The sequence below is a fragment of the Haliotis asinina genome, chromosome 2, assembly GCF_037392515.1.
Source record: "Haliotis asinina isolate JCU_RB_2024 chromosome 2, JCU_Hal_asi_v2, whole genome shotgun sequence".
In the NCBI taxonomy this organism is placed as follows: domain Eukaryota; kingdom Metazoa; phylum Mollusca; class Gastropoda; order Lepetellida; family Haliotidae; genus Haliotis; species Haliotis asinina.
Window position 1 is genome coordinate 5,527,424 of NC_090281.1, and position 71,467 is coordinate 5,598,890.

A 71,467-nucleotide genomic window follows, 5' to 3' on the forward strand; every position below is an offset into this window, starting at 1 on the left:
TGTAGGTACCATGGAGTCTCCCTATCACTATAAAAAGAAATAAGTTGGATCGTCCCAAAAGCAAAACCAGGACAGGTGTCGCAGGCGATAGCTGGGTTCGGGCAGGGGGATAGAGATATCAGCTAAATATGATAATAATTTAGGGGAATTAACCTAGTGAAATACACGGCGCATGTTATTAACAATTTACAAATAATATCCAGTTATGTCGATCTCCGTGTGGTCATGCCACCTATGTATTTTGAGACATTTATACGAAACAGACATAACGAAAACACACACGAAAAAGCACAAAATATCTTTGAGATGACCCCTTGTGCCAGTGGGCAGCGTCTGCCAAGCGAGTCGACATTCCGTCGTCAAACTTGGCTGAGCGACCTAACTGCCAGTTAAAGTCCAATCTCTTTTCAGCAGCTATTCGTAGTTTTACGAGCAAACAGTGCTTGTTTTGGATATCCCCTTACGCATCCCACTGAATGCCCAGTTTGGCCGAAGTGAGTTACTTCGACAAATCCTATTTGTAGTTAATTAAATTTGAGGTATACAGAGAACCAGCCGTAAAACAGATCTTTTTCTCTTTCCTACAGTATCTTAATCACTGGACCGCCATATAGCTGGGACGTATAAATGTAGCGTAAAATTAAACTAAACTAAACTTAGTACCTGAAAGTATTTTGCAATTTTCCAGAGCACAGAGTTCCTCCACTGGAAAGAAGCCATCCATATTTCAGGGACAAAGAGATCTTCAAGAGGTAAGTCAACTGTAGATAGATATACAGAGAACCTTTGGGATATGATTTGGCCTTCAGGAGTAATACCAAAGGTGATGAAAAATAAAAATAGTTCGCTTTAACTTTTTAACTTGATCTAGCTGAGTTCATTCAAACGATCTTGGATATTTGAATATAGTAAGTACGGTTTATAACTTCCTTAAGCAGAAATAAAATGTGACCTCTAATTGCATACACCCGTCGTTTCCATTTCACGAGCTGCACACAACTAGCAGCTACATTGTGATATGGTCTGTGTGTGAAATTGTCAGCTAACGCTTTGAACGTATTATCTAGATGATGTATATATTGCACTACTTACATGTTTGTTATGTTGCAATCAACGTGCGTAAACACACATATTCTGAACTTAAGATCCTGGTCAAAGAAGGTCCATTTTGTTTCGATTCCCAAATAGGCAGACTTTATTGACGTCTCAACACTTAGCAAAACTGAACATTTGACACTGACAATTCGTTTTCTGTTTGTGTTTCATCAAATATATTTAACGAAAGTATATTGAACAGTAATAAACAGTTTGAATGATTTAATTTTGTGAAATTGTAAATTCACGTGCACTTCTTGAATTTGTAGCCTATAAAGAAGTAAAACAATAAATGTACGCAAGTAAGGAAAATTCGTGATGTCATCGGTACATGCTTTCTTAAACTGACCACGTATGTTGAATGTGAAAACATGTGGAAAAACAAATCATTTTAATCCTTGCCTTTCAACTTAAGAACGTGGAGGTTTGATGCTGGTCAGTATAATTTGCAACGGACTTTATTTGCTCACGACAAACAATTTTTAGGAATTTCTATTGAATGATATACATTCGTTGCTAGTTAGATCTTTAACTTACGCATACCCAAACGGTGGACTATCGACCAGCCCCAAACAAGGTCTTATTTCTTATATGCCCCCAAAAGACTGGATACCGATATCGTTACTAAATGTGTCGTGTAAGTTCGGTTTGGCTACAGGAGCAAATAGAAATAAAACGTTATTGGCTTCCATTATTAACAAAGATCATAACTGATTCTTTGCTAACAGATATACTGGAAAGTGCACACGACCATACACAGAAAATGGAAATTCCGGGAGTATTACTACTGATCGATTTCGAAAAAAGCCTTTGACTTCAATGAAGAGGTTTTAGCTTTTTGGGGGAATCTATTAGAAGATGGATAAGGACATGATACTGAATTATATTAGTAAATGGCCTTGATTATGGTGTCTTTCATGTAGAGGCAGTAGACAAGGGAATCCCCTTTTGCCTTATATCTTCAGTATCTGCGATGATTCGAATCAGTCCAAAGGTAAAAGGTATAACAACTGGAAACATATATCTAGTCTCGCTGTTTGCAGATGATACATCCCTGGTCTTAAATGGTACTGAAACGTGTCAACAAAATGACTTACATATACTGGACGACTGTGTCTCCCTTTCCGGCTCGAGAGTGAATGTAAGCAAATCAAGAATAATTTGGAGAGGGTTTCTAAGAGATCAACCAACATTTAAATAACCAACATAAAAATAACTTCCACCCCTCGACAGAACTGAAATCCTGAAATTCTATTTTGCCAACAATACACCACATTTTCCCATCCTACCTTACCCACCAAGTAACATTATCAATGACCTGCACTAACTCTGCTTCTCCTCTGTTTGGCAAAACAAACCTGATATGATTAAACGTAATATCATAATACAAAATTATGATGACGGCGGTTAAAGAATGACAAACGTAAACCGAACTATCAATGCTAAAAAATATTCGTAGACTAAGAAGATATTTGTAAAGACTTATAATCAACTGCCGTATTTTTCTAGAACGTGTCACAAATCATACCAGATATCCTGCTACGGTGAAAGGGCGAGTTTAGTTTTACGCCGCAATACTCCAAATGTATGTAACCGAGTCTGCATCAGACAATCCAGTGATCAACATCATGAGCATCAATCTGCGCAATTTGGAATCGATGACATGTGTCAACCAAGTCCGCCTAGCGGACCATCTGATTCCGTTAATCGCCTCTTACGACGAGTCTAGTCGCATTTTGTGGGAGGCATGGGTTGGTGCAGACATATTCAACCTGGAACTTCACGTGTCTCCTTCTAAAGTGAGAAACATTTCATGTAACCACATGACGCTAAAATACGTATAACATTCGTAAATGACCTGATAGACGCTGATGAAGCAATGTATACAAATCACAAGTTTCATGCCTATACTAGAAACCACTTATGAACGACAGATTGGAATATGCAAGCTTAGTAAGAGCAGTGAAATTAGTTGCTTAATCTTAAAACACACTTATATCATTTGGAGAACAAAACTTTAACTGAATGATCTTCATTTCTTTTTTCACATTCTTTAAACATAAAGGTTATTACATCTTATCTTATTCCAGTTTTAGACTCCACTATGAATAGCTATAAAAGGAAATGGGAAACTGAATTTGTAACAGATTCAAGTGCAAAGAGTGAGTGAGTAACTTTAGTTTTACGCCGCACTCGGCAATATTCCAGCTACATGGCGGGTGGTTGTAAATAATAGAGTCTGGACCAGACAATCCAGTGATCAGCAACGTGAGCATCGATCTGCCCAGTTGGCAACCGATGACGTGTGTCAACTGTGACCACCCGACCCCGTTAGTCGCCTCTTACGACAAGCATAATCGCATTTTATGGCAAGCATGGGTTGCTGAAGGCCTATTCTACTCCGGGACCTTGACGGGTCCAACTCCAAAGCAAAATTAAAGAAATCCTATCGAAAGAGCTCATTTCGAGATCATTAATATTCAGACTCAAATTTTAACTAACTCACTCTGAGAGGATCTGGAAGATACGACAGGGTTTAGAGTTCACAGATGATACTGTTTCTTACACAGAATAAATTTACTTCATTCATGAAACTGGAACTGAGGAATCTAATCACTTTATTAAATCCATCTCGTTAGATCCGTCATTCACAGAATTAATATATTCAGGAAAACTAGCCAATAAACTAACACCGCTAACAAAACGAAGTTGAACACTCAAATAGATCACCTCAACTTTGAGCATAACAGATTCCATGACTAGTTATCGTTGCCTGACGCAGAACATTGCTACCACGAAAACGTGAACGTGGATATGTGTACAAACTAGAAAATCCACTCACACGAGCGCAGTCGTTAGCACAGGTCAATCTGAAACTGAATTTGTATTTATGAATTACGTCTTCTGTGTATAAGTGAAGAGTTTCAGAAGTAAACAAAAATGTTTTGGAACACGTATTAAAAGACCTTTCATTCTGTTTACAACAGGTTTCTTGACAATTGGCTTGCCAACTCTCAGACGACCAAACGCATCATACATCTTCGAAACACTGAAGTCTCTGGTAGGCCACTCTTCTGACGAGGACAAGAGGCATACGACAATAGTGATTTTCCTTTCCGATAGAAACGCCACATACGCAGAGGTATTTGCGCAAAATGTAATGACGTGGTTTCCCAAACAATTGGAAAACGGCTTCATCCATGTTATTCGTGCACCTGATACCTATTACCCATCATTAGAAAACCTGAAGAAGACCTTTGGAGATGGCAGTGATCGCGTCAAATGGCGATCCAAACAGAATCTTGACTATGCCTTCCTCATGCATTATTCACAGTCTCTTTCTGAATACTACCTACAGCTGGAGGATGACGTTATAGCAGTTCCTGACTATCTCGGCCAGATAAACTCCTACATACAACTGATGAACAGACAAGAGGCATGGACTATGCTCGAATTTTCTCGCCTCGGTTACATTGGTAAACTTTATCACAGTTGTGATATAGGAAAGCTTGCCTATCTCTTGAGGACTTTCTTCAACGAACAGCCATGTGACTATCTCCTGAGGCTTTTTCTGAAATTAATGTTGCAGAAATCAAACTTCGTTCATCCTAAAGAACTCTTTGTACACAGTGGGTATTGGTCATCGTTACCACACCAGACGAGACCACAGCTCGTTAAAAATCCCGAGGCCACGTTGTCCACGACAATGACCATTCACGAGCTTTTCACTTTGGATAACGTATACTCAGGTAAGGGGAACATGTGGGCAAAAGATGTCCACACTGGAGATACAGTGACGATAGCATTCGCCAAACCTCGAAAAGTGGTACAAATTACCATAGCTACTGGGTCCAAGAGCCAGAAGATGGATATAGCTGAAAGCGCCATCTTGGAATATAGCACTGACACAGTGTGCACATCGTACACATATCTATGTACGTTTGATGAAGCAGGTGAAGCAAACTATGCCAAGGAAGGCCTTGAAAATGTTCGCTGTCTGAGGGTGAGGATGACAAAATCTCAAAAATACTGGCTCATTATTAATGCCATACATATATTGTAGCGTCAAAGCAACGTATAAACTCTATTTATTCTGGTTCAAGCTCAAAGAGCTGCTACGTGACATTTAAAACTGAATGGAAACAGATATAACAACTGTGATTGTCTACGTGTGATTTCTTTCAACTGGACACTAGTGGTGTGTAAATATATATATGACTCTTTGTTGTTGCATATCAAGGGACCCGTCCAGATGTTATGTTTTGTCTGTACCCAATGTACCCACCAAAGTACATAGTATACCGAGTATTTACGATTGTGTTGGGACATGGAAGTGGCAAAGTACGAATACCTGCAAATATTTTGCATCACTAGGAAATGTACACAGCAAATAAAGTCGCTGTATTATACGTAGTCCAAAAAGCTGGCAGTTTTCCATTGCAATATAATCTCCTGAGCAAAATGAAAGTGAACACTTAATTTGGAATTTGTCCAAGTTAGTGAAATCATTTAATGATCGCCCACACACTTACTAATCATACACCAAAAACGCAGCATGTTGGCCGTTTACAAGCACGTGGGTTGCAAGAGATGACAACACGTGTATCTCGGAGATTTTGTAAAATGCTTGTCGAGAAATGGTAATGGAAACCGCTGCGAATATCATATCTCATATGACAGAAAATCACTGAAGTTATACGAGCATAGGTATGAGGCAGATGGGCGCCAACAACAGCCATATTGCCATTACCCTAATCTGTACGTGTGCGTGCATCATTTGGGTGTTCAAGCGTTACGGGTAGGCTGGCAGCACCCAAGACAGGCCACAATCAGGCAGACAGACCACGTGTGACGACCTCACAGGAAAACCGCCATCTGCCTACTCTTCATCTGCGCAACTAGTTCATCGCGACAACGGCTGTAGGACATGTCAACAATCGAAGTGAAGTGCTACGACCTCTACGTGCAGCAGGTATCAGAGCCCGTCGTCCCCAGCGTGGAATGGTATTGACTCAGGATCATCGTCGTAGGCTACGGTGATCAAGGTCGTTGTACGTATTGGTATTCATAGACAAAAGTCAATTCACCGTGTTCAGTAATGGCCGGGTGCCAGTATACCGTCACAGGGGGAGAAATACTACCGCCGAATCGCATACATGAAGCTAATTTTTTTCAAAAAAGGCGGTGTGATGGTGTGGAGAGAAATTTATTGGGAAGCAACGGACACAGCTGGTCGTAATGCGTTGAAACTTGATACAAAGATGACATTCTTCGATTCGTGGCAGTACCATTTCTTCGCCAGCAACGGCCCAACACAACTGATGGTAGTACGTCATGCTAGAGGCCCTACGGTACTTTGGCTGCCTGCATGGACCCTAGCTGGATGTACACCATCCCTTCAGCTGTTAGGAAGTTAGATCTATCAAACCATATATTTAAAAGACGTTTACGTTACTATGTTACGTTTGAAAAGAGTGGAAAGTTCCACATCCTCTCAGGAGTTCAATATTTTTACAGTACTTTAACACACAAACCCCCCCCCCCCCCCCCCCCGGATACAGCCACTAACAATGTTCTAATTTATCAATTTACATTAGTTAACAAATTTCATTCCTTCTAATAATGCAATGATTAAATGAGAACTGGTATTGTCAAAAAGATCCTTCATAGCTTGTGATTTAAATTGTTATCCTTTGTGATAGAAAATTCAACAGTCAAGCAGGACATTTGTGACCGTGATTCTTTCATCACAAACGATACAAAATGGAGGATCTTCACCTTTCAATTGGTATTCATGAGTATATCTATTATGGCCAATCCGACACCGTCGTATGGTGACCTCTTCAATTCTTGACTGACAACCCTAGTAGGTGCAACCGATATAGGGTTTTATTGCACGTAATTTAATGATACCTACTTGGGTGACCCACTCACTCTGCATCAGATCACGAATATAAGATCTAACGGTAGCTATGTACTCAGTAAAGGGGAATAAGAAGTGATGTCAGAGATTTATTGCGTGTTGCTAGCAGGATGGGCCATTGTGTACCCAGGTTTGCCAGCGTGGCTGGGTAACCAACAAAAGGTGATGTATTGGCCGGTAGCAAGATCATTTTACAATTCAATAATTTCTGTTACAAGTGGATGTTTACAAGGTAAGTTTTTAATAGCCTGAAGACATGCAAGAAAATCGGAAAAGATGATATATTGTTTATGTTTAGGATGTTTTTCAATTTATTTAAGAGCTGTTAGTAATGCTTCTGTTGTTAGTATTGCTTCTGTTAGTTTGCTTCTGCTGTAAAAATAGAGCTATTAACCGGTAATCGAGGAGATACTGTTCTGAATCCAACGACAGTAGCACAAGCTACTGCGCCACTATCCGTGGATCCATTTGCAATATTGTAATTCGTTAGTTTCTGAGTTTTTAAAGCCAAGGCAGAGAAGAAAGAATTCGGGAGGGAGCTATTTTGTTCACCAGTGCCGTCTGAAGCAATAAATGGCTTAATTCTGAGCTGAAGAGGTGGAACAACAAATGGCTTTTTTTGTTATATAAATCCCCATACGAGGATGAAGGACACAGTTTATTGCAGGATTAGACTTGTTAGAATATAGTAATGGTACGTAGTGTAAAGATGATTTTAATACGACGTTGGTTTAGAGATGGCTCATCAGCCACGACGTAAAGACTGTCAACGGGAGTTCTTAAAGACCCAAGGCAAAGTCTTAGGCCTTGATGGTGGACAGAATCAAGTAGTTTTAGGCTGCTTTGTCAAACTCCACCATATACGATGGAACCATAATCGCGTTTAGATCGCACCAGTGATCTGTGTAGGTGATGGAGGGTAGCTTGATTCCCTCCCCATTTTGAATTAGAAACAACTTTTAACAAATCGAGTGCCTTCAGGTATTTCACTTTAAGGGATTTAAAAAGGTCAAATGTGAATCGAAAATATGTCCCAAGAACTTAGCCTCATTGACAACTTGATAGGGATTCCACTTAGAAATAGTTCTAGGTCTTAATGAGGTTTATAATTACGGCAAAAGTGTGTACAATTGGATTTTGATTAAGAAAAAATAAAGCCGTTTTCAAGACACCACTTATCTATTTTGTTTAAACACAACTGTAGTTGCAGTTCAACAGTATGCATATTTTCCCCACGACAAGAAATATTTTAAAAAATCATCCTTTCTAGATATCATATGATTAAAATAACATTATTTAAATAAATAGTATCCGCTCAAAAATCTTCCAAATCGTACCACAAAAAATATTCACAACATACCCAAACAGGCCATACAAAGTTAAATTCCAAACAGACACACTGACACACTTCAATGAAACAGAAACGCTCGGGCAAACCCTACTACATTCCCTTTGTTCACTGAACACACAACTTGCATTACTGACTGTTGAATAGTCCATCACAAGGGATAACTATTTTATTTCACGAACTATGATGGGTCTTTAGAATAATGTTACTTCTCATTTATTTATTGCACTTTTAAAAGAATTAGATTTGCTGAATGAATTGTAAATTAGATGAATACTTCATTATTAAAAGTTTAAATTAGTTACTAAGATTGTTAGTGGCTGTACCCTCAAGGGTGATTGAAGTACTGTAAACTTATTGTTCTTCTGAAAGGGTAGAAAAGTCACTTTTCACGTTTTTGATCGTAGAATACATGTCTTTTTAATGTATGGCTAGATTTCCAAAATTGCTAACAGCTGAAGGGATGATGTAAATCCAGCTAGGGTCCATGCACAGGCTGCGAGCCGCGACTTACTCTACTACTCGTCCAAAGTGGTCGTGGATGCTGTGATCACTAAATGTCGAACAAACCGAAACCAAAACAAAGGGGAACGATTAAAAGCTGGAAAACTGAAATTTACGTCAAATGTTTTTGGACTTATGTACCCTCTCAGGAGGACAATTATTTTACGGTACTTCAACCCCCTTTGAGGGTACAGCCTCTAACGATTTGAGTTACTAATTTAATCTTCCAATTTTAAAATATTTATCTATTTACAGTTCGGTTAACAAATTTAATTCCCTTAAAAATGCAATAATTAAATGAGGACTAACACTGTTAAAAAGATCCTTCACAGTATGTGAATTAAAATACTGATCCCTTGTGATGGAATACTCAACACAGTCAAGCAAGATATGCTTGACTGTGATTCTTTCATCACAAGGGATGCAGAACGGAGGATCTTCACCTTTCAAAAGGTATTCATGTGTATATCTGGTGTGGCCAATACGACATCGCCGCATGATGACCTCTTCAAATCTGGCCTGACAACCCAAGTAGGTGTAACCAATATAAGGTTTTATTGCATGTAATTTATTTATGCCCACTTGGGTGTCCCACTTCTTCTGCATCAGATCACGGATGTAAGTTCTAATGCTGGCTTTATAATCTGAGTATGGAATAAGAAGTGGTGTCACAGATTTGTTGAGTGCTGCCTTGGCAGCAAGATCGGCCATTGCGTTACCGGAAATACCTACGTGGCTGGGTAACCAACATAAGACGATGTCGTATTGGCCAGTGGCAAGATTATTATACAATTCAATAATTTCTATTAAAAGTGGATGTTTACAAGATATATTTATAATAGCCTGAAGGCAAGAAAGAGAGTCGGAATAGATTATATATTGTTTACGTTTAGGGTGTCTTTGAATATATTTAAGAGCTGTTAGTATGGCGTTAGCTTCAGCTGTAAAAATAGAACTGTTATCTGGTAATCGAGAAGATATTGTTCTGGATCCAATGACAGTGGCACAAGCCACTGCGCCACCATCCTTGGACCCATCTGTAAATAAGGATTTATAATTGCTATATTTATGTTTCATTTGATTATATTCTTGTTTATACTGTAATTCATTCGTTTCTGATTTTTTAAAAGTCGTTAATGTTAAGTCAACTTGTGGCCTAACCAACTGCCAATGAGGAGAAGAAAGAAGACGAGAAGGAGCTATGTTTTCCAGCTCAATACTGGCAGCAGAAATAAGTGGTTTTATTCTTAAACCAAGAGGCGGAACAAGAGAAGATTTCTTTTTGTATAAATCCTCATACAGGGGATTGAAAACACAGTTATATGCAGGGTTAGACTCATTTGAATATAGTTTTGTTACATACTGTAAAGCTAATTTTATACGTCGCTGCTCAAGAGATGGTTCGTCAGCCTCGACATACAGGCTGTCAACAGGTGAAGTTCTAAAGGAGCCAAGACAAAGTCTTAGACCTTGATGATGGACTGAATCTAATAGTTTTAAGTTGCTTTTGCAGGCTCCACCATAAACAATGGAGCCATAATCGAGTTTCGAACGCACGAGAGATCGATATAGATGGAGAAGGGTAGTTTGATCCCCTCCCCATTTTGAATTTGAAACCACTTTCAACAAGTCAAGTGCTTTCAGGCATTTAGTTTTAAGTGATTTAATATGCGGTAAAAACGTTAAGTGTGAGTCAAAAATGAGACCCAAGAACTTAGCTTCCTTCACAACTTTAATTGGTGTGCCATCTAGAGATAGTTCAGGGTCTTTATGTGGTTTATATTTACGACAAAAATGTATACAATTAGTTTTGGATTTAGAAAATTTAAAGCCGTTTTCTAGACACCATTTATTAATCTTGTTTAAACACAACTGTAGTTGTCGTTCAATGGTATTCATATTTTTACCACGACAAGAAATATTAAAATCATCCACAAATAACGATCCATCAATTGAATCGTTTAAAACTTTTGATAAACTGTTTATCTTTATACTAAAAAGTGTGACTGACAAAATACTGCCCTGTGGAACTCCCTGATCCTGATTGTAATGATCAGACAGGGTAGAGCCCACACGGACCTGGAATTGTCTGTCATTTAAAAAGTTGGCAATAAATTCAGGCAAACGACCTCGCAACCCGAAGTCATGTAAATCTCGTAAAATGCCATATTTCCAAGTAGTGTCATATGCTTTTTCAAGATCAAAAAAGATAGACACAGCGTGTTGTTTGTTAATCAGTGCGTTTTTTACAAATGATTCTAAACGCACTAAGTGATCGACAGTACTTCTGTTTTTCCGGAAACCACATTGTATATTTGTGATAAGGTTATTAGTTTCCAAATACCAAACAAGTCGATTATTTATCATGCGTTCCATGGTCTTGCAAACACAGCTTGTTAATGAAATCGGACGATAATTGGACGGATCCGTATGATCACGTCCAGGTTTAGGTATTGGTACTACTATGGCGTCACGCCATGAAGGAGGAAAGTTACCCGATGTCCAAATATCATCAAAAATATTTAGGAGAGTTTCTAGGCAGGATTCTGGTAAGTGCTTCAGGAGTTGATAATGAATGTTATCAGCTCCTGTAGCAGTGTCATGAGCTTGATCAAGAGCAGTATGGAGTTCATGAATAGAAAACGTTTCATTATAATCTTCCCCATTATCAGAATTGAAATTAATAGTTTTCTTTTCTTGTTGTTTTTGATATTGCTGAAATTTAGGTAGATAATTAGAAGAGGAAGAATGTTTAGCGAGAGTTTCACCCAGTTTATTTGCGATATCTTTTTTATCAGTAAGTAACTGATCTCCATGTTTAAGATGATGGACAGTAGATTTAGTACCTTTACCTTTAATTTTCTGGATCATGTTCCATACCTTGGACATAGGTGTCCGAGAATTTATTTTAGATACATGATTTTGCCAAGATTGGCGTTTGTTCTGTTTAAAAGTACGCCGTGCTTTAGCATTTAAAATCTTAAATTTATTTAAATTATGCACCATAGGATGGCGACGGAAATAATGTTCTGCTTTTTTCCTTGCCTTCCTAGCTTGTTTGCATTCATCGCTGAACCATGGTTTTCGAATATGTGGAACTGCAGAGGACTTTGGTATACATTCATCAGCTATAGATTTCAGTTCATCAGAAAAGCATTTGATAGCGTCAGGAACAGTAATAAAATATTCAGGTTGAAGCTTCGCAGCACACAGCGTTTCATATAAAGGCCAATCAGCCTTTTTAAAATTCCATCTTGTTGATGGGGGCACATCAGATGGTGTTGTAGATTTTAGTATAGTAGGAAAATGGTCACTTCCACACAGGTCATTGTGGACTGACCATTCAAATTCGTTTAGTAAGTTGGAGTCAGTTAGTGACAAATCAAGAGCTGTATATGTTCCTGTGCCAGGATGTAAATATGTATTTGTACCATCATTGTATATACATAAATTATTATTCGAGATGAAATCTTCCAGAACCTGACCTTTTGTGTTTGTGGTCACACCACCCCAAAGAGGATTGTGCCCATTTAAATCACCCGTGAGTATACATTGTTTGGGTAATTGATCATAGAGAGTTTGTAGATCAGCCTGGAGAAGAGTCGATGAAGGTGGAATGTACAATGAACACAAAGTAAGAGTAACGTGCAAAGTAATTCGCACTGCAACTGCTTGAAGATTAGTTTTGAGAGTCACAGGGCTATGGATAACATCATGCCTTACAAGGATTGACGATCCTCCTGTGGCTTTATCGCCTGGTGGAGAAAAAGAATGAGACGCATTATAGTGACGAAGATTAAAATTATCCATCTGTTTTAAATATGTTTCTTGCAAGCAGAATGCTGCAGGTTTAAAGTCTTGGACTAACAGGTGTAGTTCATTCAGATTTGTCTTCAGTCCTCTGCAGTTTCATTGAATTATATGTGAAGAAATTATTTCTTCGGAGGGTTTATTGGGGATCTGCCCCTTGTTTTCCTTGAGGGCGACAAGCTATGTGCCCTAATTTGGATGTTTTCAGACACATCCATGTCCTCTAAAGATCCGAACTTATTATAAAGTTGGACTTTGTCATTCGAACCCTTTGAGGCTCTGCTACTTTGACATTTTTGTAAGTCATTTCTGGTTTTGATTTTAGTTTTAGTAAGATGTTTCCCACTATTTTGAGATTCATGTTTCGCTATGGATCGTGATGATGATGACGATGACGGTTCCTGAGACGACCGTGACTGAACTTGAACTAGTGTTTTTGGAAGGGATTCAGTAATGTGAATGGACTCAGCAGTCTGAGTGGACTGATTTGGTGAATATACTTCAGGTTTTTCTGTATCCACCCATGTCAGATCAGTTTGACACAGTGTTGATGAAGTGGACACGGCTGTTATGTGGCTGATAGTGGAGGGTGCTCTCGTAATTGAGGCATAAGATGCAACAGCGTCTGGTGTCGAAACAAGTTTCTTAGCTTCAGCAAAACTGATATTCTGTGTAAATTTAATTTTGTTCATCTCCATTTGTTGCTTCCAAATTGGACATTGTTTAGAAAAAGCAGAATGTGTCCCAGAGCAGTTGACGCATTTTTTAAGAGTGTTATTGCAGTCCTCAGTAACATGAGTTTTCTCACTACAATGAGCGCATGTTACTGAGTTAGTACAGTTAGTGACACCGTGCCCGTACCTTTGGCATTTGAAGCATCGCAGTGGATTGGGAATGTAAGTATCAACACTGATATTACAATATCCTGCTCTTACTGATTTTGGTATACTTGGAGAAGCGAAGTGGAAGAGATATGTGTTAGTTGGTTTTGTTTCTGAGTTTATCCGGGTTGTAAATCTTTTAACGAAAGTAACCCCTTGATCTTTCATTTCTGATACGATATCAAATTCAGTCATATCAGCGAACAATTGATCTCGGTCTCTGACAATCCCTTTGCTCGTATTCAGAGTCCTGTGTGGAGTAACTGCGACCTGAACTCCAACAAACAGCTCAGTTGACAACAGGTTGGTTGATTGCTGTCTCCTGCTACATTCTACAAGTAGGGAACCTGAACGCAGTCGTCTGATATTTCGTACCTCGCCTGCGATACCCTGTATACCTTTTGATACCGCAAACGGGTTTAATTTGATAGGTGACTTGTCAAGTGTCTCGATCACTAGGAATCGTGGCCAGTATTCCACGGTCGGATTGGACGGTCGTAGTTCATCATCATCATTGTCAAGTTGACGCTTGTTTCTTTTAATGGGGGTTGTGTAAGCCATAGTTAGTTTAATATGGTTCATCATCTGAGCTCCCCACCCACCACGGAGTATCACAAGGACAATGCTAAAAACAAGTGGGCCTCCGACTTGCAGCACCAAGGATACTCAGATGATATACTCCAGCAGAAGAATTATAAATAATTGATCTACCAGATTGGCCCATGAGCCACCGCCTTCTGGGCATTAAGACTCTAGGCAAAATATGTATTTGTTAAAGCTTTAAATCAATAGAAATTTAGTGAAGTATTTGATCAATACCTTTATCAGGATCATTTATTTAAATCAAAACTGTGCAATATCAAATACAATGCACATGGGCTTGGCATGACCAGCCGATTGGTTGAACCGGGCCCATTCAACCACCCGTCTAGGCGAAGTCAGGGCCAAAGTGGTGTATTGAGCAACAGGAACACGGTTACAGGCCCCTATTGCCCTCAACCACCAGGATCCCTTTCTCCGCCGACACAGGGCCGCAACCCACGGCAAACGGGTTGGTGGACCAAATATTCCCCCGGGTCCACTACGGGGGTGATGGCGAGCTCTTGGCGTTACCCAGCACCCACCACGAGGAGGTGGCTCGCCACGGGTGCCCACAATATACTAATTCAGAAAGTCAGGAAATCATGTTCCAGAATAAACACAGGACTGTCAGTGCATAGAACACTACCAAAGGTTTTAGCTCTATTCATTTGGTATCTCTGCTTACAATTGCTAGTCACAGTACTCAAGACGAATTTTGAGGATGCTCACTACATAAACGCTATGCCGCACCTCCATAGGCCGCAATGGTGGAAATCCTTTGTCACACTTTCGCGCACTCGTTACGACTATTGCGCACGAAAAACTTATATGAATGGCTTCTTTGTACTTATATCTACATGTGCGCCCTAGTTTTGTTATCAAAATATTCATAAAAAAATATTTGCAAACCATCAAACATCTCAGTCGATCGATCGCACTGAACGGCGCTATTTTAAATCAAGGGATTCCTCCCTAAAATAGTAACACACCTGTTCCACACCTCAGTGCTTGTTTATAACAAATTTTCGTACATTTTTAGATAATTAAAAGGATTGTGCGGAGACTTTCGTTCCCAATCAAGACTGACCACCCAGCCCTTTCAACAACTGTTTTGAAAGGAATTGCTCTGGAGTTTTCAATGCTTTCTACAATATTCATTATATTGGATCATTGCTGCCACCCAGTCTAAGTAAACTTATCCTCAGTACTTTTCGTTACACTCCACTACTGAGTCTAACAAAACCTATCAGAACACAGCTTACCAAATCGCGAAAGTGCACATTCGCACATACCTTTTGAACTTTTTATCTCGAAAAGGTTTCGTACCCGAACGATTCCCAATGCTATTTAGCGTACGCTCGCTTCCGGGTGATGCACTCGGCGAAAGTACAACCATGACAACGGCGAGTAAACAGTCGCTGAAAATAGTATTTGAAAATAGTGTTTTGGGCAATATTCAAGGATGTTATCTTGCGGAAATATTAGCTATTGGTAACCATGTCAACAGAAAACTCAAAGTGTATATACTGCAGGCCAAATAACTGTGTTATATGCAGAGTTTTGTTTATGGAGAGATCTGTGTCAGTGACCTGAATATTTTGAAAGTCCCTTCGATCCCTAAATAGTAGCCAATAGTATATTGTATGATTGGTTAAATCTATTTAACCGTGTTAAGTTTGATTGGGCGGTCCTTGGTCGTTCAAGGTTCCCTGACGCGACCTTCTACTAGGTTTTGTTAGACTCAGTGGTGGAGTGTAACGAAATACACTGAGACTAAGTTTACTTGCTGCCACCTTGACAGTGCATTGGTGTTTAGTACTACTCAGAAAAAATTGATTACAAAACATAGTTTACTAGTACGACATAGTGAGTGAGTGAGTGAGTAAATATTTAACGTCACACCCTATCTCAGCCATATCGTGACGAGAACCATGAATATTATACATAATAGTGAATGGTAAAAATGTCAACGAAGGACACTTAAACAACTAGATTATCACAGATAGATATTTAGAACCAGTAATTAATTCTAAAACAGTTTAGCTATAGAGGATAATACAATATAAAACACGGACTATATACGTTTAAAATCGGGTAGACAAAAAGTAAGCTGTGAAAGTTTTAGGACTTACGTATCCTCTCAGGAGGACAATAATTTTACGATGCTTTACCCCCTTTGAGGATACAACAATAACAATACCAGTTGCCAATTTCTACTATCTATCTACACCATATAGTAATCATAATTCAGCCATTAAATCAATTTCTTTAAACAAATTTATCAAATGATAAGTAACAGCAGTAAAAAGATACTTAATAGTTTTGAGATTGAAATATTTATCCCTTGTGATGGAGAATTCCACACAGTCAAGCAGGATATGCTTGACCGTGACTCTCTCATCACAAGGGATACAAAACCGAGGATACTCAACTTTTAACAGGTATGCATGCGTATATCTTGTGTGTCCCACTTCCTTTGCATAAGATCACGGATATAAGATCAAATACCAGCTTTGTAATCAGAGTATGGAATAAGAAGTGGTGTCAAAGATTTGTTGAGCGCTGCCTTGGCAGCAAGATCGGCCATTGTGTTACCAGAAATGGCCATGTGGCTGGGTGACCAACAAAAGACGATGTCGCATTGGCCAGTAGGAAGATCGTTATACAATTTAATTAAAAGTGGATGTTTACAAGAAATCTTTTTAATAGCCTGAAGGCACGAAAGAGAATCAGAATAAATTATATATTGTTTATGTTTATGGTGTCTTTGAATTTATTTGAGAGCCGTTATGATATCAAATCAAGCGGACAAATCGTATGCTGTAAACTTGATCAGCAGTACCGTCAATCGTCTTGCCGATAGAGAGCGAATGACCTCCTCAAATCTGGACTGACAACCCAAGTAAGTATAACCGATATTAGGTTTTATTTCATGTAATTTATTTATACCTACCTGGGTGTCCCACTTCTTCTGCATCAGATCACGGATATAAGATCTTAGTGTAGCATTATAATCTGAGCAGGGAATAAGAAGTGGTGTCACAGATTTGTTGAGTGCTGCCTTAGCAGCAAGATCCGCCAATGTCTTACCAGAAATGCCAACGTGACTAGGTAACCAACAAAGGACGATGTCGCATTGGCCAGTGGCAAGATTATTGTACAATTCAATAATTTCTATTAAAAGTGGATGTTTACAAAAAATATTTTTAATAGCCTGAAGGCAAGAAAGAGAGTCTGAATAGATTATATACTTGTTTATGTTTAGGGTGTCTTTGTATGCATTTAAGAGCCGTTAGTATGGCGTTAGCTTCTGCTGTGAAGATAGAGCTATTGTCTGGTAATCTAGAAGATATTGTTCTGGATCCAATGGCAGTGGCACCATCCTTGGACCCATCTGTAAATAAGGATTTATAATTGCTATATTCATGTTTTAGTTGATGATATTCTTGTTTATATGGTAATTCATTAGTTTCTGATTTTTAAATGTGGTTAATGTTAGGTCCACTTGGGGCCTAACCAACTGCCAAGGAGGCGAAGAAAGAAGACGGGAGGGAGCTATGTTTTCCAGCTCAATGCCGGCTGAAGAAAGAAATGGTATAATTCTATGTCCTAGAGGCGGGACAAGAGAAGATTTCTTATTGTATAAATGCTCATAAAGGGGATTGAACACACACTTATATGCAGGTTTAGATTCATTGGAGTATAATTTAGTAATATATTGTAAAGACAATTTTATACGGCGTTGTGTAAGAGATGGTTCATCAGCCTCAAAGTAGCAACCGTCAATAGGTGAAGTTCTGAAGGACCCAAGACCTCTTGGACCTCGGTGATGGACAGAATCTAATAGTTTCAGGTCCCTTTTAGTGTGGTAAGAAGGTTAAATGAGAATCGAAAACTATACCCAAGAATTTAGCCTCCTTTACAACTTTGATTGGAGTGCCATTTAAAGATAGTTCTGGGTAATTATGCGGTTTATATTTTCTACAAAAGTGTATACAATTAGATTTTGTTTGAGAAAATGTAAACCCGTTTTCAAGGCACCATTTATTTATTTTATTTAAACACAACTGTTATTGCCATTCAATGGTGCGCATATTTTTACCACGACAAGAAATATTAAAATCATCCACAAAAAGTGATCCATTGATTGAATCAGTCAAAACCTTTGATAGACTGCTGATCTTAATACTAAACAGAGTGACAGACAAAATACTGCCTTGTGGGACTCCCTGATCCTGAGTATAATGGTCCGACAGGGTTGAACACCACTCGGACTTGAAATTGCCTGTCATTTAAAAAGTTGGATATAAATTGAGGCAGGCGGCCTAGTAATCCAAAGTCATGTAAATCTTTTAAAATCCCATGTTTCCTTGTCGTGTCGTATGCCTTTTCTAGATCGAAAAAGATTGACACAGCATATTGTTTATTAATTGTGGCATTCTTAACAAAAGATTCTAAACGCACTAAATGATCTATGGTACTTCTGTTTTTACGGAAACCACACTGTATATCTGTTATTAGGTTATTAGTCTCCAAGTACCAAACAAGTCGATTATTTATCATGTGTTCCATGGTTTTGCAAACGGAACTCGTTAGTGAAATTGGTCTATAATTCGATGGATCAGTATGATCACGTTCAGGTTTAGGGAGGGCATCTCGCCACGAGGGAGGAAATTTTGCAGTTGTTCAAATGTCACCAAATATATGTAAAAGTGTCTCTAAACAGGAATGAATACCATCAGCTGGTCAAGAGCAGTATGAAGTTCATGTATTGAAAAGGTTTCATTGTAATCTTCCCCATTCTCTGAAGTAACATTAATTTCTTTTCCTGCTGTTTTTGATATTTTTTGGAATTTAGGTGCATGATGTGATGAGGAAGAATGTTTCGCCAAAGTCTCATCAAGTTTATTAGCAATATCTGATTTATTAGTCAATAACTGATTCCCATCTTTAAGATGGTGAATACTAAATGGTGAATGGTGATTTAGAGCCCTTACCTTTTATTTTCTGGATCATGTTCCATACATTTGAAATTGGCGTACGTGAATTTATGTTTGAAACGTAATTTTGCCGTATTTTGTATAAAAGTACGCCTTGCTTTAGCATTTAAAATTTTAAATTTGTTTAAAGTATGGACCAAAGGATGGCGACTGGAATACTGTTCGGCTTTCTTCCGGGCCTTCCTAGCTTGTTTGCAGTCAGCAGTAAACCATGGTGTACGTATGTGTGGATTTGAAGAGGACTTCGGGATACATTCATCAGCTATTTGAAGAAGTTCTTTAGAGAAGATTTTTATCGGATCAGAAACATCAACAAAAGCATCAGGTATTAGTTTTGCAGAGCAGCGAGTTTCATACAAATCTCAGTCAGCTTTAGCAAAGTTCCATCGTGATGATGGAGGGACATCAGGAGGTGTCACAGATTTTAGAATGGTAGGAAAATGATCACTTCCACAGAAGTCATCGTGGACTGACCATTCGAATTCTGTAAGCAAATTAGAATCAACTAGTGATAAATCTAGGCACGAATACGTGCCAGTAGCAGGATGTAAATACGTATGAGAACCAACATTAAAAATGCCCAAATCATTATTCAAGGAAAACTCTTCAAGTACTTTGCCCTTGGTATTTGTATCACGAGAACCCAAAATTGGGTTATGACCGTTTAAATCACCCATGATTACATACAGAGCCTGGAGTTCAGACTGTTGAAGTGAATAGGAGGGTGGTATATACAAAGAACAAAGAGTAAACACTATGTTTAATGTAACTCGGACTTCAACAGCTTGAAGGGGCGTAGCTAGAGGAACAGGACTGTGAATCACACCCTTTCGCACTAGTACTGACGATCCACCAGTAGCTTTATCTCCCGCGGGAGAATAGTGATGATATGAATTGTACTGCCGTAAATCAAATTTATCTGTTGTTTTATGGAAAGGTTCTTGTAAACAAATTACCGATGGTTTGTAATCTTGAATTAATAACTGCAGATCATTGAAATTATTCTGAAGTCCCCTACAATTCCACTGTATAATGTGACTTGCACTCATGGTGGGTTAATGGGTGCACGAGAACGTGAAGGAAGAACATTCCTTTTGGTTTGAAACGGAGTAGTAACCTCCATTTCCAGCGGTTCAAAAGAATTTTGAACCTCTACAGGTGGTTGCGAAGGAGGTGGCGCCTCCAAGTGTTGAAGCACTGTCGTCTTTTTTTTTCTTGTGTTTTTTTATTTCCTTGTTTGACGAAGAACATTGTTCTCAGTGTCAGAAAGTTCTGGAGATTCTGGCTCTGTGATCGTCAATGGTGGGCTTTGGGTTTGAGAGGCCAAAGTAGTTGTCGTTTGACTTGATAGGATATTTTCACTTACAGATATTTGTTTATCATGAATCTATGAAATTTCAGTCTGGCACGATGTAGCCACTGTAGTAACTTTTTTCATAGGGGCAGGAGAAGATGCTACGGCTGAAAAGGATAAGGTACTTGGAACTGAAAACGGATCTGGCACCAACCTTTTGGCTTCAAAATAAGAAAGATTGTTTGTGCATTTCACTTTCATAATTTTGGACTGATAAACGAAGATGGGACAGGACCTGGACGAGGCCAAATGATCACCATCACAGTTTGCACACTTTATTGCATTGTTGCAATGAGAATTGGCATGAGTACCACCGCAGCGAGACCAAATGTTTGGCAATGGTAACACCGGAGAGGATTTGGAACATAAACATCAACTCCGATGTTGAAGTATCCGGCTTTTATTGATTTTGGGATAGTTGGCAGGGCAAACGTGAAAAGATATGTGTTTGTGTCTATCACAGTGTCATTTTGTTTCCTTGTAAATCGCTTAACAACAATTACTCCTTGGTTTTTTAATTCGACCAGTAGTTCCTCCTTGCTCATGTCAGAAAGACAACGAGCACGATCTCGAATTATTCCACGGCAGGAGTTAAGTGTATTGTGTACTGAGACACCAACCGGGACATTTACAAACTGCTTTAATCCAAGCAGACTGACGGACTGTTGTCATCGTATACATTCCACAAGAAGAGCCAGAGCGGAGTCGAGTGACGTTTTTAACTTCTCCATAGGCACCTTTGATGCCCAAAGATATGGCAAACGGATTCAACTTGAGTGCATTACCATCGGAAGATGAAATGACAATAAATCTCGGCCAGTAATCATTAACTTCAGGTGTAAGTTCCTCATCAGATGATACAGAATCAACACGACGGCGTTTGTTCTTCGACGAACCAGACTGTTGGTTGACAGACATGGTGAGAGAATTATATTCGGCAAACTTGATCCCCACCCGCCATCGAGTGTCAACAAAGGACGATGTTGCAGAGGACTCTAGTCTGCATCATCAGGGCTACAAGTCTGCTATACTCCAGCAAATGTAACACGAATAGCTGTATTTGTCTACCAAAGTGACTGTCCAGCTGGTTCTACACATGACAGAAATTTGGAGACCTACAGAATTCGGAGGTTGACATTAACCAGATTGGCCCATGAGCCACCGCCTTCTGACGTAGGACTCTAGGCAAAAACTGTAGATATAAATGTGAAGCCCAAACACAAAAGAATAGGATATTAGACTCAAAACATGGTATGTCCAACACAGGGCTTGACATGATCAGCCGATTGATAGAATCGGGCCCATTCTACCACCCGTCTAGGTGAGTGACTGAGTTAATATATTACGTCACATCGGCAATATCTCAGCCATATCGTGACGAGAACATTTAAATGAAATATATGCATGTGGAAAAATCTGTCAACGAAGGACAGTAAAACAACTAGAATATCACAATTTTAATTAAAACTAGTATGGAAACTTAGACAATACAATAAAAAAAACAGACTACAGATCGCCAACAACAGAAGGTAGATCACCACACTAGGGACCATGGAGACTTACAGTACCTTTGCTACCTACATGGACCCTAGTTGGATTTACACCATCCCTTCAGCTGCTGGCGATTGTACGAAAGGTTAGCCAAAATTAAAAGAACATGAATACTACGATTAAAAACCTGGTAGACTTAAATTTACTGTGAATGTTTGTGGACTTACGTACCCTCTCAGGAGGACAATAATTTTACAATACTTCAACCACCTTTGAGGGTACAGCCACCAACAATTCAAGTTACTAATTCAAACTACCAATCATTAAAATACATCTATTTACAGAAACATACTATTCAAAATTCAACCACGAAATCAATTTCTTTTAAAAAAGCTATAATAAAATGAGAATTAACGTTGGTAAAAAGATCCTGCATTGTTTCAACTGTAAAATACTTATCCCTTGTGATGGAGAATTCAACACAGTCAAGCAGAATATGGAAAATAGAGGGATGCAAAATGGAGGATCTTCACCTTTCAACAGGTACGCATGAGTATATCTAGTGTGGCCAATACGACATCGTCGTAAAATAACCTCTTCAAATCTGGACTCACAAACCCAGTGGGTATAACCACTGTAAGGTTTTATCTCATGCAATTTATTGATACCCACTTGGGTGTCTCACTTCTTTTGCATCTGATCACGGATATAAGATCTAATGGTGGCTTTGTAATCACCGTAGGGAATAAGAAGTGGTGTCACAGATTTGTTGAGTGCTGCATTGGCAGCAAGAAGTAACCAACAGAAGACGATGTCGTATTGGCCAGTAGCAAGATTATTATACAATTCAATAATATCAAGTAAAAGTGGATGTTTACATGACAAATTTTAATAGCCTGAAGACAAGAAAGAGAATTTATCGTGGACTGACCATTCGAATTCATTTAGTAGTTCTGAATTTGTCAATGACAAGTCAAGAGCAGAGTAGGTCCCTGTCCCAGGGTGTAAATATGTGTTGGAACCATCATTATAAAGACATAAATCATTGTTAGAACAAAAGTCCTCCAACAATTTCTCTTTAGTGTTTATACTTACACTACCCCAGAGTGGGTTGTGCCCATTTAAGAAAGATATGCATTAAAATGACGAAGGTCAAATGTATCTGTTTGTTTTAAATATGTCTCTTGGAGACATATTGCTGAAGGTGTAAAATCTTGGACTAATAGCTGTAATTCATGTAAATTAGTCCTCAATCCTCTGCAGTTCCACTATACAATATTATTGGAACAAACTATCTTTTGGGGGGATTTATTGGGGATCTACCCCGCATAGCGACAAGCTATGTGCCCTAGAATGGACGTTTTCAGAAACGTCCATGTCTTCAAGAGACCCATATTTATTGAACAATTGAATTTTGTTCTGTGACCCTTTAGGAGCTCTGCCACTTTTTTGTTTTGAAGCATCAGGCTTTGACTTCGGTTTACTTTTTACCGTTTGCCGATTATCAGCTGTCGAGTGAGAGTTTGAGTGTGACTGACATGATGATTTGTTATCAGAAGAAGACTTTGAGGTGCTAGGAAGTGGTTCCTCAGTCTGAGATGATATAGTAGGGGATAAAAGCTGTGGAGAATCGCAATTTACCCAAGTCAAGGTAGTTTGGCAGCCTGTAGATGATTTTGTTATTTTAGATCTGGACTCAGATGGTGTTTTTGCGACTGTAGCATGACTTTCTGTAAGATCAGATCTCTTTACCAGTTTTTTGGCATCGGAAAAAGTTTCTGACATATCGTCAAACAATCGGTCTCGATCCCTAACGGTACCTTTTGTTCAGGGTTTTGTGAGCAGACAACGAAAGATTTGATGTTCATCAGGTTGGTGGTTTGTTGTTGTTTTCTACATTCAACTAACAGTGCACCTGAACGTAATCGTCTAATGTTTTTCACATCTCCAACAATACCTTGAATACCTTTGGAGACAACAAAGGGGTTTAGCTTTAAGGGTGTCTTGTCAGGAGTCTCAATCACAACGAAACGCGGCCAATACTCAATCAATGCAGACGGTCTATGGTCAGTATCATCAGGGTCAGTTTCAAGAAAACGTTTTGTTTTTTTGGGTTGAATTTCATAAGCCATGGTTAGTTTAATTTGGTTCATCATTCGAGCTCCCCACCCACCACGGAGTATCACAAGGACAATGCTAAAGCAAGCGGGCCTCCAGCTTGCAGCACCCAGGATACCCGGATGTTTTACTCCAGTAGAAGAATTATAAGAAATTAATCTAACCAGACTGGCCCTTGAGCCATCGCCTTCTGGCATAAGCCTCTAGGCAAAATGGATATGATCATAATTCACTGTACTAAATTTTACAGATTACCAATAGTGCCAAGACCAAACTTCAAAACAAGTCCAAATCAGATTTCTGCAATGACACATATGTAGTCTATGCACAGGGCTTGGCATGACCAGCCGATTGGTTGAATCGGGCCAATTCAACCACCCGTCTAGGTGAAATAAGGACCGAAGTGGTGTGTTGGGCAAATGGAACGCAGTTAAAAGCCCAAATGCCCTCAACCACCAGAATCCCGTCCTCCACCGACACCGGACGCAACCCATGGCAAACAGGTTGCCCAATTTAGTCGCCTCTTACGACAAACAATGGGGTGCTGTGGACACATTCTGTCCCGGGTCCACAAGGGAGAAGAGCACTTAGAGTTACCCAGCACCCACCACGAGGAGGTGGCTCTTTATGGGTGCCCCGTCTAGGTGAAGTCGGCCAAAGTGGTATGTTGAGCAGTAGGAACACGGTTCCAAGAACGTACTGCCCTCAACCACCGGGATCCCCTCGTCTACCTACACAGGGCCGCAACCCACTGCAAACGGGTGGGTGGACCATATATCCCCCTGGGTCCACAACGCTGGTGTCGGCGAGCTCTTCGCGTTACCCAGCACCCACCACGAGTGCCTAACGAAATAGAATTATAAGAAGGAAACATGATGCGACATAAAGAGTAGTGCCCTTGGCTCACAGAATGAATGAATGAATGAATGAATCTCTTCATTTCCTTCAGACTGTAGACATAAGATCATCATAAACACATATGAAATATTTACAGCAACATAATATGACAGCAATATATTCACAGCAATATATTCACAACACATTCGTATAATAATATAGTAATATAGTCATATATAAATGTACAAAGAAAAATGGAAGACCCAGAATGCAAAGTTCAGTGAGGGAAGCAAGAAGTATAGGTATTTACAGAAAAGAGAACAATCATTCATCTCATTTCATCAGTATCGTTAGTTACTACAAGTCCACCTCCAGAAAATAGTGATGGCTGTTCATGTTCAGATAGTGATTCTATTTGTACTTAAACATCCACATCAAACTTCAAAGAAATCTGTGAGTACACACAGGTGACTGACGTCGTTGCAATATACTTCAACAATAATCAAAATAATCAAGGGTGATCAGTGTGTCTTTGATTTGTCACAATGGTGTAACAATTAACAATTGCAGGTGTTCTGTGCTCGTTATACGTGTAATTTGGAAGGAATTCAATGTTTAGTTGAAGGTTTTACTTATTTATAACTTCTGTTCGACCATTAAAAGGTCCGGGGTAAAATGGGCCTTCAGCAATCCGTACTTGCCATAAAGTAAGAGGCAACTAACGGGTTCGGGTGGTCAGAGTCGCTGACTTGGTGGACGCATGCACTTGCAATCGGTTCCCAGTTGAGTATACCGATGCTCATGCTGTTGATCATTGGATTTCTGGTCCAGGCTCGATTATTTACAAACCGCCGCTATATAGCTGGAATGTTGCTGAGTGCGGCGTAAAACTGAACTCACTCAATCACTAACTTCTTTTCACGTGTGTAATCTATTGAAGGTGGCTCTGTCGACTAATGCATGAAATGTATGTAGATTTCCTTGCAACGTTATTCACTTGCATACATGGGTATTTCTTCCCAATTTGGAAAGAAAGGTCGCCAAGTGATACAAGTGACGTTGATATAGGTTACTTGTTGTTACCCTGCCCTGTGCCCGGCAGTTAAGAGTTATTGAGTAACTAAAATCGGCATTAGAATGTGCTGGTACAAGAAGCAACACACACACACACACACACACACACACAGACACAGACGTTGCTATATAACCTTCAGCTGTTTAAAATTAGGGGGTGAGGGGTGTGTGGTCTGTTACATTAGGGTTGCGTCTGAGAATAAAAATTGTATTCCTATATATTGCGATCTAGTTACCCGTTTTGTGATGCATATTGCGATATATTGGGACATTTAAGTGTTTGACAGTGACTGACACTAGTTATGCATATCAATCCTAGTTTGTACACTAAACATATATGTTATGGTTCTGACAACAACAGTCTCAAAATTAGATTGCAGAGTCATGAATACAGTTGTACTTTATATGCAACTTATAGTATTGTATAAGTTTTGTCATTGAAACAGGAAAGCAGCGATCTGTTGTGAATAAGGATATGTGTAGATTTTAGATTTGGCGACGTTATAGTGGTACACAGTACGCTAGCGTGATCGTCGATTTCCAGTCCAACGGCCGAGTACAGTACAAGGCATATCTGGCAAACAGTTAATAGCGAAAACAGCAGACGTACATGTATACTTGAATAACTGGATTTTTAATTTTGTTTGTTTACGTTCATGTGTTGGCGAGGTTATGACATTGAAGAAAAGAATGATTAAAATGAAATGAATTGTTAGATACAATATATATTTTTCATTGCGCAAGGTTTCTTTGAGATGTTCGATTACACAAAATACATGCACATGAAAGATATTGTGATAAAATCTTATTTTTCTTATATTGCAAAGTGTCTAATTTGCAGCGGAGAAGTGAGTTCTTTCTCAACGAACTGATCTCGCGAGACATTGAGTGGCACGACGGGAGTAGTGGCTTTTATAGCGAAATTGAGTCGCTATCATACCTCCATGACGATTCACGACCGACGTTTATATGTGATGTAGCTAGATACCCCGTTGACGGAACATCGTGAAGGCGACCATCTGAGAAGGGTAGTGAACGATTTCATTACCTTGACTTATCTACCCAACCCCAAAAGAACACGAAGGCATCTTGAGATAAGGAAATAAGTGACAAACTTTATTCAGTTAATGTATTATATACATCAGTGATGAATTAAGTCATTTTCATAAGAGCTAGTACGCATGTAGAAAAGTTGCCAGCTATAATTAGCTGATCATTATTCAATCATGCAAAATGGTTGTTTTGATAGCATTTGGAAATTGGTTCATAAACGATATGTCATTTATTGTTATCTCCTTTATCAATTCTCTTAAAAACTCAGTACGACTTAACAATGGGCCTTTGGGCGTTCCGAAAAATATACATGTTATATGCGGTGGTATTACCACACAAAGATACGTACAATAGTACTACTGTACAGAATGCGAGAATACCAGTTTTTCCGCCAGAGTCAGTTAAGACGTTTCCGTTGTTTTTGTCCTTCTTGAGTGAACAGGATCGAAGGGCAGCTATAAATTGCGTTGTTTTGAGATCTGGATTTTTACGAGACTTCACTGTCAGCAGGAACTCCTGCATTATACCCTTGGCAAGACAGGGATGCTTTTCAGCCTTAATAATAGCTTCAGGACATTTCTCGAGACATCCACCGTTGGCACTGCATTTATCCAGCACCTACAGAAAATAAACAGGACAATGTAATTTGTATTACAATCAAAATATGTTCCAATATAACATTTAGTAATGGCGACAGGTCTTTGAACTGCCCTATCGACGTGCCGATATTGCTAGAATGTTACTAACAGCTGAGTAAAAGTAAACTCAATCTTTTACTCACTGTTCACCCAACAGACGTAGTTAACTATACAGATTGATCTGAGTACACTAATACAATCTATAGCAAGCTCAAATGTGTTTCATACTTATTAGAAATCGCTGCTAAGATTGTCACTTGCTCAGTTCCGATATTTATAAATCCGCGGAAAAGAGTCAAAGGTTGGACACCCGTCATAAACAAATGCAAAGTCAACTAATTATTTAACAAAATTCCCGGGACTAAATGTTATGATTCAAATTAAAGCATTATATTGTACACACTTTTTGTCGTTCAGATGAAACTTGTTCCCAGCACCTTCAGATTCTACACAATGAGGTCTGCTCCAAAGGATATTCACGTGAAGTTAAATATGAAGTTACAGACGTAAATACTGACAAAACTAATATAAGAAATTGTCGTAAGAGGCGACTAACGGGATCGGGTGGTCAGACTAGCTGACTTGGTTGACACATGTCATCGGTTCCCAATTGCGCAGATCGATGCTCATGTTGTTGATCACTGGATTGTCTGGTCCAGACTCGATTATTTACAGACCGTCGCCATATAGCTGGAATATTGCTAAGTGCGACGTAAAACTAAACTCACTCACTCACTCACTCACTAATATAAGAATAGATGGTGGGTTTTGCAGCTTACCATGTCCATTAGCATTTTCGTGTCGGTGTGTGAATTATTGCAAAAATCGTCAATCCTGCAACCCATAATTACTCCGCTTTCCATGTCACAGAGGTCGAGAGTCTTCCAAGAGGTACACTTATATCTCCTGCTGACACTTTTAGGATAATAGACAAATGGAGAAAAACACATCTCGTCACTTGTAGCTAAACCGTAGAATGTGGTTTTCTTGGAAGACACAGATCGGTATTCGCAAGTCGTCTTCAGAGAATCACCAGGATGAATGGCCACTGGGGGATCATATCTGTTGCGAATAAAATACTGAAAGTGTCAGGTGAAAGAGCATTCAAAATTTTAAATGATACCTCTCAGATAGGACGGAATACAGGAAAGTATGCTAAAGTATGCTCAGAGTAAGTTTACCACACACTGGCATGTCTGTTTATTTAAATGCTTATGCCAACAAAGGCAATACAGTATTTTAGAGTCATGGATTAAGTACACCGCAAAGAAGTAGCACTTTACATCAATAACGGGGCGTAGATGTCGCTCGATCGTCACCCGACTGTCCGGTCAGGATTCCCAGGACAATTACAGACCATTGTCCACTACCCTGGTGGGACATATTGCCGGAATGTTGGAGGAATGCCGTCAAAACTTCAGCACTAATGCAGTCGATTGGTTATCAACTGATGAGATTGAGTGAGTTTAGTTTAACGCTCACCACTGGCACCAAATGCATGGGTGTGGCATTCTACATTCCTTACAAAACCTTATTGAACAGTTGTCTAAAACTGTATCACGGTCGTTCAGCATAGACTATTTGTTCCTTAGTCGCCTGGAATACGAGATTTATGGAATATCGAGGTCAAGCTGTACTGACACCATACTGTATTGTAGAACAAATAGTAAAAGATTACTTGCTAACGTTTATCCATAGTCGTGTGCTCTCTGAACGAGTGTTGCTGTAATCTTACCGCACGTCAGTTGGATTGTCGTAGCTGTAGTTTTGGTCATTGGTGAGATATCTTTTCGTTTCTCCGCTGAACAGTTCCACTGTCTGTGCGATGCCTTGAGGACGAACAGTAAAGTCATGTCAAATAATAACAAATGCAAGTCATATGTAAATTATTACCCGGTGGCTAAGTTGTTGACTGCGCAGCATTTCACAACGTAACGAGCCGTAGAGGAGCCCTTTGTTTGAGCATTACATTCCCATGTTCTCCTGAGTATGTTTCTTGCTTCGCTTTAATGGTGTATTTAAGATTGCATCGAAGCACTACTCAAGGTTTGACTGAAGTAACGCATGCTTCTGAGGATCACGTTCAAAGGCGTTGAATAATTTTCAACAATAGCGTGTCACGTTCACTTTTCGTGACATCCCAAACCAGTGGATCGTAGTACAATTGATGGGGGCAACCGGTATGCCGAATACAACTCCAAAGGACATAAAGTGTTGTTCTGTCCATATGCTGAAAACATGTGACATCACCTGAAAGCATGAGGCCTGTAGCTTTAGGTGTGTCTAGGAATCGAACACGAGACAAGATACTTGCAGGCCTATGCAACTTTACAAAATGAATGGCAGTGCTTTATACGAACTGACCGCCCGTGCAGTACATAAGAGGAAATGTACCTTTATAATGCATATGATTGTATCCTTCGATTAAATATATAGTGTCTTTCAGGATCTTTTTGGTGCATCGCGATGGACACACAGATTCGACCACGGTCCTGCTCCTTCCAGGTGGGATCACAAGGTAGGTTTCACCTGTCCAAAACATTCCCGCGTCGTAAGGGCGAAGGGTGGGGGTGTAGTAGATGATGAAACCTGAGCCGTCCATCAGTCCAGATAACTTGTGTGGGTTGTTCCAGTGGAACTAAAACAAACAATAATACACATACAAAAACTAATTTCTGGTGACACAGCTAGACAACAATATAATGTGAACAACTTACAATGCCTTGCAACCTATTTGGAAGGTCTTGTGACAGTGATTGGTTGCTCGCCTTTCAGGTTTCACATGTAATCATTTGATATTGATGTGGCATAATTTCATGTCACATTATTATGTTCTTTGATCAATTACCAGCTTCCTGTTTACATATAATTTTTGTGCTGTTTGGTCATATAGGGCAACAAGAACGAGGTGATACTAAATATATTTCCTGTTTTTGCTTCATCCATTCTATCAGGTCCCTAGTGTCGTGAGCTACCGTCAATTGTTGGTGATGTGTAACCAGTGTTTAATATTGTTTTGTCGAAATAGTACTATTACTTTTAACTTTCCGCACTAGCTTTATTCGTACCTGGGATATTCTAGTTGTTTTATTTTCCTTTGACGGCAGTTTGTTTTCATGTATGCATATATCATTTCATAATAACTACTGTTCTCGTCACGATATGGTTGTAATATTGCCGATGTGACGTCAATAGTAACTCACTCATCCATTCCATCAGAGCTAACATGGCACACAAACTATCTCTCTAGGCCTTTAACGGGTGTCTTTGACAGAATGCGAAGTAATGCCCACTTGTATTAGGCTGTTCACCATATTTGAACACTGACAACGGTTGGTATTGTCAACAAAAGGGAATCCGGAGTGTATTTTTTCTGTAAATTGTATAATTGATTAAGTAATAATTATTATTTGGGTCACCATGTTTAAAGTTTTGAGTGAATGTTATTATGGGTCACATTTCGTGTCATAAATGTTCAGTGCTTTTAGTATTTCGGCTGCAGGCCTTTCAGGAACTGATCTAGGTGCATCGATCTTGTTTAATCGTTTACTTCGGGGAGACTACTACAAAATTCAACGTTGATGGCGATGGTCGTATGTCCTCGAAAATACAAGAACCGGTGACTTTGTACATAAAAACTAGTTGCCGTGTTGATACCGGACACACACAGTTTAACTGGAGTAACATCAAACTGCCGTCCTCAACGCTTGACCTACATAACCGCTGCCTGGCCGCTCGCTGTGTTGCATTCAGTACGACTATGTCTCACTCTCACACCAAGACTTCGGTTGAGTTGACATTATATTTGTGACCAATTACATTAGAATTGACTCAGTTGTATTGTACATGAAACCTCTATTGTGTAGTTTTGTGTCTTGCTGTTTTTGCTGAATACAAAATATTGAAAATATCAGACTTTTCAGTGTTGTGTTTTGAGGAGATTTCTGATACCTTCTGTCACGGCAATTTATTCAGCCTCACACATCATACGACAAACAGGTAGATTGCAGTATGATGCATCCCGGCAGTGGCAAGTTACAATACACGTTCTGCAATACTTTACTGTAATGTGAATGGCGTTCGTTTAGGAAACCTGTGAAGATTGGAGTTGGAATTGGTCTTCAGCAACTATTTCTTGCCGTAAGAGGCGACAGACGGGATCTTGCTCGATGATTTGGTTGAGGCATGTCATTGAATACCATTTGCCCAGATCGATGCCCGTGCCCGTGCCATTAGTCAATGGACTATTCTCGACTATTTACTGACCGCAGCCATACTGCTAGAATATTTCTGAGCGCATCGTTATACAGCGTCCCAACCAGATCGATTATGAAAGTGAAAGTGCAGTAATTCAAGTGAATTCAGATTTGAGGCTATAAATTAGTGTTTATTTTGGCTGCTGATACGTGTACAGGATACAATACTGACATCCTGAGATAATTTGCATTAATTTCACTCAAATTCACAGTTGAAAAGTCACGATGTGTTTCTTCTTAGGCAGCCAGCTGCTTTTTGTTTTGATTTTCAAAGGCGCATGGCGGTCCAAGGGAGACAACCCTTTCTAAAAAGATCATAGCGTGCCACCACAAATAAACAAGTCTCTTCACAACCTAACAACAATCTTTCACAAAATAGCAAACAAAGTATATGTATGTGTACCTGAAGCAGGACCCTCTTGTAGCCGGTTTTGCCAATTCGGAAGCCCGTGTCTTTGAAGAGACATTGACCTGGTAAACCAACACCCCACATGCCTATTAGATCCTGACAAACAGGAGAAAACATCTCACAGTCTCCTGGACGGGCAATAGTGGGCGCTGCAAGGAAGAATACCGTATATAAACCAAACCAAGAATTGTATGTTTTGCAACATTTTAGTTGTGTAAATGTTCCAATTTGTTCAGTATAGTGAAGAAGAAACTATTCAGTATATAGTGATGAAAATAACATATACGTTATTGTAAATTCTTCCTGTTATGTTAGAAGTACGGTTTTCTGGACAGATACGTCTGTTACCCGAGCCAGACATAAACACAAATGGAAATAGAATGTGAAAGGAAACTACCAGTTTTGCTTTGTGCATCTGGGCCTACATTCTCTCTTGGCTATCTTAAGTTGTTGGTGATCTATAGCCCGTTTTCATTTTGTGCTGTCTGTAATGATTTAATTTTACCACGAAGTACTAGTTTTAAAGTTTATACAGCTATGATACTCTAGTGTTTTTACTGTATTTCGATGACAGGTTTTTATGTTCTAATTTTATTGATTTTCATATTTATATAAATTAGATTGTTCTCGTCACGGTATGGCTGAAATACTGCCGATGTGACGCTAAATAATAACTCACTCACTCTTGCTTTGTACTGTTGGTGAAAGGTAAGATGAAGATCCAGGTTAGAATTGGTATTCAGCAACCCATTCATCTGCATCATGTATAAGTATATTTTATCGTGAAAAGAATGAGTACACTGGATGGATGCCTTTCTATTACCGAGAGACTTCAGATTTTAACTCACTCATTCTTTCCGTTACCTAAATATACGCCCCTTTACAAAGTTGCCTTCGCAAGATGTCAACAACAAAAATTGTGATTTCGTAAAACAGAAACCGTTACAATCAATTAATTAATTTCAATATTAAATTCGATGCAAGCTATTTCGCAAGTGCTGAACGCGTGGATTATTACTGTATACTCCCTATTTCCTTCAACAGTGAGACGAATATTTATTCTTTATGTGGCCAGGTCATGTTTTTAATCGTTATTAGTTTCATAGTCTATACGTTTCAATATTAAGAACTTGTATATAGTTAATATATAGTGTATAGGTGTCAGCTTTTATGTGTACAAATAAAATATAACAAACCCTCTCAGTTAAATGTATCCCTGCACCCACAATCACTCCAATTAACAATAGTCTCTCTACTGGGTCAGGCCAGCTTCTGACCCATGCGCTTCCACTCTGCACATGCTTCTTTTGTCTTTCTGTCTCAGTTTCTCTGGTCAGCTTGCCACCTATTGTCTGCTAAGTTTTAAAGGTTTGTGTTACACACAGCTTAGTGGCAGTCAATAAAGATCATAAAAAGAGGAGGATCAGTTCAGTATATTGGATGTTTTATGGAGTTAATGAGGAGTTTATCAGAATGATCTTCGACAACTCGACTGCATGAGAGGTCGTAGTCACTCATTGCCACACAGTGGTAAGTGTACATTATAGGACCTTATAAGTATTAAACTAAATGCATTTTCCTCAGGTATATGTGCAACATACTTATTGAATATCCTAAATGATTTATGTATGTATGAATAGTTTTCATGTTGTTATTTATATTTTACAATGTATTTGTGCTAGAGCAGTATCAGGGCTAGTTATATCCCGTTAATAAATGGAAAATGCAATACTTCCATATGAATGCCATGTTATGAATGCTACGCTCAAATATGTAGTTACGTGTATGTATGTTTTCAGGGTCACCTCAACTATTCATTTTAATTGAAATAAACGGCTGTCAACTATAACCACAAGTAGCGTTGTGTTGCGTGCACCCCTCCACCAACATTACCCCTCTACCCGCTACTACATTTTGGAGCCCCCAGTGAGGAGTTGACAACCACAGGAGAGAGAGACGTTTATACTTGTGACAGACACCTAGAGAGACTCACCTATCAGACGCCAATACGTGAGAGTGAGATTCAGATAATTTCTTACAGGTGACTGTAATTTGGTGTTTGTGCTACATACACCCCATACACCAGCATAGCTATGCTTACGTCATTTAGTAACTTCAAGTTGTGACACCATCAAGGGAGACGATCATGCATCGGCTGGAGTGAATTTGTTTCAAAGACTTTATACTACAGACTTTGGTACTTGTTTATTCAATGTTATTTGGTTGTTCACACTGTGCAGTGAACTCATCATGTGATACTTCCTCATGATTATATCTTGGTCACATATATTTGATCAGCATTAATGTTCTGATGTTGTCATGTATACATATTGTCGCGATGGTACCACGAGCTGAAGTCGCGTTCACGTTGTGCTTATAATATTGTCGCGATCGTGTGTTGATACTGTCGCGAGTTTTTGGGACCTACCACACCTGATACTGTCACGGTACGCTATTACATAACCTCGAGTTAACTTTGAATCATCTTGCAGTTTTGATTTTGTTTTTCTCCGTTAGACTCTCACTGAATAATCGGGTGTGCTTGATTTTGCATGTGTGAATACTGTGCTTAAGTAATAAGCAATTTAATCGATAAACCCTATAGGCATTACTTAGAATTAAATACTCAACTGAATTCAATTGTAGTATCTTCATACTCTCAATAAAGTTTGCTAGTATTTAGTTCTTAGCACTTGGCATTCAGATTTAGAGTGTTGTCTGAAGGTGTTTTCCGTGGGTTGAAGCAGTCATCTTCCTGGTTAACTTGTTTACTTGTCTGTCTTTCGTGTGGCGTTCTCCAGTTTCAGTTTCAATCTCATGCGCTTGCGTTACACCTGCGTAAATTTGTCATGCAAATACCACTAACCTAAGCACATTTTGCCCACTTCCTTATATTGCCCGGTATTATATAGCTTATACCAGTACGTTATCCTTTGGGCCCAACCCTATGTAATTCACACTTACTACCTGAGTACACATACGTGGTGTATAGGTTAGTTGTTTACTTACCTGTAGTATCCACCACTCAAACATAGGTAGTGTGGGTATCCCACTCACCTGTCGTATTGTTGTATACCAGTAGATATTATACCTGCCGTGTATACATTTCTTCATACCATTGTGGTCATCAGTTCAGTTACTATGGCGTCCGATGGTATGTCTAAAGAAGAAATAGACCAACTTGTGTCTACTCTCAATGCACTGAAGTTACGCCCAAAGTCTGACTCCCCAGAAGACTTTATGAATTGGATGCGTGAATGCTCTGGTATCCCCGTGGTAAAGACCGAATCGGAGGATCCAGAAGATGCCAAGATCAAGACCAATACCATAATCAAGGTGGCAGAGGTACCACGCCTTCCATTCTTTTCCGGAGAGGTAAATAAGGATACCACATATGATATTTGGCGCTATGAAGTACAGTGCGTCTTCCAGGACAAGATACACTCTGAGGACAACATCAAGCAAGCCATCAGGAGGTCACTCAAAGGGACTGCTGCTAGAGTTTTACTTAGGTTAGGCCCACATGTTGATGGAAGCACTATTCTAGCTAAAATGGACAGCGTCTTCGGAGAAGTAGATGCCACAGAGACACTTCTTGCCAAATTCTACTCAGCTAAACAGACAGAGACGGAGTCAGTTGCTACCTGGGCTGTACGTCTAGAGGACCTCTTGGGCCAGGCCATCGATGCAGGAGAAGTTGCCTCTCACAAACAGGACAGGATGCTTAAATCCATGCTATGGACGGGACTTCTGCCCAAGATGAAGGATGTTTCTGGACATAAATATGATCAGAGCCACACCTATAGTGATCTTCTCATCAGCCTTAGAAGAATAGAACAAGAACTCAAGATGCGTGAAGAGTCTCCCGCCCTACTTTCCCACTTGATGAATACAAAGAAGAAGTCTACTCTTGGTATGGCAGCTGTCTCTAAGGAGAATACGGAACTGGCAGAGATCAAGGGGATGATCAGGAAGCTTACTGGGGAAGTAGCTGATCTAAAAAAAAAGCGTGATACACCCTATCAAACCCAGGCACAACCACAAGTTGAGTATTCAAGCAACTGTTACACACCATTTCAGGGATTTCACACGATGCCACAACATACCCAGAGTCCTCCAGCTCAACATTCACTCCCTACTACGTTTCGGAACGCTCAGAACAGCAACGTCCAGGGACAGCAAGCCTTTAGACCCAGGACAGTCAGGCCAAGACAAGGATGGACAACTGATGCCTATGGACAACCTACTCCCATCTGCTACCGCTGTGGTCAACCCGGACACATCAGCTACAAGTGCACAGTTAGGATGGATCACAGTTGGGGTCCGTTAAACTGAGGAGGATCCATAGTGCGGGGCGAACTATGGATTTTAGTGTACAGAGCCCCAAAGATGATGACATAATCGGTCTCGTGGGCACTGCATCAGAAGTAGAAATTGCCGTTCATGGAGTGGATACTAAAGCCCTTCTGGATACTGGAGCAACTGTATCAACCATGAGTGAGTCTTTCCATCGTGATAATCTGTCTCATATCACTATACAGCCACTACAAGGTATCCTACATGTAGAGTGTGCGGATGGTAAGCCGCTACCATACCTCGGATATGTTGAAGCATCCATAAAAGTCACAGGTATGTTACCAGTTGACCAGCAAGGTCTATTCTTAGTTGTTCCCGACAGTGAATACAACGAGGCGGTACCTGTTCTTATTGGCACTAACATTTTGAATTCACTTATGGTCAAGTGTAAAGAACAACATGGAAACCGATTCTTACAGTCTGCTAATCTCTTCACCCCATGGTACCTGGCTTTTAGATGCCTTGTACTTCGAGAGAAGGAGTTAGCAAAGCGTCAGAACAAGTTAGCCATAGTGAAGAGCGCTGAGTGCAAGAGGATTATCATTCCACCTAACAGCGAAGTGAAGATTCACGGATATATGGATAAACGGCTTAATTATCACCCCACTTGTGCTGTACTACAAGCCACGAGAACTTCAGCAATACCAGATGACCTTGACATAGCTCCAAGCTTAGTCACTTACAATGACCAACAGAAGAAGGGGGTTGAAGTCTATGTTTGTAATATTACCGCTAGGACTGTTGCTGTACCACCTAATGCCATACTATGCGAATTACAACCAGTGACCGTTGAAGATGTTCCTCAGATAAATGACTCTATTGATGAACCATTGATTGAGAAGATGGACTTTGAGGAAGCTGCCGTAACTCCTGATGAACTGGCCCGAGGCAAAGATGTTATCCGACAACATTTGGACATCTTTTCAAAAGGGGATATGGATGTTGGCTTTACTGACAAGGTAGTTCATAGGATCGAGCTGACGGATGAGTGTCCATTCAAGCAACGACATAGGCGGATTCCGCCTCCAATGTATCAAGAAGTAAGAGATCATCTCCAACAACTTCTCCTTGGTGGGGTCATTCGCAAGTCACATTCACCTTGGTCATCTAATGTTGTACTGGTACGAAAGAAAAATGGCAAACTTAGGCTATGTGTAGACTTCAGACAGCTCAATAATAGGACCATCAAGGACAGCTATTCTTTGCCGAGAGTGGAGGAGATGTTTGATGCCCTTGTTGGATCCAAATACTTCACAACGTTGGACATGAAGAGTGGGTATCATCAGGTTGAGTTGGCTGAAGAACACAAAGAAAGGACAGCTTTCACAGTCGGACCACTCGGATTTTATGAGTATGTCAGGATGCCCTTTGGTCTGTGCAACAGCCCCGCCACTTACCAGCGACTGATGAACGAGTGCTTTGACGGACTTCATCTCAAGATCTGCTTAATCTACATAGATGACATCATTGTGTTCTCGGACACTTATGAAGAACACTTGAATCGACTTGCCAGAGTCTTCCAGAGGATCAGAGAGTGTGGGCTGAAGTTGACACCCGACAAGTGCTCTTTCTTCAAGGAGAGGATAAAGTTCCTGGGACACGTGGTGTCATCGGAAGGAGTTGAAGCAGATCCACACAAAGTACAGCGTATCAAGGATTGGCCACGTCCTACAACGCCAGATCAAGTCCGTCAGTTCCTTGGTTTCGCTGGTTACTATCGTATTTTTGTGAAGGATTTCGCAAGGATTGCTCACCCACTCTCAAGCCTGATGCCAGCTCCAAAGGAATCCAAGAGGACTAAGAAGAAGAACTATGCTTGTAAGCCTTGGTCTTGGGGTACAGAACAAGAGTCGGCTTTTCAGAAATTGAAGGAGGTCCTATCGTCACCACCTGTGTTGGGATACCCTGACTACACTAAAAGGTTTGAGCTACACACAGATGCCAGTACATGTGGGCTTGGTGCAGTTTTATACCAAGAGACAGAAGATGGGAGGAAACAAGTAATCTGCTACGGGAGTCGTGGATTAAGTAAATCAGAGAGGAATTATTCGGCACACCGTTTAGAGTTCTTGGCTCTCAAATGGGCAGTGACAGAGAAATTCAAGGATTACTTGTATGGAAACACTTTCACCGTATATACGGACAATAATCCACTGACTTATGTGCTCACCACTGCCAAATTGGATGCAACAGGTCATCGCTGGTTAGCAGCACTTTCAGCTTATAACTTTGACATTATCTATCGTCCAGGCCAGAGTAATGCTGATGCAGATGGATTATCCCGGCTACCAGGATTGACAAGGGAGGAAGAGGAGGAATCACAAATTCCTACAAACTCTGTCAAAGCTGTGTGCAACATTATTCATTCCCAACCGTTTGTGGAATCCCTATGCCTATCAGCTGAGGTCATCGACATGGATCTGGACCAAGGACAAGATATCCGCAACATGACCAAAAGAGACTGGAGGAAGATGCAATATCAAGATCCAATTCTCCGACCGTGGATTGCAAGTGTGAGATCTGGAGTTAAGCCAAGGAAACAAATGATTCCACCTACAACGTCTGATGCTTGCCTCTTCAGAGTTTTTGACAGTCTGATCTTGGAGAATGGGGTTCTATATCGGCAGATAATCACAGGGGAAAAGAAGAGACTACAGCTGGTACTTCCGAGCTCTTGTGTAGATAGAGCGATGACAGGATGCCATGACGAAGTGGGGCACCCTGGACGGGACCGTACCCTTTCACTGATCCGGGACAGATTTTTTTGGCCAGGAATGGCAAAAGATACTGACGCCTGGGTACGTGCTTGTGGAAGATGTCTCCGAAGAAAGTCTCCCACCAATGCCAGAGCACCTTTAGTGAGTATCAGCACCAGCCAGCCGCTGGAGTTAGTATGTATGGACTTCCTTTCCCTGGAATCGTCACGAGGATACGAAAATGTTCTGGTAATTACAGACCATTTTACCCGGTATGCCATGGCTATTCCCACACGGAATCAGACAGCAAAGACGACTGCAGAGACCTTCTACACCAATTTTGTTCAACACTATGGAATGCCACAGCGTCTCCACACAGATCAAGGAGCCAACTTTGAGGGCAAACTCATTAAGGAATTGTGTGACATATTGAATATCAAAAAGTCAAGGACCACTCCATACCATCCCATGGGCAACGGCATGTGTGAGCGGTTTAACAGGACCCTCTGTGACATGCTGGGCACCCTATCACCTGATAAGAAACGGGATTGGAAGAATTATGTAGGACCTTTAGTTCACGCATACAATTGCATTCGCCATGAGACCACCGGCCAGACCCCATTCTTCCTCATGTTTGGACGTGAACCTAGATTACCCATCGATCTTGCTTTTGGCTTAGAACTCAATAGAGAGAGGAAGTCAGTGTATCAGTATACCAAGGCCCTCCGGGAAAGACTCAGGAGTGCTTATGAGCAGGCATCTAAGACTACCCGCAGTGCTCAAGACAGACAGAAGGTCGGATATGATCTGAAGGTAAGAGGAGGAACCATTGAAGTAGGAGACCGAGTGCTGGTAAAGGTTTTGGCGTTTGATGGACGACATAAACTGGCAGACCGATGGGAGGAGGATGTACACATAGTCCTGGAACAGCCTAACATGGACATTCCTGTATTTGTTGTCCGTAAGGAATCTGGAGAAGGACGTAAGAGGACTTTACATCGCAATCATCTACTACCTATCGGAGCTATATTACCAGCAGAGGATGCTAAGCCTAAAATGAGACCAACTCCCATTCCTAGACGAAGGACCTTGATTGTACCATCTCCCTTTCAAGAGACGACATCAGAGGTGATAAATGAGAAGGAGAGTGATACCATAGAACTTGGAACAATTACAGTGCCTGTTCAGACGTTTCAAGAAGCAGCAGAAGTTCATGGCTCCCTTGCGATGAACACAGTGTCTGCTGAAGATGAGTTATCTACCCAAGAGAGGACCGGTGACGACCAGGAATTTCTTGAAGTAGAGGGATCTTCTTCTGGTGGCGACGGCCATATGTCAGTGTTGTTGGAGGAACAGCAGGACACAGAAGAAAATCAAGAAGTTGATGCAACTGCGAACAATGATGGGGACGTAACTGGACAGGAGATAGCTGGAGTCCAGATAGCTTCCGCCGCTGCATCTACACCGAGATCTCCACCTGAACCTGCTCCAAGGCGTTCAGGAAGACAAATTAAGAAGCCTCCTTGGATGACGTCTGGGGAGTATGTCATGAGTCACAGAGTGCCACCTTCAGATGCTAATATGGACAGGAGATCCAGAGCCATTCAAGAGCTTGCAGCTAGTGGCGTTCTAGAAAGACTGAGTGGCAGCCTTTCTCAAGCTTTTATTTCCATTCTGGATGGAACTTCCAAATGACGAGGACGTCATTTCATGGGGAAGGGAAGTATGTGGCCAGGTCATGTTTTTAATCGTTATTAGTTTCATAGTCTATACGTTTCAATATTAAGAACTTGTATATAGTTAATATATAGTGTATAGGTGTCAGCTTTTATGTGTACAAATAAAATATAACAAACCCTCTCAGTTAAATGTATCCCTGCACCCACAATCACTCCAATTAACAATAGTCTCTCTACTGGGTCAGGCCAGCTTCTGACCCATGCGCTTCCACTCTGCACATGCTTCTTTTGTCTTTCTGTCTCAGTTTCTCTGGTCAGCTTGCCACCTATTGTCTGCTAAGTTTTAAAGGTTTGTGTTACACACAGCTTAGTGGCAGTCAATAAAGATCATAAAAAGAGGAGGATCAGTTCAGTATATTGGATGTTTTATGGAGTTAATGAGGAGTTTATCAGAATGATCTTCGACAACTCGACTGCATGAGAGGTCGTAGTCACTCATTGCCACACAGTGGTAAGTGTACATTATAGGACCTTATAAGTATTAAACTAAATGCATTTTCCTCAGGTATATGTGCAACATACTTATTGAATATCCTAAATGATTTATGTATGTATGAATAGTTTTCATGTTGTTATTTATATTTTACAATGTATTTGTGCTAGAGCAGTATCAGGGCTAGTTATATCCCGTTAATAAATGGAAAATGCAATACTTCCATATGAATGCCATGTTATGAATGCTACGCTCAAATATGTAGTTACGTGTATGTATGTTTTCAGGGTCACCTCAACTATTCATTTTAATTGAAATAAACGGCTGTCAACTATAACCACAAGTAGCGTTGTGTTGCGTGCACCCCTCCACCAACATTACCCCTCTACCCGCTACTACATTTAGTTGCCGATTGATGATCTTTTTTTAGTTTATATACTAACTCCCAATGTTGGTATGCTATGAAGACCAGTGATCTGCCAACATTGGTAATGACACGTCAATGATGCAGGGCCTCTGTTGTCTCAACAGTGATATTACGACACGGGCAAAATTAGACAGAATAATGCGTTTGCCGTGTGCAACGACAGACTGACCGTTGTCCCTGTCAGCGTAATGTATCAGGACGCTTTAGCGACTTTCGTTTGTATAGGTCGTACACTGTTACGTTTGGGGAAATGAGCGGACGTTTCGTCTTACGAGAGATGCTTATGAGTCACGTGACATCGGTCATATTTCAGCCATGTCGTGACGAGAACATGCATGATATTGAAATTGAGTAAGTGTATATTATAAAGAAAACCCTTTCGTCAGAGGACAGTAAAACAACTAGAATACCACACGTATAATTAGAACTAGCGTGGAAAGTTAAAGCTGATAGTGCTATAGGACAAAACAATATAAATTACGGAATATATACATCACCAACAAATCAAGTTAGACCATCACGGAAATATGCTTCTATGTCCCATAAGAATGGTATTCTGTGATTCCAGAGTTTGTTTCTGAATGACAGTACAGTTCACTCGACTGGTACCATCGAAACTTTATGGAAATGGAAAAAGCGAAGAATTATCTATGGACGCTTGGTAAACATAGCACTATGGCTGTAACTTCATACGAAGATAATCTGTTATAATTACGTGAATACATGCCATCGTCACGGCCAAAGTAGTGGGGAACGTGGTACAGAAGTAAATGGCACCATTCACACGCCAACGCAGATCATGTGGCATGAATACATACCGCCATCTTGACAGCCAGCTAAGAAAATATGGTGCATGACGTCAGCGTTGTCAATTTCTGGTTTGGTGGCAAACATATGGTAATCCTGTGAGTTATCCAGGTCAAAGGTCATGCAAACATATGTGGTTTCGTTGTCTGGTACTGGTGTTCGTGGAAACCTCAGAACCCGTTTCTGGACTCCTGCAAGACACAATCTGGATACAGGAGAAGAGGTGCTGAATCTTTTTTCCTTTCAACATGTTACCTTAACTACCTGGTTCAGCTGGAAACAAAAGAAAAAAGACACGTCTGGACGAATTAAATCGTCCAAATGAAACTAATTCATCAAACAATGATTTCTGGCCACGATGTCTGGTTACTGAAGCTGCATACTTTCTGCCAATACAACTACGCACCGTCATTGATTATTTATGGGACGTTTTCAAAAACATTGGTTGTGTTACTAGAATGAAGTTTCAATAACAACAAAACATTTTGATTTTCATACCAAATACATTTATTTGGTCTTACAAGCTTTTTCAGCCATTTTGGGGGTTAGGAACATTTTAAATATATTTCTGCGCTTCAACAAAAAATATGTTTTAGTATTCTAGTTCTGTAATGGTATCCTGTCGATCCATTTTGGTGATGGCAGGCACATATTTACTACATACAATATGGAAATCTGAATATGAGTAGCACCAAGTCAATAATTTGAAACCTTTTTTCTCGTTTAAACAATGTTTTCATGATTAATGTCTAAAGATAAGAGAAACATCACCAAAATAAGTATGGATGGTAATTGTCATGGTACAACACACCTTTCTATCCCAAAGAGTGACACTAAAATTTAAAACGGCATATTTTACAACATAAAAATATATGTTCGACCTTGAAGGTAATGAGATACACACATATTCAAATGTATTCAGATGAATATTTAGTGTTCTGCTTGTACAATTAGCATGATATTTTATGTGAAACTAGGGCAAGGGATAACTTATCAAAATATTATTAATACAAATAACTATTTAAAAAATTATTAGCATTCAAACACCTGTTCCATAACTAAGTTACCTCATTTCCTTCCAGCCATGTATTTGCTAGGGTAATTCCGAAAAGAGATTCTACACTTCTGAAAAGTATTGGTATGCATTGTACTTTTTTTAAATCTTGTCTTTCATTTTTGCAATAAAGGTAATATATCTATCTAACACATACAACTGCGAAATCTGTAACTGACGGAGAGGTACCCAACTCAGCTGTTTCAACATCATCATGAACTGGCCACGTATGACATGTAGTAATGACTAGAAAAAGACAATATATGCATACAATGTTAATTTAAGTTTGACAAATAAGCAACAACCAAGTAAAACGTAAGAACTACTCGCTCATTTCTTCAGACAGGAGCAACCTCTTCATCTCTCTACAGACAGCATAGTACCACTACAAATTTGAATAAATAAAGCTCTTCTTCTCTAACATAATCCATAAACTATGCATCACAGGGCTGAAAACTAAACTTGGCTCCAGTAACATGAACACATTTCAGCTAAGCCCTTTTGTATCATTTCCAATATCTCATATATGATAGATTGACACCATATCTGATATTCAGAGGTCAGGGTTGAGGTCTGTTTTGGATGTGATCATAAAAGCTTAAGCAAATACTTTCCAGCAAATGCAGTTTTAGTTGCAAGTATCCTGGGAGCTTATGTATCCATTTTGGCAAAGTTTAGAGTACAACATAGGAAGAAATATTGTTATACCTTGAAAGAGTTGTACCCAGTTTTATTCTTTCAACTCTATTACAAACTATCAATGCATGGTAGTTATAAATGCTTCAAAGAAGCATGTTGCATGTTAATCATACGAATCTGAAATAACACTAGCCACCCATCTGTGTCACTCTGGAAAACATAAGTAGACTGATTTTTTCTCTTCCTTCTCTTCATTTGGTCAGCCCATGCAACTGAAAACGGATACAATACATGTTATGAGTATGTAGTTAGAATAGCCGAAATGCCAGGAACCAAACTATCGCATGAAACCTATGCCGATATCCTGTCAGGTTGTTCGTCCCTTCGAGAAGCGAAGAGGAATAGCACATATCGCAAGCCAGATATACAAGAATCCAAGGCACAAAGACAACCTCTGACTTCGCTACCCTGATGGATAATTCATATCTTTTCCTTTCTGACCAAGAGGAATAAATCCTGGAGCGATCGAGCTACACCTTCTACGAGCAATACCAGATTCCTCAACAATTTCTTGAACTCTATTTGCTGCTCTTTCGCGAGTTTGTAGAAGACGGCAAAATAGTTGATTTTGTGTACCTCTACCCACCACACCAATATCGACCTGCAGCAGGCAAACTACGAATTATACTCACAGACTGCCCGGAACCCAATGACAGACACAACCTATGCACCGACTGTCTCGATGCCATACCAAAACTCCACATCATTTTAGACGCTGACAACTCGACTTGCAAGTGCGGTGCCATAGACCACTGCGCCAGCAGCAAGAAATGTTTTCTATGGAGAAACAAAGACACTGACTACACCACTCGAAGTTCCAGAAGAAATAGCGATTGATGACTGTTTTGTGAACATAGGGAATCTGTATGACCGCAGCTGCCTCTAGTGGAGTATTCGATACGAGGAACGATTCAAGAAACGCTTCCAGTCTATTGCTACAAGATATGAGAAACAGTTAGACAGTACTATACCAGGAATCCCAATACTATGCCAATAAGTAGTATAAACAATGGGGGCTCACCCCCTTATTGGAGTATTGGTGTAGTATTGGGATTTGTACAACTAGAAATCTTCTCGTTTCGCCTATTCTGCTAACATTTAAGCCATTTATTTCTGCTGCCGGCATTGAGCTAAACATACATTTCCTTCCCAAACTCCTTTCTTGTCCTCAAGTCGACCTAACATTAACTACATTTAAGAAATCAGAAACATAAATTGCAATACAGACAAGAATACAACTGCAGATAATTCAAGTACTTATTATTCAATCCCATATAGCTCCCAATTTCGACCATCATACATTGAAAGTACAGTTCCCCTACATTTCATGAAGGGTATTTATACAAATCATTATTTACTGATGGATCAAAGGATGGTAGTGCACAGGCATATGCCACTGTTATGGAATCCAGAGGAATATATTCTAGATCACCAGATAACAGCTCTATGTTTACAGAACGTAGAAGCCAAAGCTATACTAACGGTTCTTAAAATGCATCTCGTGGTAAATATAAATAAATATAGCACCATCTGCTTTTTTACATAGTAAAACTGGATCTTCAACCTCATACAGTGGTGTTAAGATGGCCCCAGGTGAGCGTTCATTGAGAAAACAAGACTGAATTTGAGCACTAATCTGAAGTTTAAATGTAGTAAACTAAAGTTGATGAAAATCAGTATCAGTTGAGTAAAATAAAAACAACTAAGTATGGCTGGCAGACACACAAGACAGGTCACATTTCATTAATGGTGAACACACTAGTAAGGTCCACAATGACTGACTAAATCAGTTTCTGGTGTAACTGCCACGCACTTTTCAACATGCCGTCTGGAGCTGGCCACCCAACGTCTGATTCTCGGGATCCATTCATCATTGAATGCATAGGTCAGTTCCAGAAGGTTCGGAATTGAAAGATCTTTTGCTCTCGCCCTACGTCCTAAAATAGTCATTAGGATGCATATCTGGACCACTGGCTGTCCATGGCAGTGTCCATATCATTGATCTGATCCTCTAATGGTAGCTTTGTAATCAGAGAATAGAATACGAAGTGCTGTCACATATTTGTTGAGTGCTGCCTAAGCAGAAATTCCAAAACTGCCAGGAAACTTTCAGCCAGTAGCAAGGTCATTATATAATTAAATGATTTCAGGTAAAAATGACTGTTTGCAAGAACGTTTTATGGCCTGAAGGCACGAAAGAAAGTCTCAAAACATGATATATTGTTTATATTTAGGATGCCTTTTAATATATTAAAGCATTTGTTAATATGTCATTAGTTTCGGCTGTGAAAAAAGAACTATCTCCTGGTAATCTAGAGGCGATTGTTGTGGGTCGAAATCTCACTGGCACAAGCCACTACGCCACCATCCTTTGCAATGTGATGAGGGCCCAGTTTTCTTTACATGCTGCATTGTATAGCTTTACAAAGTGATATTTAGGGCGATAAAATGCTAATCTATGGATTTAAACACGTGTGATGTTTCAGTTGCTTTTGGCTGGCACAGTGTTTGTTAATGGATTTATTAGCCAAAATTATACTACTCAAAATAATCCAAGAAACAAGGGATGAAAACGAATTTTATTGGTGGTTATGCTCAATTCATTGTAGGAAATAAATCAGAGGAATTCAGATAAAACACAAGCATGTGTCCCCCTCTGCTCTCAATGCAGGCGAGGCACTGGCGTCTCATCGATTCAACAAGATTCCCCAGAGCGCCTTGGGGAATGGCGAATCACTCTTGTTGCAGGAATTGCAACACCTGTGCAGCGTTTATTGGGGGCGAATGACTGATCCTTAAACGTTGCCTCAACACGTCCCACGGGTGTTCAATGGGCGCTAGATGGGGTGAATAGGCCGGTCATTGCATATTGTTGATGTTGCTTGGTTGCAGGAAATCACTGATCACTCTCCCACGGCATCATTGTGCGTTATCGGCCTGCAAAATGGCTGCTTTACCAATGGCGTTTAGGGCTGGAATAATGAGGGGTTGCAAAATCTCATCTCGATACCTTATGGCTGTAAGATTCCCTTGGATGTGATAGAGAGTAGTGTGATGACCATTGCTGAAGCCTCCCCACACCATAACTGACCCTCCACCAAAACTGTGTCCTTCCCTAACGTTTATGTCAGAAAACCTCTCACCCGGACGTCTGTACACGTGAATACGGCCATCATTGTACTCCTAACAAAATCTAGACTCGTCAGTGAAGAGCACATTGTTCCAAATCGCCAGGTGAAAAGACCATCATGACCCCTAGCGAAACGACAAGAATTTGAAGAGATCCTCAGGGACGTATGGAATATAATTCTGAATGATGTCATTCATTGGCTGACAATATTGATGAGAAGGCGAGTCTGGGCATGTATTGCTGCTAGAGGTTGTCCCGCTTGAAATGACTGATAAATTTCATGATTCGTGCTATGTGTCTGTGAACTGTCCTATTCCTTTCCCTCTGTCCATTAGATGTCACGTGCTCTTCACCTGTTGGTGCCGTGTGCCAAATTGTGGCTTCCAGTCATTTACCTTTATAGTACCATTACTCATTTTCTTTATGTTTTATAATTGGTAATGCAGATTATTAAGTGCGACTGATAGAATCCTTAAAAGGGACTTTAAGTATTGTACAGTTATTGTCCTCATGAAAGGGTTCGAAAGTCCCAAATATTTCAAACTATATTCACACTTTTTTCAAACGTAGCATTTTTGTGATTTAAATTTTGGCTACATTTGCACGTGTCCTACAGTCGCTATCGGGCTGAAGTGATTGTGAAAATCCAGCTAGGGTTCAGGCAGGCACTATCAATCTCCGTGGTCCAGTATGGTGATTTACCTTCAGTTGTTGGTGATCTACAGACTCTTTTCATACTCTCTTTTCCGACATATTTAATATGATTTATCTATAATCTTAGAATGTGTTTCTGAGATAAACATTGATGTATGCATTTACATTTCAGCAATGTCTGAAGGCACTTAACTAACAGAACGTGTGACATGATTGAAGAACGATTTATATATGTGTAAAATGTTTGAGCATCTCTCTCTCTCTTCTCTATCTCTCTTTTTTTCTACCTTTTTCTGTGGCGGCAGGGCAGTTAAATTCACTGCTTCCACATGGAGCTTTGACAAGTCTGTCACAAGTCTGACTTGAAGATGTATCGCAATAGCCTGAAATATGATCAGTGGTCATGGATATATTATGCATCTAACAGAGGTGGGACACTTTCACTTTCAAGCAATGCGCTAACTAAAACTTACGAGCTGCGACCGGACAATTTCATATCCATGAAATATGCCTGTGACCTGTCGTGTATCATTTGCTTCCCTCGAACCATTAAAGATTCTTAATGCCTTCCAAAGTCGACGCATATAATGGGACACTTTCAGATTTTCAACAGATACAAGTTTGCATGAACTCAGTATGTACACACCAATGATTAAAATCCAGCAATCTCTTAAAATGTACATATGCAATTTATTCAGCAGCAGTGATAAGAAACGTTTCAGATCGTCAATAGAGAGAAACCAAGCAAGTATAAATAGGTCTGAAAAGAGAAGTGCAGGGACACAGATACCACATGTACAGATATAACTGCACGTATCTGTGTATACAAGATGCAGTTATGGCACAAGGAAAGAAGACCTTCAAGAAAGGTGTGATTTACACATTATGGACTGTCAAATACATTGAGAGAGGATACACGTTCATCCCCACCGTGCTTACAAAATTACAGTGCCGATTGACATAAAGGAGGAGTACATTCAATAAAGGAGAAATGCATTCACTTTCAAACTAATGTCATTGATTATTATGTAATGTATGTGTATAGCTGTAAGTGCAATTTGTTTCAGCCTTGGATGAGACAGATAGGACGTTGTCTGTTTTCAAGTTCCACGACACAAAAGGACATACCTGGGTGTGTGAGATTAGTGGTCCGTGTGGGCGTGGCTCCAGGTGTCCACATGCACTGGGGGTCACCCAGCTCCTGACCATTGGTCATCCCATCACCATCGGAGTCCATGTTACACACATTAGCCCACTGTATGGAGAAGAAAGGTTTGGGTGACATGCTTCCTAATATGTTGGCACGGGTGACCTAATCGTTTAAGGTGATGCAAGTAACTGAGATAGCGTGAATTCGACACCCAGATTATGAACCTTGTTTTGTTACTGACACGCCTCTCACTGTAAATCTGTCACGGTAAATCGTCGAGTCGGGATAAAAAAATCAAGTGATCAAAGTCATGACAATCGATCAAGGCAGTTGGGATACGTTTACATACATACCAAACAAAACCAACCAATCCATTTAGTCGCCTATGACGACAAGCATGGATTGCTTGATCTAACCACGATCTTCAAAATTTATTTAATTTTGTGAAAAGCGGACTTTGAAGTGGTTGGATATGGATAAAAAATGGGAAGGAGACTTTAGCTGTAATTTAACCATTTAGCCTTTCGGTCAGTGCTTTAGATTACAGACTAATGAATTACTTTCATTCAGCCTTTCTGTCAACTGCAAAATCCTATTCAGTTTTTAAGCTCCAGTGAACAAGCCTGTCGAGCAAGAAAACGTTTGTATTTACTGACCTTTCTGCCTTGATTTGCAAAATCAACACCGAACTGATTTCTGGCACCTCCACCCGCGGGGTTCACGTGCCCAACCCCCTGCCACACCTCACCCTTTACACAAGGGTGGGACAGGTTGTGGCCATTGGGTATGCGATCCCTGTACCCGCGATACCCGTAGGTCACACCAATCCATGTGAGGAAAGCGGGGATGCTGGAGGGAAAAGAAACAGGTATATATGAACACTTCAATTCCATGTTTTATGCGTTAAATAATACCAATCGGGATAAACATATACGCGTAAATGTTTTCTATGGATTATATCTTGAGGATTAAAGAAACGGTCCTCAAATAAAGATTGATGATTGGGTAATCCCCGTTGGAACCATCCTGTGTTGAGTGGGTTGAGGCACATAGTCAGGGGCACAATGTGAACAAGGTGTTTGAAAAAAAGTGTCTAGATGTGTGAAGAATATGTGGAGCTGGCTTTAAAGAAAGTCACTTTGTAAACGCCTTTGTGTGTTACGGTTAAGAATTTGCCGTGACAAATGATGTAAGAAATCCCACCTGAACAAGCAAAACAGAACAAAGACAAGTCAAAAAACATACATATTTTTGGTTAATTGGCAAAGAGAGCAAGTTACACAAAGTCACAAGTCAATTTTACAATACCAATTTCAACTACAATACAAGTGAGACAAGATGTAAGGCAATGGGTCACAAAATATAATACAGCAAACTCACCAAAGTCTTAGTGCGAGAGAGAATCAGTAATGCAGAATGTAACACAGTGATCGGTCTGACGGCGGCTATGATGATCAAGCTCTGGCAGTGATTGTTTACTCCAGTTATGTGTGTCCCAGTCTCAACACGACAACTAGTCTTTTTATATACACTCAGTCATTTCCCGAAATTTCCGGCACATACGACCATCGCCAACACTGTAGAAACTGTCTCCCGGAAGTAACAAATAGAAAACCAAGGGCAAACAATTTTCGGAGAGCCTGCTACCAAAATGTTCAAAATGCTGACCATCTGTTATACGACCCATCATAATTATTATTCAAAACACTAAGCGTTGTGACCCAATAATAATTATTATTTAATAACAAAATATACAGAAAATACACACTCGTAACAGGTGTCATCAAAAGAAACATCAGTAGGCCTTGGAGTCATTACGAGAGATTGGATTATCGCCCTGGCGATATGTAGGTGGTCGACAGAAATAGGCTTCTGGTAGCTGCTGGCACCCGTGAACGGCCACTTCCTCGTGGTGGGTGCTGGGTAACGCTGAGAGCCGTTCACCCCCCTTGTGGACACGGGGGGATATTTGGTCCACCAACCCGTTTGCTGTGGGTTGCGGCCCTGTGTCGGTGGAGGAAGGGATCCTGGTGGTTGAGGGCATGGGAGCAGGACCATTATTCCTATTGCTCAACACACCACTTTGGCCCAGACTTCACCTAGACGGATGGTTGAATGGGCCCGATTCAATCAGTCGGCTGGTCATGCTAAGCCCTGTACATGTATATTTTGCTGCATGAATTTTTAGAAATTATTTAAGACTTTTGTCAGCTGTCATGGTCTCATGATGATACATGTATTTTGTAATTGTATAACTCCAATTTGGTACCTTTCCTTGAGTCCTATGTCCAGAGGGCAGTGGCTCATGGGCCAATCTGCCAATCTGGTGGAATAATTACTTGTTGATTATCCTGCTTGAGTATATCATCAGGGTATCCTTGGTGCTGCAGGCTGGAAACCCGCCTGCTCTTAGCATTGTCCATGTGATGCTCCATGTTGGGTGTGGAGTTCTAATGACGAATCTATACTAACTTACCATGGAATACCAAACCCCAAACTCACCGAAACGCCAACTCGATAATGATGACGATGAACAGAGACCCTCCAAATCCATTGATTACTGGCCTCGTTTTCTGATCCTTCGGACTCTAGGAAATGCTCCCTCAAAGCTGAATCCGTTTGCGATATGTACGGGTATCCACGGAATAGCAGGAGACATTAAAGATGTGAAACGCTTGCAGGATGTTTATTACTTGCATGTAGTAGAAAACAGCAAGCAACTAACCTGTCGTCCACTGAAACGGTTTTTGGAGGTCTGGTTAAGGTCTCTGCTCACAGAACTCTGAACACCAGTAAAGGTATTACACGAGACCGAGATTGGCTATTTGCAGATACGGCTGAGATTGACGTGGTATCAGAAATGAAGGATGAAGGTGTTATGTATGTAAAAAGATTTTCCACTCGGAAAAACAATGTGAGTGTTCCAACTAACACATACCTGTTTTCTTTTTCTGCACCGAATCCGCCAAAATCAATCAGGGATGGTTACTACAGTGTTAATGTTGATGTATACATCCCCAATCCTCTGAGATGTTTCAAATGCCAGAAGTTTGGACATGGTGTGAACACTTGCACATTGTCTGTTACAGGTGCTCATTGTGCTGAGAATACTCTTGTAACAGAAGATTGTGAAAGTAGCTCAAAAAAATGTGCCAAATGCCATGGAAATCACTCAGCCTTTTCCAAGGATTGCCCCACTTGGAAAAAGCTGCTGGAGGTCAACAGGATTAAATTCACTAATAACATCAGTTTTGCTGAAGCCAAACTTATACCTCCATCGCCAAAAAACCATCAGAAATGACCACCAAAGAAAATATTTCTCCAGTCATTACTTTGTCACATGCCTGTCAAACAGACTTGACATAGATGAATGCAGACATTCCTAAAAACCTTTCTCCTGAGCAATCGAAATAGACAGCAGAATCACTTCCTGATCAGCAGAAATTCTCTCAGGAATAATCTCCCGTCAACATTCTTCCAGTCTTCTGTCTATAGGAAACTTACCTAACGCAGACAGACACTTTTAATTTACGTCAGTCTGATGCATATAATTATTCTTCCCATCCGGGTGTCAGGGCCAGTGGATGATCTTCTATCCTCATTAAACAAGATGTTATCCACAGTTCTGTAGCTCTTAAAACTTACCTCCAAGCCGTTGCGGTGAGAGTTACTATTACACTATGCTCTTTGTATATACCGCCTTCCTCAACACTCCAACAGTCTGAACTTCAAGGTCTCTATGACCAACTTCCTAAGCCATGTATCATAATGGGTGATCTCAATGCCCATAACCCGCTATGGGGTGGTACAAACTATAGCTCAAAAGGTCAAATACTGGAAGATTTTATCTCCAATGATGACTTATGTTTATACAATGATGATGATTCAAGCACTTATCTGCACCCTGCAACCGGCACCTACTCTTCTCTGGATCTGTCTCTTGCAGACTCTTCCTTACTTAATGAATTTGATGTGTCAGTCCACAATGATCTCTGTGGAAGTGACCACTTTCTAACTATATTATCAGACCTTAATCCATCTGGCTGCCCATCATATACAAGATGGAATTTTTCCAGGGCAGACTTGTCCTTATTTCAAACTCTATGCACATCTAACCTAAGACCCGAATGTGTCAGTGACATAGCTGATCCTATTCAGTGTTTTTCAGACGTTTTACATGAAATTGCTGATGAATGTATACCAAAGTCCTCTACAACTCCACATGTACGGAAACCATGGTTTAATACAGATTGTTGACAAGCCGGGAAAGGGAGGAAAAAGCATCAACCAACTGTCCAGAACTTCAATTTAAGATACTCAGTGCAAAGGCACATGGTACCTTCAAACAAAAGAAACGGCAATCTTGGAGGAACTATGTGTCCAAAATTAATTCACGTGCACCAATATCCAAGTATGGAACATGGTTCAAAGAATTAAAGGCAAAGGTTCAAGAACTGCTGTTCACCATCTTAAAGATGGTGACAATTTAATTACTGACACATCTAAAATTGTAAATAAAATTGGCGAAACCCTTGCCCAAAATTCATGATTGGCAGATTATGTCCCTGAGCTTCAGAGATATCAGAAACAACAGGAAAAGATTAAACTTAATTTCGAATCAAATAATGGTGAAGATTAAAATGATGTGTTTTCATTACATGAGCTACATACAACTCTTGTGCAAGCTCATGACGCTGCAACTGGTGATGATAATATCCATTACCAGCTTCTGAAACACTTACCTGAACCATGTCTGATGACACTTATTGATATATTTGATCAAATATGGACGTGTAATGCCATTGTAATCCCAATACCAAAGCCTGGCCGGGATCATACAGATCCGTCAAACTACAGACCGATATCTCTGACTAGCTGGAGCGTATGGTAAATAATAGATTAACTTGTTATCTTGAAACCAATAACCTGATCACAAATATTCAGAGTGGAAAAATCGTAGTACCATTGATCATTTTCAACGTTTAGAATCCTTCGTTAAAAAATGCTATTGTAAATAAACAACATGCTGTATCGACTTTCTTCGATCTCGAGAAAGCATATGATACGACCTGGAAGCATGGCATTTTGAAGGATGTACGAGTTAGGGTTGAGAGGCCGTTTGCCTCTTTTTAAAATACCGAGTGGGTTCAACGCTGTCTGATAATTACGATCAGGATGAGGGTGTCCCTCACTTTATTTAGTATAAAACTCAACAATTTATCCAAGGTTATAAATTTTTGTGGATGATTTTAATATTTCTTGTCGTGGTAAAAATATGCATACCATTGAACGGCCATTACAGTTGTGTTTAAACAAAATATATAAATGGTGTCTTGAAAACGGCTTTAAATTTTGTGAGTTAAGTTTTTGGGTTTAAATTTCGATTCTCATTTAACCTTCTTACCTCACATTAAATCTCTTAGAGCTAAATGCCTGAAGGCACCAGATTTGTTGACAGTTGTTTCCAACTCAAAGTGGGGAAGGGATCAAACTACCCTCTCACACCTATATCGATCACTGGTCCGTTCATAACTCGATCATGGCTCCATCGTATCTGGTGGAGCCTGCAAAAGCAACCTTAGACTTCTTGATTCTGTCCACCATCAAGGCTTAAGACTTTGCCTTGGGTCTTTCAGAATTATTCACTTATTGACCTAGAACCTATTGACAGTCTTTACATTGAGGCCGATGAACCATCTCTTACACAACGTCGTACAAAATTATGGTTATAATACATTACTAAATTATACACTAATGAATCTAACCCTGCATATAACTGTGTGTTCAATCCGCTTTATGAGTATTGGTCATACAGGGTATACACATGCATACCTGTTGAAAGGTGAAGAACCTCCGTTTTGCATCCCTTGTGATGAGAGAACCACGGTCAAGCATGTCCTACTTGCCCACGTTGAATTCTCCATCATAAGGGATAAATGTTTTAGCGTAAAAACTGTTAAGGATCTTTTTAACACAGTTAATACTCATTTAGTTATTGGATTTTTAAAGGAAATTGATTTCCTTGTTGAATTGTAATTCATATGTTCTGTAGATAGTTATATTCTAATGGTTGGAAGTATAGATTAGGAACATTGATTATTAGTGGATGTACCCTAAAATGGGTTTGAAATATTGTAAAATTATTGTCCTCCTGAGAGGGTACGTAAGTCCCAAAATTTTCAAAGTAAATTTATACATGCCAGGATTTTTAAGAGTAGTATTTTTGTTATCTTAATTTGGCTAAAATTTCTTACAATCGCCAACAGCTGAGGGGATGGTGTAATTCCAACTGGGGTCCATGCATTTAGCAAAGGTACTGACATTCCCCATGGTCCCTAGTGTGGTGATCTACCTTCTGTTGTCGGCGATCTATAGCCTGGTTTTATACTGTATTGTCCATATAATGATATCAGTTTTAACTCTCCACACTAGTTTTAATGCTAATTGTGATATTCTAGTTGTTTTACTGTCCGTTGTTGACAGGTTTTATAATGTACACATAGTCCTTTTCATTGTGGAATGTTCTCGTCACGATATGGCTGAAATATTGACGTGACGTTAAATATTAACTCACTCACTGACTCTGGTAGCAGCGCACTATTGCAATAGAGTTTTTTTCTCCTTGAATAGTCACATTTGAAGTCATTTCCGCAAAGAATGCTTTTGTTTGAATCACTTTAAAAAAGTAAGAAAATGCTTAAGTAGTTTCAGTCTCGTAATAACTCACATCAGGTTTGTGTAGGAGGTAACACGGGCGAAAAAATGTAAATCAAGGTAAACGAAGCTGGTACTTGCTCTATCTGGCGACCCGTGAAGGTCCCGGGGTAGAATAGGCCTTCAGCAACCCATGCTTACCATAAAAGGCGACTAGGTTTGTCGTAGGAGGTGACTGACGGGATCGGGTGGTCAGGCTCGCTGACTTGGTTGACACATGTCATCGGTTCCCAATTGCGCAGATCGATGCTCATGTTGTTTATCACTGGATTGCCTGGTCCAGACTCGATTATTTACAAACCGCCGCCATATAGCTGGAATATTGCTCAGTGCCGTGTAAAATTGAACTCACTCCTCTATCTGGCGCATTTACCAACTGAAGGCAATTTCTAAACTATGGATAGACATGCACACTGTTAATTCATCAACAGTTTTTTTCGTTGCAATCCATCGATGTTTCGATGCATCGTTACAGCCCTAGTTATCAGTGAGTTTGCTCGGCACTCAGAAATGACCCTCGGAAAAGTGGCATTTCTGCTTAAGTATGGTTTCATGAATCAGCTCACCAGGCAAATTGGAAATGTGGCTCATCAGCATGCTTCCTTTACAAATACTGTATTACACCAAGAAAGACTTCAGGGCTCCAGCGCAGCAGAATATGACAGCTGAGGAGGGGGTCAGTCCCGATTTCAGAATCACTAGATAAACCGTCCTCAACATGTTAATATGGGGCACGATGACATGACTGCAATCAAGGGTTGACATTCTTGATAAGTACTTACAATCCTGTACTGTACTATCGGATCAAACGCCAAGGCGGAAACACACGACCTCCGAAGGCGGTTATAGTCTGTTTGCAGTTAAAACGTACCGATGGATGTCACTTAAAACGAAAAGGTAAATCGAATAAAGTGAAATAAAGAGTGGGACTCGTCATGATTTACCTTGCCAGCTGTACATTTAAATTAGAGAATCTTATTCAATTTAGGATAAAAGTTGTTTAACAAACAACAAGGGGATGGGTACATTAAATGAATCATCAAGAACAAGTAGGTTTGGTCTAACGGCTCATCACGCACTACACATGCATTTGTTTCACAGTGCCAAATACTGCCCTTAACCCCTTGTAATACAAACCAGGTCCAGGTTTGAATTAATCTTCAGTGACCCATGCTTGTCCTGAGAGGCGACAAACGGGATCGGGTGTTCAGGCTCGCTGAATTGGTCGACACATGTTATGGCTTCTCAATTGCGCAGATCAATTCTTACGTTCTGTTGGTCATTGGATTGTCGGTTCAGACTCACTTTTTTACAGACTGCCGTTATACAGCTAGAAAGTTACTATCTGTAACTAAACTCACTCATTTTCAACATTTGGTAAGTTTCTTTCATGTTAAGTGTTAAGCTTGACAAAATACTTTTGATCATTAGCATTGCCTTGTTTCTTTGATTATTACAGCTATAAATTGCAGTAACCCAGGCAACATGTAAAGAAAACATAGATGAGTGTATTCATTGCTTCTTAGCCACTGTAGCGTCGGATCTGACAAATGTTATGCAGGAAATAATATGCCGTCATGCGTATAGTGTCTACATGAACATAGTCCCCAGAGTAGACCTGAAGGTAATTCCAAAATTCCGTGCTTGGTCACATGGACTGACAGTACAGTCTCTGATTTGTAAGGCAGAGGCTCTGAAGGTAATTCCAAAATTCCGTGCTTGGTCACATGGACTGACAGTACAGTCTCTGATTTGTAAGGCAGAGGCTACTGTTCCACAGAGCAAATGTCGCGATCTAATAATAAGAGGTTCTGTCTTATCATTATTTCAGGTTGTTGGTCGACATCCAGAGCCTTACAATGAAGATATCATTATAAACGTGCATTTGATTGATGTGTGAAGGTTAGGTAAAGCAAATGTATCGCAGCATCATCACCTCTATAAAAGTGGCTTACCTTACAGCCCACATGTCGCTGCTTGTCCAGCTGCACCCAAAAGGTTTCGACAAGTTTGTGTTATCGACAGTTGGTTACGGTCCAGTGATAGAGTATCGACTTTGCGTTTTATGGAAGAACTAGCCTGACAGAGTGCAGTTTGCAGAATCACTAAAGTTGCGTTAAAGTGTGGAGTCAGGGTGAGCCTCAGCAGTGTGTATGGATGTGCAACGAAGCGAAAAGTAGCACCAAACCTCTTAACTGTTCCTTTGGTTTAATAATTGGGAGCATGACGTTTATAGTTTTGCGAAGTATGTTGTATGGCACTTTTCTTCAGTATGAGACTATAGTAAGGGACTATCCCGTTAGTCACCTCTTGCGATATCAGAATCTTCCAGAAGGTATTAAGACTACGTGCTATGTAAGTAAAGCCACTAACATCCATATTTACCCTCTAAACATGATATGTGTTCATCCTGGATATTGGACAGTTTTGGATCGGTTGACCTATGTCCAAGTGAATACTAGTGAATTAACTGCCGTTGCCACTACAATTATGCCATTGTAATTCTACTGTGACTTTGGTCTGAGGTATCCACTTGCGGAAATTTGTATCGATGTGTAACATACCCAATTCTACAGTATAGCCTTAACATGTTTCAGGAGTTTGTTGTTTTCACGCCGAATTCTTTTTCAAGTAACTAATTGTTTCAACTTGAAAACTGTGTAATTAAGACGACAAGTGCAAGGGGCCATTAAGACTTTTTGTTTTCATAAATCACTAACCGACCTGAGCGTACATTAGGCGTGACAGATGCAGATTCCGGTTCCGGTTTCCTTACACTTTAAGTATCACAAGGAAATAGTTCCTCCTTCTGGAGCGTGGGTGAATTTCCCAAAAGAAACAGGAAAAAACAAAAAACAAAAACACAACAAAACAAAAACAGCAATGTAAATCTGGACATTGTTTTCATGTTTTCTGGCATGTATAACATACATAAATGTTGGACATGGATTTTAATAGTTATTCTTTAACTCTCGTATGACCATGTTAATGACTGAGGTGACTGGTTACAATGGCAATTCACAAATGTATGTTCAAAACATATCATGACCTTTATGGTTATTACATCTAACCATTGGTTATAGATAACCATTAGATAACATCAGCTTTGTCTTTATATTAGTATCGGGCACTTAATCACCATGGATGATATCAAAGTAAGTGACCGCTCGATCATTCCCTTCCGACAACATGTAATCTAATGAAATAAAATTACTTACATTTCACTTACTCTGATTTTCCTGAAGTACGATTACAATAATACCTTAAATTGAAATTTAAATAATTAACTTATAATTACACAAACAATGTAATTATTTACATATCAAATTACCTTTTGAAAAAACAAAAACAAAAACATTTAGCTGGGCAAGGGAGGTGTAAATCACATGATTACACAAACTGCATACAGTTAAACTATATGAAAATCACAGTGACTGTTTGCCCCTTAGATTAGTAGTCAACTGCATATTTTCTAGGTCTGGCTCAAGGACTATACAGTTCAATAAGATTTTGAATATCATATGCCATGGGAAATAAACAAAGAGACATTTTTTATCGGAACTTGACTAAAAGTACAGTTGATCCCCCATATCCTCAAGCTCTAACCTCCATTCAGTTATGCTTTACTATTTGACTTTGTTTCACAAATAAGGAAATGGTAATAGCTGCATGACATTCACATGGCTTGAGTGAACGGCTTGAGATTTCATAATGCTATTATATGATAAGACAATACTCTATTATCCCTAAGGCAATTTTTGTTCCTTCGTAAAACGCATGATAAAAAACAAAACAGGATATCACACTTGTTTTGTCTCGTGTTGTATTATGTAACCAAAACTATAGTGTTTATTCTAATTACAATGTATGCTCATCTTGTCTCTATCTCGCACTAGGAACTGTCAAGTTAAAATTGGTCACTAATGGCTATCAACAACACGTACAGACGTTGGTGTAGAAGCTGGCAGACCAGATAGATGCATTCCAATAGGTTGCGCGCGAAACCTTGAAATCGTACAATGTTAAACGTATTCACAATAGTAGGTGACCTAGCTCTGATGGATAATGCCACGCCAACTGTCGTTGATTTTCGAATTTCAGTTTGCCGCATGACTACTTTGTCAAGAGCATAGTATTAATGAAGTGAAAATAGAACGATTCCGCTATGCTCATCAGACGATGAACGTGATTAATACAACAGCTGTACTAAACAATTGACAAACCTCGTCCAGATGAACACTTCCAAGTCGGCTGTCATCAACTGCATTGTTCCAAAAGACATCGTGAAGTCACCAGCTGTGACCAGCAAAGCGGGTGTTAAACGATTGATATATTCTGGTTGCCCAGATCTATATATTTATTTTCCAAAATACAAATACTACTATTTAAGGAAATTGGTGTTTATAAAGAGCACCCCCCTCCCAATACAGTGATGGCCATCTCCAATATATATGTATTGCCAACACTGCTCCTAAGCAGTGTTTGCAATATCTTAAATTACCCGCAGGATAACAGGGCCTGCTGCTACCTGCAGGCTTTAAAATCTACAAGCTATGAATGAAATCTGCAGAGTGAGTGAGTGAACATTTAACGTCACATCGGTAATATTGCAGCCTATCGTGACGAGAACAATTTTACAGTGCATTGCATACCAAAATTATCAGAAACTAAAACCCTGTTGACGATGAACAATACAACCACTAGTATATCATAATTAGAATTAAAACTAGCGTGGAAATTTATAACTCATACCATTATCTGGACAATACAATGCAAAAAATGGGCTATAGATTGCCAACAACTGAAGGTAGATCACCATACCAGGGATCATGGGAACTTACAGTACATTTGCTTCCTTAGCTGTATTTACACCATCCTTTCAGATGATTTAGCAATTGAGACACATCTAGTTAAAAATTAGAAATACACATACACTACGATTAAAACAGTGGAAAGTTTAAATGTCCTTAATGTACCCTCCCAGGAGGACAATAATTTTACGGTACGTTAACCCCCGTGTTGTTACAGCCACTAACAATCTTAGTAGCTAATTCAAACTTCCAATATATATGTATTTACAAATAACTTGATAAATCTAATTCTTTTAAGAATGCAATAATTAAACGAGGATTGTTATTAAGTAAAAGATCCTTCATAGTTCTTGATTTAAAATATTTATCCCCTGTGATGGAATATTCAACACAGTCAAAGAAATCTGCAGGCCGATAAAAGCAACATAGACAATACTGAGCACAGCTTCACTCTGTTTCTACAAGATCAAGAGAAGCCTTTTGTACACAGAGAAGTTTTGTCGGACTGGTGTTGATAATCCTACGCCACAGCGCTGAAATACCCGGAAGTGAAATTGTAAGTTATCGTAACATGATGGGTCGTGGATCATTCCCGAACGTCAATAAAGAAAAACGGAAAGGTTCCAGCTGAAAAACAAATGACAGCTAATTCACTGAAGGCCATAAGGACCTGCACATATTTGAGCGAGTGAGTGAGTGAGTGAGTTAATATTTAAAGGTCACATGCAACCAAAAAATCAAACATAATTAAAACACATTCATCACTTATTCATGACACATAATATACATTGCTGCTTTTAAAAAAACAAATAAACAAAATTATAAGCGTACAATCGCGATTCAAAAGTGCAATATTTTGTATTTGGGCTTACTTCCCCTGAAACGAAGCCCTGGGGAGACCGAACCCAGTCACAGCGGGTGGATATGGACTCAAGTGTAACGACGGCTTCCGATTGGCTGTTTCATTTGCTGATATGCTGAGGCTTCATTGTGTGTACAGAAATATGATATGTTTGATGAGCATTTTAGAAGTATAGCCAGTCACAAGAAAGTAAGATTCTTTATGGATAACAACTTCTTTTTGTGTACTTGATGCGTCGTTTCAGTATAGATACATATACTGTTGTCAAACAAAATCTTATACACTAAAAGAAGTCGTTATCCATGAAGAATGTATATACAGATGTTGGGTTTGGAAAATACATGTTCTGTGAATTTGCGCTCGATCCAATAAAAAATCATGTCAGTAGAGATGGTAAACTACTGCGTGGCTGGAATCTGTCATTCGTCCAAGTACAAAGCAGGACTTGAAAGTGTCAAGAGTTTGCACCAGTTTCCGTCAGATCCAGTCATCCGCCAAAAAAATGAATGTAATTTGTTTGCAGCCCACAGACATAAAAACATGTCACGTGTATCACACGTGCCTAATAACATAATGTGGCAGACACGGGACTCGGGTGCACGAGTCATAAATCAACTTGTTTTCTTTATGTCGTATAGTCTGATAGGTGTTAAGTTCAAATTGCATGTGGTCAATGATTGAAGCTGTGTATTGCATGTTGTCTTTAGCAGCCAGACAGGCAGACATAGGTGTGAATAAACCAGACACTGAGCTTTCTCTGTGATTGAGGCTGCTTACCATAATCAACAAGTTGTTTTATGTAACGAGTAGATTCTTTACTTGTTTGTGTACACACCAAAGATTGGACTACTGCTCACGACCTCAGACGCTGGGTTGTTTCAAGCTCCGCGAACCTATTCACTGCGCATGCGTTAGGGACGCAGCGCAGCACAGTTGTTGAAACCAGTTTTCCCCCAGCATTGGGGGGAATTTAGTGAAACGTTTGAACTCCGATTTCGCGGGCTTTTTTTGATCGCGTTTTTTTTCAACTTTATAGGTTGAATTGGCATTTTTTCTGATTTGTTTCGGTAAGTGCATACCGAAAGGTACCAGAATCTGCAAAGTTGTGTTTTACGTTGCATGTGACCTTTAACGTCACATCGGCAATATTGCAACCATATAGTGACGAGAACGAGTAATTATGAAAATAGAAATGAATTAATAGCACTTACATTGTAAAACCCTGTCGACGAAGGACAGTAAAACCAACTAGGGTATCACAGAGTAAAATGTAAAACTAGTGAATAAACCTAAAACAATGTACCTATAGAGGACAGTACAGTATAAAAATGAGCTATAGGTTGCCAACAACTGAAGGCAACCATACTAAGGACCATGGGAACTTACAGTACATTTGCTTCCTGCATGGACCCTAGTTGGATTTACATCATCCCTTCAGCTGTTAGCAATTTAGACAAATCTAGCCATAAAGTAAAAACACATTTATTCTACGATTAAAAAGCTGGAAAACTTAGATTTACCTCAAATGTTTTTGGACTTATGCACCCTCTCAGGAGGACAATTATTTTACGGTACACCAGGCCCCTTTGAGAGTACAGCCACTAACGATTTGAGTCACTAATTTAATCTTCCAATTTTAAAATATTTATCTATTTACAATTCAGTTAACAAATCTAATTCCTTTAAAAATGCAACAATTAAATGAGGACTAATACTGTTAAAAAGATCCTTCATAGTCTGTGAATTAAAATACTGATCCCTTGTGATGGAATACTCAACACAGTCAAGCCAGATATGCTTGATTCGTTCATCACAAGGGATGCAGAACGGAGGATCCTCACCTTTCAAAAGGTATTCATGAGTATATCTCGCATGGCCAATACGACATCGCCGCATAATGACCACCTCAAATCTGGACTGACAACCCATGTGGGTATAACCAATGTAAGGTTTTATCTCATGTAATTTATTGATACCCACCTGGGTGTCTCACTTCTTTTGCATCAAATCACGGATATAAGATCTAATGGTGGTTTTGTAATCACTGTAAGGGATAAGAAGTGGTGTCACAGATTTGTTGAGTGCTGCTTTAGCAGCAAGGTCAGCCAGTGTGTTACCAGAGATTCCTACATGGCTGGGTAACCAACAGAAGACGATGTCGCATTGGCCAGTGGCAAGATTATTATACAATTCAATAATTAGTATTAAAAGTGGATGTTTACAAGAAATATTTTAATAATAGCCTGAAGGCAAGAAAGAGAGTCGGAATAGATTATATATTGTTTATGTTTAGGGTGTCTTTGAATATATCCAAGAGCCGTTAGTATGGCGTGAGCTTCAGCTGTAAAAATAGAACTGTTATCTGGTAGTCTAGAAGATATTGTTCTGGATTCAATGACAATGGCACAAGCCACTGCACCACCGCCTTTGGAACCATCTGTAAATAAGGGTTTGTAATTGCTATACATAGTTTTTAATTGATTATATTCTTGTTTGTATTGTAATTCATTCGTTTCTGATTTTTTTAATGAAGTTAATGTTAGGTCAACTTGTGGACTAACCAACTGCCAAGGAGGAGAAGAAAGAAGACTCGAGGGAGCTATGTTTTCCAGCTCAATGTCGGCTGAAGAATGAAAGAGTTTAATGATGTGTCCTAGAGGTGGAATAAGAGGAGACTTTTTGTTATATAAATCCTCATAAAGAGGGTTAAAGGCACAATTAAATGCAGGGTTAGATTTGTTAGAGTATAGTTTTGTAGCATATTGTAAGGATAATTTTATACGTCACTGAGTGAGAGATGGCTCATCTGCCTCGACATAGAGACTGTCAACGGGAGAAGTTTTGAAAAGATCCAAGACATAATCTTAGACCTTGATGATGGATAGAATCTAACATTTTCAGGCTGCTTTTACAGGCTCCACCATATACAATGGAACCGTAGTCAAGTTTGGAGCGAATGAATGATCTGTATAAGTGAAGTAGGGTGGTTTGATCGCCTCCCCATTTTGAGTTGGAAACAACTTTTAACAAGTCGAGTGCCTTCAAATATTTAACTTTAAGGGATTTAATATGCGGCAAGAACGTCAAGTGGGAGTCAAATATAAGACCCAGAAACCTGGCCTCCTTTCAACTTTAATAGGTGAGCCGTTTAGATACAGTTCAGGGTCCTTGTGTGGTTTGTATTTACGGCAGAAATGTATACAGTTAGTTTTAGACTTAGAAAATTGAAAGCCGTCTTCCAAACATCATTTATTCATCTTGTTTAGACACAACTGCATTTGCCATTCAATAGTATGCATGTTTTTACCCCGACATGAAATGTTAAAATCATCCACAAAAAGTGATCCATCAATTGAATCATTTAAAACCTTGGATAAACTGTTTATCGTGATACTAAAAAGTGTTACAGATGAAATGCTGCCTTGTGGAACACCCTGATCCTGATTATAATGATCAGACAGGGTTGAACCCACTCGAACTTGAAACTGCCTGTCTTGTAAACATTGTGATATAAAAAGGGGCAAACGACCCTTTAAACAGAAATCATGTAAATCCTTCAAAATGGCATGCTTCCAGGTCGTATCATAAACTTTCTCAAGATCAAAGAAAATTGATACAGCATGTTGTTTATTTACTAGAGCATTTTTCACAAAGTATTCTAAACGTACCAAATGATCAATGGTACTACGATTTTTTCTGAACCCTGGCACCCATGAAGAGCCACCTCCTCGTGGTGGGTGTTGGGTAACGCGAAGTGCTCTTCTCCTGTGTGGACGGGACAGAATGCGTCCACAGCACCCCATTGCTGGTCGTAAGAGGCGACCAAATTGGGCAACCTGTTTGCCGTGGGTTGCGCCCCTGTGTCGGTGGAGGAGGGGGTCCTGGTGGTTGAGGGCACTGGAACAAGGACTAGGTGATCCTGTTGCCCTTCGGCCCTAACTTCACCTAAACGGGTGGTTGAATAGGCCCAATTCAATCAATCGGCTGGTCACATCAAGCCCTGTGCTACATATTGTACTGTTGCACCAGAGTTTGTAAATTATCCTTTGATATGTTTTAAAGTCTTGGCGAACTTTTGGACTCCGAATTTCAATACATAAGTTAATGACTGTTTTTGCCGAGAGTTGTATGCCAGAAGGGCATGGGCAAATCTGGTGGAATCATTAATCTTTTAATTTTTCTACTGGAGTTTATCGTCCGGGTATCCCTGGTGCTGCAAGCTGGAGACCCGCTTGTTTTTAGCATTGTCCTTGTGATACTCCGCGGTGGGTGGGGAGCTCGGATGATGAAACTTATACACTTACTATGGTATACAAAACCCCCTAAAACGAAACAATTCCGGTATCAGTTACTCCGCATAGAACTTTGAACTCAAGTAAAGGCATCGTGCGAGACCGGGACCAACTGTTTGCCGATATGAATGAACTGGACATTGCTTTGGAAATGAAGGACCAAGGAGTAACTTTTGTGAAACGATTTATGACCCGGAAAAATTCTGAAAGTAGACCAACAAATACCTACTTATTCCATTTTTCTTCGCCAACTGCTCCAACATCAATTAAAGCAAGATATTGCAATATCAACATTGGCATTTATATTCCAAACCCTCTGAGGTGTTTTAAATTTCAAAAGTATGGACATGGTGTCAATAGCTGCACAAATTCCATAACATGCGCTCACTGCAGTGAAAAAACTCACATGACTAATGATTGTGATTGTACATTTTTTTAAAGTTACTAACTGCTCTGGCACTCATTCATCTTTTCTAAAGGCTGTCCATTATGAAAACAACAGATGGAAATAAACAAAATTAAATTCACCAGAAATTTTAGTTTTGCTGATGCCAAAAAGCTTGCTCTTCAGACCCCAGAACCAAATCAGTCATATGCCTCAGTTACTCCAGTATCCGCTGGAACGAGTCAAAAAGCAACTGCACCTATGTCCACCTTTTCCTCATCATGCCAAACTGATATGACATGGATTGACATGGACACCCCTGAGGTATACTCACCTCACCAGTCAACACAAACCATTGAATCACAATAAAAAACACCAGTCACAGTTGAAGTTCAATCTCAGTCATTGTCAAAGGGTAAATCATCATCGCAGTCTACCCCAACACTCTCTATTGGAAATTATGGGAAGCAAGTTTCAATAACCAAAGTGAACCCAAACAATGATACTTGTAAGAAACATCAGAGTGGCAGAGCCTCTAAAGGGGCAGAAGACAAGATCCAGATATACTATAGGTTTGGATCCCTTGAAGCCATGGACGTGTCCGAAAACATCCAGCACAGGGCACATAGTCTGTCACCCTCTCGAATGTAAGGGGTAGATCCCAAATAACCCCCCCCCCCCCCCCAAAGAAATAGTTTCTTAGAACATTATACAGTGGAACTGCAGAGGCCTTAAAATAATTTGCATGAGCTACATCTATTAGACCAAGACATTTAGCCGTCAGCAATCTGCTTACAAGAAACGCATCTGAAGCAGACAGAATCTTTAAACGTTCGTCAGTTCAGCGCATATCATTATTATTCTCCTGCTGATAATAGGGCAACTGGAGGATCATCCATTCTTGTCAGAAATGGCGTTAGGCATGTGAAACGCACAACAAACTTTCAGGCAGTTGCAGTACGAATTACGTCGAACATTACACTTACTTTGTGTTCATTGTACATTCCGCCATCATCAACTCTTATTCTGGCTAATATTCAATCTCTCTAACTTCCCAAACCATGTGTACTCATGGGCGATCTGAATGGCCACAACACGCTCTGGGGGAGTGCGACCACAAACACTAAAGGTAAAATTATTGAAGATTTTATTTCAAATAATAATTTATGTATATACAATGATGGTGCAGATACATATTTACATCCTGGAACAGGAACATATTCAGCCCTTGACCTGTCAATAAGTGACTCCAGCTTACTTAATGAATTTGAATGGTCAGTCCACGATGACCTTTGTGGAAGTGACCATTTTCCTACTATACTTAAACGTGTGACCCCATCTGATACTGATCCATTATCCAGATGGAATATTAAGAAGGCTAACTGGCCTTTATATTCCATACAATGTGTTGACAAACTTAAACCTGAACATTTTATTGACGTTCCTGATGCTATCAAGCGCTTTTCTTATGAACTAAATAATATTGCTGATGAGTGTATTCCAAAGTCCTCTGCTGTTCCACATATCCGAAAACCATGGTTGAACGATGAGTGCAAACAAACTAGGAAGGCGAGGAAAAATGCAGAACATTATTTCCGTCGCCATCCTATGGTGCATAACTTAAATAAATTGAAAATTTTAAATGCTAAAGCGCGGCGTACTTTTAAGCAGAACAAACGCCAATCTTGGCAAAATTATGTATCCAAAATAAATTCTCGGACACCCATGTCCAAGGTATGGAACATGGTCCAGAAAATTAAAGGTAAAGGTACTAAATCTACTGTCCATCATCTTAAACATGGAGATCAATTACTTACGGATAAATCAGATATTGCAAATAAACTGGGCAAAACCCTCGCTAAACATTCTTCCTCTTCTAATTATGTACCTAAATTTCAGCACTATAAAAAACAATAATAGAAAACTATTAACTTCAATTCAGATAATGGGGAATTATAATGAAGCTTTTTTCTCTTCATGAACTCCATACTGCTCTTGATCAAGCCCATGACACTGCTACTGGAGCTGATAACATCCATTATCAAATCCTAAAGCATTTACCAGAATCCTGCCTAGAAACTCTTCTAAATATTTTTGATGATATTTGGACATCGGGTAACTTTCCTAACTCATGGCGTGACGCCATAGTAGTACCAATACCTAAACCTGGACGTGATCATACCGATCCGTCCAATTATCGACCAATTTCACTAACTAGCTGTGTTTGCAAAACCATGGAACGCATGATAAATAATCGACTTGTTTGGTACTTGGAAACAAATAACCTTATCACAGATATACAATGTGGTTTCCGTAATAGAAACACTATCGATCACTTAGTGCGTTTAGAATCATTTGTGAAAAACGCACTAATCAATAAACAACATGCTTTTGACATTGAGAAGGCATTTGACACTACTTGGAAATATGGCATTTTACGAGATTTTGTCTGTCACTTTTTTTTAGTATAAAGATAAATAGTTTATCAAAAGTGTTAAATGATTAACGATGGATCGTTATTTGTGGATGATTTTAATACTTCTTGTCGTGGGAAAACTATGCATACTATTGAACGGCAACTGCAGCGGTGTTTAAACAAAATAAATAAATGGTGCCTTGAAAACGGCTTTAATTTTTCTAAATCCAAAACTAATTGTATACATCTTTGTAGAAAATATAAGCCACATAAGGACCCTGAACTATCTCTAGATGGCACTCACATCAGAGTTGTTAAGGAGGCCAAGTTCTTGGACCTAATCTTTAACTCCCACGTAACATTTCTGCGTCATATTAAGTTCCTTAAAACTAAAAGCCTGAAGGCTCCTGACTTGTTGAAAGTTGTTTCCAACTCAAAGTGGGGATGGGATCAAGCGACCTTCTTACACCTATATCGATCACTGGCCCGTTCAAAACTTGATTATGGCTCCATCGTATATGGCGGAGCCTGCAAAAGCAACCTTAAACTTCTTGATTCTGTCCACCACCAAGGCCTAAGACTTTGTCTTGGGTCTTTCAGAACTTCACCTATTGACAGTCTCTACTTTGAGGCCGATGAACCATCTCTTGAGCAGCACCGTATAAAGTTTGCTTTACAGTACATTACTAAGTTATACTCTAATGAATCTAACCCTGCCTGAGCTGGAAAACGTAGCTCCCTCCCGTCTTCTTTCTTCTCCTCCTTGGCAGTTGGTCAGGCCCCAAGTGGACCTAACATTGACCACATGTAAAAAATCAGAAACAAATGAATTACAATACAAACAAGAATATCATCAATTAAAACATAAATATAGCAATTATAAATCCTTATTTACAGATGGGTCCAAGGACGGTGCGGTGGCGCAGTGGCTTGTGCCACTGTCATTGGATCCAGAACAATATCTTCTAGATTACCAGACAACAGTTCTATTTTTACAGCTGAAGCTAACGCAATACTAACGGCTCTTAACTATATTCAAGGACACCCTAAACATAAACAGTGTATAATCTATTCAGACTCTCTTTCTTGCCTTCAGGCTATTAAAAATATTTCTTGTAAACATCCACTTTTAATTGCAATTACTGAATTGTATAATACTTTTGCTACTGACATCGTCTTCTGTTGGTTACCCAGCCACGTAGGCATTTCTGGTAACACAATGGCCGATCTTGCTGCCAAGGCAGCACTCAACAAATCTGTGACACCACTTCTTATTCCATACTCAGATTACAAAGCTAGCGTTAGAACTTACATCCGTGATCTGATGCAGAAGAAATGGGACATCCAAGTAGGTACAAATAAATTACATGAAATAAAACCGTATATTGGTTACACCTACTTGGGCTGTCAGTCTAGATTTGCAGAAGTTATTTTACGACGATGTCGTATTGGCCATACACGATATACTCGCGTATACCTTTTGAAAGGTGAGGATCCTCGGTTTTGTATCCCTTGTGATGAGAAAGTCACGGTCAATTATATCCTGCTTGACTGTGTCGAATTCTCCATCATAAGGGAAAAGTATTTTACATTTAAAACAATTAAGGACCTTTATGACACAGTAAGTAATTTAATTATTGGATTTTTAAAAGAAATTGATTTCATGACTGAATTTTGATTATTATGGTCTGTAGATAGTTGCATTTTAATGATTGGTAGTTTAGATTAGTAACTTGAATTGTTAGTGGCTGCACCCTCAAAGGGGGTTGAAGTAGTGTAAAATTATTGTCCCCCTGAGAGGGTAGGTAAGTCTAAAAACATTCACAGTAAATTTAAACTTCCCACTCTTCCTAGTCGTTTTAATTGAAATTATTGAATTGTATAATAATCTGGCGTCTTCTGTTGGTTACCAAGCCATGTAGGAATCTCTGGTAACACATTGGCTGACCTTGCTGCTAAAGCAGCACTCAACAAATCTGTGACATCACTTCTTATTCCTTACAGTGACTACAAAGCCACCATCTTATATCCGTGATCTGATGCAAAAGAAGTGGTACACCCAGGTGAGTATCAATAAATTACATGGGATAAAACCTTACATTGGTTATACCCACATGGGCTGTCAGTCCAGATTTGAAGAGGTCATACTACGACGATGTCGTATTGGTCATACAAGTTATACACATGCATACCAGCTGAAAGGTGAAGATCCTCCGTTTTGCATCCCTTGTGATGAGGGAACCACGGTCAGGCATATCCTGCTTGACTGTGTTGAATTCTCCATCATAAGGGATAAATATTTTATTGTCAAAACACTTACGGATCTTTTTAACACAGTAAATGCTCAATTATTGGATTTGTAAAGGAAATTGATTTCCTAGTTGAATTATAATTGATATGTTCTAAAAATAGTTGTATTTTAAGGGATGGTAGTAAAGATTAGGAACATTGATCATTGGTGGCTGTACC

The 71,467-nt window shown here is 39.7% G+C and overlaps 3 protein-coding genes across 3 annotated transcripts in view; 2 read left to right on the top strand and 1 right to left on the bottom strand.

Moving 5' to 3' along the window:
• Nucleotides 1–6,106, top strand: part of LOC137274760 (alpha-1,3-mannosyl-glycoprotein 4-beta-N-acetylglucosaminyltransferase C-like) — a 6,812-nt gene extending 706 nt beyond the window's left edge. Inside the window, exons 2-4 of the mRNA XM_067808096.1 lie at nucleotides 689–752; nucleotides 4,083–5,098; nucleotides 6,020–6,106. Coding sequence (XP_067664197.1) covers nucleotides 689–752; nucleotides 4,083–5,098; nucleotides 6,020–6,106 — 1,167 coding nt within the window. The remainder of the gene's footprint in view (nucleotides 1–688; nucleotides 753–4,082; nucleotides 5,099–6,019) is intronic.
• A 20,251-nt stretch (nucleotides 6,107–26,357) lies between these two features.
• LOC137274761 (dopamine beta-hydroxylase-like) lies at nucleotides 26,358–60,514 on the bottom strand. The gene is made up of 11 exons (XM_067808097.1): nucleotides 60,456–60,514; nucleotides 50,175–50,367; nucleotides 49,497–49,623; nucleotides 48,656–48,751; nucleotides 42,843–43,022; nucleotides 32,368–32,522; nucleotides 30,103–30,346; nucleotides 29,444–29,537; nucleotides 28,488–28,770; nucleotides 27,451–27,688; nucleotides 26,358–26,365 (listed from the first exon to the last, which is right to left on the bottom strand). Exons 1-11 carry the CDS (start codon nucleotides 60,512–60,514, stop codon nucleotides 26,358–26,360), a joined length of 1,677 nt encoding a protein of 558 aa, XP_067664198.1.
• Nucleotides 39,757–41,120, top strand: LOC137273681 (uncharacterized). Its single transcript, XM_067806474.1, has one exon. It carries the CDS (start codon nucleotides 39,783–39,785, stop codon nucleotides 41,118–41,120), a length of 1,338 nt encoding a protein of 445 aa, XP_067662575.1. The 5' UTR covers nucleotides 39,757–39,782.
• Nucleotides 60,515–71,467: the final 10,953 nt, after the last annotated feature.

What these genes read in the sequence shown, in the direction of transcription:
- LOC137274761 (XM_067808097.1), bottom strand. Translation starts at nt 60,514, where the DNA reads ATGTCTTTTGGAACAATGCAGTTGATGACAGCCGACTTGGAAGTGTTC. An exon ending in CCCTGCCGCCACAGAAAAAG is followed by an intron (nt 43,023 to 48,655) that starts GTAGAAAAAAAG and finishes TGTGTCTTGCAG; the next exon opens with GAGTCCAGAAACGGGTTCTG. An exon ending in GACAATCCAACTGACGTGCG is followed by an intron (nt 28,771 to 29,443) that starts GTAAGATTACAG and finishes TATTCGCAACAG; the next exon opens with ATATGATCCCCCAGTGGCCA.
- LOC137273681 (XM_067806474.1), top strand. Translation starts at nt 39,783, where the DNA reads ATGCCACAGCGTCTCCACACAGATCAAGGAGCCAACTTTGAGGGCAAA.